The sequence below is a fragment of the Cannabis sativa genome, chromosome 3, assembly GCF_029168945.1.
Source record: "Cannabis sativa cultivar Pink pepper isolate KNU-18-1 chromosome 3, ASM2916894v1, whole genome shotgun sequence".
NCBI lineage: Eukaryota > Viridiplantae > Streptophyta > Magnoliopsida > Rosales > Cannabaceae > Cannabis > Cannabis sativa.
This window is the reverse complement of record NC_083603.1, coordinates 68,519,426-68,591,514: the sequence shown is the minus strand read 5'-3', so window position 1 is coordinate 68,591,514 and position 72,089 is coordinate 68,519,426. Positions and strand designations below refer to the sequence as shown.

Genomic DNA, 72,089 nt, shown 5'->3' with positions numbered 1-72,089 from the left:
GAATATCTTAATAATAAAGCTCATTATTTAAAGAGAGTTGTATTTTCCTTGATTCTCTTTATTTAATCTATTTATTTTAAATATATATTTATTTAATTAAAATTTCTAATTTAGAATGAAAAAATTCTAAATATAAATTTTAATTTAATATTTATAAATTTTACTTAGATGGATATGAAAATAATATGAATTATTTCCATCTTAGTAATAATTTCCAATAAATATTTAGAAAAATATTCAATTTAAGTTGTTACGCTAAAATTTAATTTTCTACAAATATATATTGCATTTCAAAAAATTAAAGTATTTAAGGATACAATTTTCGAAAATACATGTTAAAATAAAAAATAAATTCTGGAAAAATGATTCTAATTTAATGTTGGCCCAAAATTAAATAATAAAATTAATTTACAACAAAAAATATAATTTTCCCATTTAATTAAATATATATAAGAAAAATTTCAAATATTTAAGTATGATGATGAAAATCAACTTAAATATTAATTTTCTATTTAATTAAATACACTAGAAAAATACTTCAAGCAAAAATATCACCTAAATAGATTTTCCTTTGACTAATTAATTCAATTTCTAATAATATATTTTAATTCATTTATTTTAAATTAATCAATTAATGAAAAAATCATTGATTTAAGTTGGTCCAAAATTAAAATAAATAATTTACAACTTTAATCTATTTTTCAAATAAAATTCGAAATTCCAGCATTTAAGAAATGCAATTTCGAAATTTGATTAATAAAATAAAAAATATATATTTTGAAAATTATTTAAATTTAGTCGAAAAAATAAATTTCAACTAAAAATAATTTTCTATTTAATTAAGTGTCATGAAAAAGAAATATTTAAGTATCATGATGAAAATCAACTTAGATATTTAATTTTCAAATTAATTAAATGTATTAAATTCAAGAAATAAATAATTAAGTGTAGAGAAGGCTTAATTATTAATCTCTAGTTTAATACTAGGAAAAAATATACTTAAAATAAATTGTACCAAAATTAATTATTTAAATAATTAATTTCACAATGTATAATATTTTCCTATTTAATATGAGAAACAATAAGTAGTTTAGAAATAAATATCTAGAAAATATCTTATTTGACTAAGTATCTTTTCCACAAAATTTGAAAAAAAAAATATCTAATTTAAGTTGTATTAGAAAAAATCTAGAACTTAAATATTTTCAAATTTAAATTTAATTAAATATCAAAATTAAGTTGTAACCACTTAATTTAAAAAATATTCAATTTTAAGTTAATATTCGAAAAGATATTAACTTAAAAAAAATATCTAAAATATTCCATTTTAAGTTAATATTCGAAAAGATATTAACTTAAAAAATATCTAAAGAATCTTAATAACCAATGCCTAAAATTCCTCAACTTAATTTTGAAATTTTAAATCCAAAAGATATTCAGATTTAAGTTGGTTAGTTGTAGATAACTAAATATCAACTTAAATAGGAATATTTAATGAAAAATTTAAATTAAGCTTCAGAAAGAATCTAGATGGTTATAATTCAATATTTAATTAAATACAAGAAAATACATATAGTTTAGCTTAGAATATAATTCTTTAAACTATGATTTTCTTAAATTAATTTCAAAATAAATAAAATTAATTATGTTGCTAATCAATTTTTATTAGGTTAAACTAGTTTAATTAACCTAGTAAAGTTATTCAAATCAGGCAAATGGGCCTTCACAATTGAGGTAGTTCATGTGAGGGGGTACTGGGTTCAGTATGTCGTACCCACTACTATGGCTCCCAACTCTCACACAAGGCCCAAAAGAGAGGAATTTAACCTTAAAATGAACAACTGTTATTAATTGAATAGGCCCAAAAAACTAAATGGGCGTAAATAAAATCTATCAAGAACTATGACATTTTATTTAGCAACAACAACCTATATGCATCTATAATGAAATTAAACACATAGGCTCACACAGGCACACTTTGGAAGGGTCCTATCATGTTGCTAGGTCATACACAGATGAAAGAAGATTGTAAATATACCTGTTACAAATTATTTACTTGACCAAGGGAGCCATCAGATCATTAGATCTGGCAAAAAGTTAACCATGGCTATTTGCAATCAAGGAATAATAGGTTTTGAAAACTTACAAACAAGCTAAAACACATACTCCTGCAACAAGGTTAGCTGGATAGTTGGATGTAGGATTTATTTAATTTTAAATGAATAATTTCGAAAAATAATTAATTAAATAAATAAAAATTTATTTTCAAAAAATTTTAAAAAAATATTTAAAATTAAACCTACAATTTTTGAAAAATTAGGTTTCAACCAACCTAAATATCATATAAAATTTACTAACTACTTTTAAAAATTTAATGTTATTTTATAAATAAAAATTAAATAAAAAATTAAAAAAGATAAATGAATATCTTTTTCAGATTTTAAATGTAATTTAAATTAATAAAATAACAAAATTTAAAAGTTAGCAAAATATCTTACATCTATTTAAAATTACATGATTATAGTTATCTTATTTTAAATTTAAATAAGGTCAAATTATTTAAAAAAAATTAATTTAAAAAATTTTAAATCTAACCTTAAATTTAAAAATAAGATAAGATATAATCAAATTTAAAAATAAGATAGATAATTAAGCAAAAAAGATAGATACTAACTATTTTTAAATTCAAATTAAACTAATATCATGAATTAAATTTTAAAAAAAAAATTAATAAATTTAATTATGATAATTAGAATTGAATTAGGAATAGTGAATGTATAAATACAGAACTACACAAAAAATCGGAAGTTAAATCCATGAAAAAGCATGAAAAATCGAAGAAAAATGAAAAAAATACGAGCTGTACGGACGGTATGCAGTGCATACTCGTCCGCGCGCGCATAAGGGGTGTTTGGGCGTGAAATCTCGGCGCAGGGGGAAATCGCATGATTTCCGCGCGCAGAATTTTGTTGCTCAATCCCGAAATTTTTCCAAAACTTCAAAATATCATAACTAATTCAAATTAAATCGAAATTGAGTTCTGTAAAAAAGTGAATTGCTTAATTTTTTCTATACTATCCAATAAAAATAATTTCAGAAACAGATATTCAATTATTTTCACGAAAATTCACAAACATCAATCAATCATCAAATAACACTCAATATAACATGATACCATCCAAAACATTAAACAATCGTTTTAAAGTCCAAATTTCTTGCAAGCAAATCAATTACCATGGCTCTGAGGCCAGTTGTTAGAAATTATTTTACCAAGATCTTAGATATACTCACAAGTATGTTGATTAACACCCTAAATATGAACTTTCTAAAACGATGAAATAAACACATATAAAGTTTAGGAAACCTTACATTGGATCCAGCGGAATATAATGACTCTTTCCGTTCAGATATCTGGCCCTTGATTCCTTTTTGTAGCAGAGCATTATCAATATCTGAACGTGGATCTCTTTCTCTGATTCTTTAGTGTTGAAACTCCTTGTTGAATGTCTTTCTTCACGATCTTCCTCACTATGATTGAGGTATCACTTGCTGTGTGTGGGCACTACTCTAACACTAAGAATTTCAAAATTCAAGGAAGAAGAGAGAGAGAGTGGGGTAGGCCAAAGATAGGGAGAGAGAGAGGCTCAGTTTTTTCTGAATGAAAAGTCAGAAGGAAAGTCTGTATTTCCTGAAGCCTTCATTATCTATTTATAGCATTCCACTAGGGTTAGGTTTGAATTATTTGGCATTTAAAATAATGAAAATATCAAAGGGAAAACCCTAAAAAAGTGGTCGGCCATGCCAAGTGGATTTGGGCCTCACTTTTTGCAATTTTGCAGTTTTATCTTTTCTGCATCTGAATTTCTTAAAAACGCCAATTTTCAAATTCAACCATTTAAATGCCAATTCTAACTATTTAATAACTATAAATAATTATTAAATAATATTGTCATTTCTCATATTTATTAATTGAACCATACAAAGTATCATAATTAACAAATATGCCCCTAAAACTCTTTCTTTACAATTTTGCCCTTACTTAGTGAAAAATTCACAAATAGACATAGTCTAATTTGAGAATTATAATTGATTAATCAAAACCAATTATATGAGTCTTACAAGCAATATTATCTCAACTAGTGCGGGGACCATGGGTCTATATAACCGAGCTTCGAAAAAGCAGATCAAGAATTTATCACCTAAATTCACTGACTTATTAATTCTTCGTTGAATCCACGCATAGAACTTAGAATTGCACTCTCAGTATATATAATGCTCTATATGTTCAACCATATAGACACATCATTAGTTATCCATTGTTATAATCCTAATTTGATCAATGATCCTCTATATGAATGATCTACACTGTAAAGGAATTAGATTACTGTTACACCCTACAATGTATTTAATCCTTAAAACACTTAACCCCGTATAAATGATATTTCAGCTTATGTGAAATGAGATCTCCACCATTTATTTTCGTTTGGTCAAGCTCGAAAGAGATCATCCTTTGCTTACTATTCGCCAGATAGAAGCTATAGATTCCATGTTTATGTTAGCGCTCACACTCAATTGCACTACCGTGTTCCCAAAATGTACGTATCACCCTGACCTAAAAGTAGGCTTAACTAACAAATCAAAGAACACGACTGGCCTCTCGAGATTGAACCTAATCATAACAGGATTAAGATCATTTGATCTAGGATCAACTAAGCGATATTGACTTGAATAGATATTACGGTAAGTTTAATAAATCTAAGTCAAAGTTCAATATCGGTCCCTTCCGATGCATACTCCATGCATCCAACCTGAGCTTTACTTTAACTAATGCTCTGGAAAGAACATAGCATTTCTCCAAATTCAAGTAAACTCTGCTGTAGATTATCATATCAGTAAAACCCTATGTCTGATAAATCTAGGAAACTTTATTCACATAGTCATGTTTACTTTCTAATGTGTTGACAGCACAATAAACAGGATCAAGTATGTGAAAAGGGTTTCAGATGAATTCATACATTATGTACATATAATCATGAAATAAATCATGTGAACCATGCAACATTAAATGTTATTTCTGATCTGTATTAATAAGTAAATCTGATTATATTGAAATGAGTTTTATTTAGGGCATAAAACCCAACAGTTTCCCCCAAATGTTCGGGGCCGAGGTAGAGGTCCCAGGGGCAGGGCACGTGACCGGGGTGATGCTAACCCGCAATAGGCTGCCCAGGCTGCCCAAGCTACTCAGGAATCTCAGAATTGGGAAAACAGGTTTACAGAAATGCAAACTAGAATCAACGAACAAGAAGAAGTGATTAGACAGTTAAGACAGCAAGGTGCTCCTGTAGTGCCTGCTGTTGGGAATTATTTTACCAGGATCTTAGATCTACTCACAAGTATGTTTATTAACATCCTAAATATGAACTTTCTAAAACGATAAAATAAACACATATAAAGTTAAGAAAACCTTACATTGATGCAGCGGAATAAATGTCTCCTTCCACTCAGATCTCTAACCCTTGATTCCTTTACGTAGCGAGTAGTATAATCAAGATCTGAGCCCGAATCTCCTTCTTCTTCAAGCTTTGATCCTTCACAGTCTTCCAATCTATGATTGAGTTACTGCTTGCTGTGTGTGGGCACTTACTCTTTCACTAGGGTCACGAAAAAGATGAAGGGAAAAGAGAGAGAGAGATTTCGGCCAAGGTAGAAAGTGAGGGAAGGCTCAGTTTTTCTGAAGAGAGAAATTTCTGTCAGAAAGCTAATGAAAGCATGTGTTGTGAATGAGCCATCACTTTCTATTTATAGGCAACTACTAGGTTTAGGTTTAGAATTATTTGGCATTAAAATAATGAAAATAATAATTTGAAAAATCATCATTAAGTGGCCGGCCATATGGTGTTATTGGGCCTTACTTAATTTTGCAATTTTATCAAATTTTATCTCTATTTTCTCAAAAATGCCAATTTTCCAATTCTAACCTTTTAAATGCCAAAACTAATTATTTAATAACTAAAATAAATTATTAAATAATATTGTCATTTAATTTAATTATTAATTAGACATATAAAGTCTATTAATAGATAAATAAACCTAGAAAACTCTTTTCCTTACAATTTCACCCCTGCTTAGTGAAAATTCATAAAATCAGACATAGTCTAACTTTAGAATTATAATTGATCAATCACGAATCAATTAATGAGTCTTACAAGCAGAATGTTCTCAACTAGAATGGGGACCATGGATCTATATTCTGAGCTTCCAATAAGTGAACCAAATTTACCAAGTAAATTCCTACTTATTAATTCTTCGTTGAATCCACTCTTAGAACTTAGAATTGCACTCTCAGACTTATATAGAGCATATTGTATGTTTCACGATACCAATATACTATCTCATTTAACCATTGTTATAATCTTATTGTGATTTAAAGATCCTCTATATAGATGATTTACATCGAGATGGGATTTCTTTACTGTTCTCACCCCTCAATGTATTTTGCCCCTTAAAACACTTAGCTACCTGTAAATGGTGTTTAGTGATCTAATAATTAGTCAGTTAAACAAGAGCTCATCCATTTACTTCTATTTGCTAAGCTCGAAGGAAATCATCAGTTAACTTCTATACACCAGTAGAAGCTATAGATTCCATGTTTATGTTCAGCACTCCCACTCAATCATACTATCATGTTCCCAAAATATACGTATCACCCTGGCCCGAAAGTAGGCTTAACTAATAAATCTAAGAACATGAATAGCACTCCTGAGTTGAGCCCAAGCATATCAGGATTTAGATTCTTTTCAATCTTAAGATCAACTACTGATATTGAATTGGAAAGATATGTATAACGGTAAGTTTGTAATATCTTAACTTAGTTGCAATATCGGTCCAGTCCAATGTATACTCCATACATTCGAAACTAGTATACTTTACTAATGTCCTGGAAAGAACATAACACTTACTCCAAGTGTAAGTACACATCATCGCTGATTATCACATTAGTGTAAATCCAATAACACTGATGAAACAGGGACCAAAACTTTTGATTCATATGATCACAATCACATTCCACTGTGTTGACGATACTGTAATTGTGAATAAACATATGATCTGGATTTAACTGATTTTGTGTGTATGAATGTAATAAACATATTAAACATGTTAAACCACTAGCATGTAAAATTCATGCAAACATCAATCACTTCAAATTTCTTATATTGATAACTAATCAGATTGTAAAGAGTTTTATTTAGGGTATAAAACCTAACAAACTCCCACTTGCACTAATATAAAACAAACTGCGCAAATAGGTCAATCCGATGTCTCGATCTTCAGATCAAGTGTAGTATATTTGAATCCACCCAAACTTCTGGAAACTAGTTCATAAAAACTCTTATGAAACATCCTTTACTATATGCTTTACTCATCAAGGGATACTGAAATCTTTACTGTTTTAAATGTACATCTGAATTAACAGAAGACATATCTCTCATATTTTAAAATATGTAATTGAGATAATACAGTGTAGACTTTTCTTCAGTGATATAACTTCCTGGTATTTTCGAATAGACCAAGTTATAGTTCTTCTCTGGTAGAGCTTGAATTATTATACAATAATTCCTCCACCCCCAAAGCAAGCACCATCTCATATAAATCGAAATTAGATGGTTAGATACAAAGACAACTGATACACAGTTCCTTAATATCTGACATATAGATCACTTTCATAAATCCTTCTTGAATATCTTCTAATGTTCCCTATTTGATTACATCTCAGATAGCTCCCACTCAATAGCAGATGTCTGGTTAAATAATACTTTTAACCTCTGATTGTTTAGAGAGTTACCTAGTTGTGACTTTTGTATTAGTCTAAAACTTTAAGTTAATACTAAGTCATCAACATAGCATACTAGTATTTGAAGTGAAAAATACATGCCAGAGATAAAGTAATCAAAATTAAGATACCATCAAATTTTATGAGGATTAAGAATTCTATGTTCAAATCATTTGAATGGACTGAACTAGAGTTCTTTATCTTATTCTCATAATTTTGATAAGCTATACCTATCCATGTGAATGGTTAGATTTGCTTTTCAGTAGTGTTCTTAAGTACCTATCACAATTATCAACCTAATAAAGATGGGTATAGAACTTTAAAATTCTCCCACTCAATTAAGGTAGTGTGTTACATAGGGAATTGTGGAATATACTCCACCCCTAAGAATATACATGTAGGGTACTATGGATAACCTCCACCCCTAAGTATATAGAGATTATGATCCACCCCTAAAGGTTGTAAAGATCATGATTCTCTTAGTGTGATAGAGTTTATGTGGAGTTGAATACTATCCAGAGTTCATTAGATATAAAAGATCGTTGAACTGCATAGTTTTCTTAACTTTTCTCCACCCCTATCAGATCATAAGATCCTTTTATTAAACAAATTCTTAATAATTGTATGAGAATTAACAATTATTGATAAACATAGAAATAATTTCTAATGTTTATATAATATAACTCTATGAAGAGTTATAAATATTATAGAATTTGCATCAATAATAAAATCACTTACACATACAAACATACAAATATAATGTGTTAATAATTGATGAAGATAAAATAAAATGAAGCTCAATCTCATAATTTGCAATAGGGAATTTCGAAAAAAAAACTTTATTAATAATAAAAAAAATATTGCAACAATATGAGAAAAATAGGGATAAATATCCCCTAACTAAAATTTAAAATCCAAATTGTCTTTAAACTAAAACAATTAATTCAAAAAATAGATTGAAGAGCTTCATCTTCATCTGGACGATTTCACCCTTGGTCCAGCTTTCTGATCCAACTCAATTGAGTTCAAGTAGCTTGACCTATCAGAAGAAGAAAACAAATAAACAAAGTTAGTCCAGATTCATAAATCCAATTGGATAACAATTCACTAACTCTTAAAGTTTATAAATGGAAATACCTTGTTTCTTTGCAAGAAGTTTAGGACACTGGGATTTCCAATGACCTTTTTCATTGCAGTGGAAACACTTTCCTTTAAGTGTAGCATCACCAGAAGGAGCAGCCTTTTTCATGGCTTTTGCTCGCTTCTTGGTGTTCTTCCACTTCTTCTTCGATTTGGGCTTTGAAGCAGAGGCAACATCTGCTTCAGGTTTCATCGTCCCATTACCATTACCAGGATTGTGAGGTTTACTCCCTTTCTTCTTAGGTCCTCCAATCAAATTTTCATAAGTTTGAAGGTCATTGACTAATTCATGAAAGTCAATTTCCTTCTTATTCATGACATAATTTGATGTGTATGGTAGAAATGCTGGAGTCAGGCTATTCAAGATAAGACTAACTTGAGTAGCACTGTCCATTTCAACACCATGATCCTGGGCTTCTTGGAAATAACTGGACATGAGGAGAACATGATCACGCACGTTTTGATGAGGTTCCATCCGTGCGTTAATGTACTTCTTAGTCGCGTCAAAGAGTGACTGAAGTGATGCCTTACCGAATAGCTCATTTAACTTCGTCATTACTTCAGCAGCCTTCTCAGTTTTAGAAAACCGAGTTTTGAGGGTGTCAACCATAATAGAAAGCATAAAGTATAGAGCTTTGTCATTTGCCTTCTGCCAACGCTCATACTTTTCTTTCACAGCTTTGGATGCATTATCCCCAGGCACTTCAGGTGACGACTCAGTTAAAACAAACAAGGCACTTTCTCCTATGAGAGCAATATTAATGTTCTCATTCCATTTATTAAAGTTAGATCCATTCAGCTTATTTTCAGTCAACAGTGATAACATGGGATTCATTTTGACAAAACAGGATACTACAAAATAATAGAAATCAACAAATAGAAATTAATAATGGTTTAACACACAAAATCAATTCAGAAATTATAAGCACATAGCAAGTAGGAATGATATGAGAAAATACTTAAAAAATTCAATCCTAAATAATTTCCAAGGTTTTCAACAAACTGATATCAGTGTCCCGTTTAGGCGAGAGTCAAAGCTACCATCCATTGAATAGAGTTGTCAGCTCATCTAAAATATTAAACATTCTAGCAACCTTTTATTCGATCAAGATCAGAATCCAGCGTTGTCCCGTTTAGGCGAGAGTCAAGACTATTCTATCTCATGAGCTTCTACCATTGTTTCGCAATTTGCAAGTCAAATATGGTCGCCACCATTAGGGTGATCTATACCATATAAAACACTTACAAACCACTTATCATGCGAGATTAAACGGTGCGAAATTGCTAATGAATGTTCCTCCATTAGGGAGGATTACTCACTAAAACAAACGCGGTGTAAAACCTACAATGGAGATCGAATATCTTAATAATAATAAAGCTCATTATTTAAAATGTATCTTCTTTATTATTCTAATAAATAAATCTCATTAAATTCTAAATTAAGAATTAAAATTCAAAAATAAGAATTTAATATAATATTTATAAAATTATACTTAGATGGTGATTGAAATAAAATTAATTATTTCCATCTTAGTAATAATCTTAAATATAAATATTAAGGAAATTAATTTAAGTTGAATTAAATAAACAATTAGCAACTTAAAAATTTTCTTTGAGAATATATTTATTGGGTTCGAAAATTTAAAGTATATAAAAATATACAATTTTCGAAAAAATAATAAAAATAGAAAAGAAATACTTCAAGCAAAAATATCACCTATCTAGATATTCTTTTGACTAGTTAATTCAATTTCTAATAATATATATTTTAAATTCATTTATTTAAATTAATCAATTAAATGAAAAAATCATTGATTGTAGTTGGTCCAAGAATTAATTAAAATAAATAATTAATTTACAACTCAATCTATTTTTCAAAAAAAAATTCGAAAATATTGCATAAATAAAATGCAATTTTCGAAATTGATTAATAAAATAAAGAAAAATATATATTTTGAAAATTATTTAAATTTAAGTTGAAAAATTAAATTTCAACCTAAAAATAATTTTCTATTTAATTAAGTGTCATGAAAAATCAATAAATATTTAAGTATCATTATGAAAATCAACTTAGATATTTAGATTTTTCAAGTTAATTAAATGTATTAAATTCAAGAAATAAATAATTAAGTGTAGAGAAGGCTTAATTATTAATTTCTATTTAATACTAGGAGAAATATACTTAATAAAATTGTACCAAAATTAATTATTTAAATAATTAATTTCACAAAAGTATAATATTTTCCTATTTAAATATTAGAAATAATAAGTAGTCTAGAAATTACTATCTAGAAAATATCTTATTTGACTAAGTATCTTTTCAAAATTTGAAAAATATCTAATTTAAGTTATATAGAAAAAATCTAAAACTTAAATAATTTCAAATCTAGATTTAATTAAATATCACAATTTAAGTTGTAACCACTTAATTTGAAGATATCTTTTGAAGTTAATATTTGAAAAGATATTAACCAAAAAATATCTAAGATATTCCATTTCAAGTTAATATTTGAAAAGATATTAACTTAAAAAATATCTTAAGAATCTTTAATAACTAATGCCTAAGATTCCTCAACTTGATTTAAAATTTAAATCAAATATTCAAATTTAAGTTAGTTAAGAAAAATCAGTTGATACAACTAATTTATAACTTAAATAGGAATATTTAATTAAATAAGCTCCAGAAAGAATCTAGTTAGTTAAAATTCTATATTTAATTAAATACAAGAAAAATACAAATAGTTTGTCTAGAAATAATATCTAAACTAAAAGTGTTTTTCTTAAAATTAACTTTAAAATATTAAAATGAAAAAAAAAATTCATATATTTTAAAAGTTAATTATGTTGCTAATTCAATTTTATTAGGTCAAACTAATATAATTAACCTAGTACAGTTATTCAAATCAGGCAAATGGGCCTTCACAATTGGGGTAGTTCATGTGAGGGGTCTTTGGGTTCAGTATGTCGTACCCACTTCTATGGCACCCAACTCTCACACAAGGCCCAAAAGAGAGGAATTTAACCTTAAAATGAATAACTGTTATTAATTGAATAGGTCCAATAACTAAATGGACCTAAATAAAATCTATCATGGTGTGACATTTTATTTAGCAACAACCTATATGCATCTATATTGAAACAAAATAAACATATAGGCTCACACAGGCACACTTTGGATGGATCCTATCATGTTGCTAGGTCATACACAGATGAAAGAAGATTGTAAAATTTACCTATTACAAATTATTAACTTGACCAAGGGAGCCATCAGATCATTAGATCTGGCAAAGGGTAACCATGGCTATTTGCAATCAAGTAATAATAGGTTTTAAAAAACTTACATACAAGCTAAAACACATACTCCTGCAACAAGGTTAGCTGGATAGTTGGAAGTAGGATTTATTTAATTTTAAATAAATAATTTCGAAAAAATAAATAGTTAAAAAAAATATTTTAATTTTCGAAAAAATAAAAATATTTTAATTTCGGAAATAATAATTTAAATTTCGAAATTAAAAAAATATTTAAAATTAAACCTACTTTTTGAAAAATTAGGTTTCAACCAACCTAAATATCATTTCAAAAATTTGCTAACTACTTTTAAAAATTAAATGTTATTTTAAAAATAAAAATTAAATAAAAAATTAGAAAAGATAAATAAAATAACAAAATTTAAAAGTTAGCAAAATATCTTATATCTATTTAAAATTACATGATTATAAATATCTTATTTTAAATTTAAATAAGGTCAAAATATCTAAAAAGATTTAATTAAAAAATCTTAAAAGATAAGATATTTTTAAAATATCTTAAAAGATAAGATATTTTTAAATATCTTAAAAGATATTATAAATATCTTAAAAGATAAGATATTTTTAAATATCTTAAAAGATATTATAAATATCTTAAAAGATATTATAAATATCTTAAAAAATCTGACCTTAAATTTAAAAAAAATATAATCAAATTTAAAAATAAGATAGATTTTTTAAGCAAAAAGATAAATACTAATTCTATTCAAATTCAAATTACACTAATATCTTGAATTAAAATAAAAAAAAATTAAATTAATTCAAAAATGATAATTAGAATTGAATTAGGAATAGTAATAGTATATATACAAAACCATACAAAAATTGGAAGCTAATTCCATGAAAAAGTATGAAAAATTGAAGAAAAAAGGAAAAATTTGAAACCGTATTTTGACATAGCTTCGCGATCGTAGAAACTATCAAAGACAAATTTCGATTTTGTCAAATCTTCAAAAAATCATAACTAATTCAAATAAAATCCAAATTGAGTCTTACAAGCAGAATGTTCTCAACTAGAATGGGGACCATGGATCTATATGCTGAGCTTCCAATAAGTGAACCAAATTTACCAAGTAAATTCCTACTTATTAATTCTTCGTTGAATCCACTCTTAGAACTTAGAATTGCACTCTCAGACTTATATAGAGCATATTGTATGTTTCACGATACCAATATACTATCTCATTTAACCATTGTTATAATCTTATTGTGATTTAAAGATCCTCTATATAGATGATTTACATCGAGATGGGATTTCTTTACCGTTCTCACCCCTCAATGTATTTTGCCCCTTAAAACACTTAGCTACCTGTAAATGGTGTTTAGTGATCTAATAATTAGTCAGTTAAACAAGAGCTCATCCATTTACTTCTATTTGCTAAGCTCGAAGGGAATCATCAGTTAACTTCTATACACCAGTAGAAGCTATAGATTCCATGTTTATGTTCAGCACTCCCACTCAATCATACTATCATGTTCCCAAAATATACGTATCACCCTGACCCGAAAGTAGGCTTAACTAATAAATCTAAGAACATGAATAGCACTCCTGAGTTGAGCCCAAGCATATCAGGATTTAGATTCTTTTCAATCTTAAGATCAACTACTGATATTGACTTGGAAAGATATGTATAACGGTAAGTTTGTAATATCTTAACTTAGTTGCAATATCGGTCCAGTCCAATGTATACTCCATACATTTGAAACTAGTATACTTTACTAATGTCCTGGAAAGAACATAACACTTACTCCAAGTGTAATTACACATCATCGCTGATTATCACATTAGTGTAAATCCAATAACACTGATGAAACAGGGACCAAAACTTTTGATTCATATGATCACAGAAAACATGAGTGTTACAGAGTATACGACCCAGTTTGATCGCTTGGTGAGGTTGGCCTCGGGAATTGTGCGAACCGATTTCAGTAAAAAGGAGAAGTATGTGGATGGATTAAATGCGAAGATTAGACATGATCTAATGATTACTACTGACGACAAAACCACCTATGCTGAAATGGTGGATAAGGCACTACGAGCTGAGGATGCAGTTGGATGCATGACAGAGTCTGTTGAGACTGTAGTGGTTGGCGGGGCTCCTACCCCTCCTGCATCAGGTTTTAGTAGGGGAGGTAGTGGTTTAGCCATGGATCAAAAAAGGAAAGCATCCACTGCAACCGGTGGCTCAGGTCAGAACAAGAGGTTTCGGGGGAACCAAGGACGAGGCAATCGCCAGGGTAGTTCTAAAACCCGATACACTTACCCAGAGTGCCCAGTTCTAAAAGGCACCATCTGGGGGAGTGTAGAGGGCAAGGGTGCTTTCAATGTGGCATGCTAGGGCATTACAAGAAGGATTGCCCTCAACTCAGAACCGAAGCACCGAAGGCTCCAGCAAAACCCACTCCAGCAAGGGTGTTCACCATAACTCAGGCTGATGCAGAAGCCAGCCCTTCAGTGGTAACAGGTCAGCTCTTCGTCAATAACTTTTACTTCTCTGTACTGTTTCACTCTAGAGCCACACATTCTTATGTGGCAGCCAGAATCTTTAGTAAATTGGATAGACCATATGATAGTTCTGAATCAGGGTTTGGAACCCTATTACCTGGCGGAGAGTTAGTTATCTCCAAAAGGTGGATTAGGTCTATGCCGATCAGAATTGACGTTAGGGAGTTAAGTGCTGACCTAATAGAAATGAGCTTAGAAGATTTTGATATCATACTGGGAATGGATTTCTTGTCCAAATATTTGGCCAGTAATGACTGTAAGAGGAAGATGGTAATCTTCCAACCAGAAGGTGAAGAACCTCTTGTTTTTGTCGGTTCAGTTCAGGGATCTCGGATCTCGGTGATTTTTGCCTTATCAGCTAAAGAATTATTGTGTGATGGATGTCTAGGGTTTCTGGCTGTGGTATTAGACACCACTCAGCTAGACTCTGTTCGGCCAGAAGGCATCAAGGTTGTTCGGGAATTTCTAGATATTTTTCCTGGCGAACTTCCGGGTTTACCACCTCAGCGAGAAATTAATTTTATAATTGATTTGGCACCTGGAGCAGAACCAGTTTCCAAGGCTCCTTATAAAATGGCTCCAGCTGAGCTTAAAGAATTGAAAATTTAGCTACAGGGGTTGCTTGACATAGGGTTTACTCAGCCTATTGTGTCACCCTGGGGAGCCCAGGTATTATTTGTCAAGAAGAAGGATGGATCTCTATTATCGGGAGTTGAACAAGCTCACAGTTAAGAATAAATATCCTTTACCCAGGATCGATGATCTTTTTGATCAACTCCAGTGGAAGACGGTCTTTTCAAAGATTGATCTCCGGTCGGGCTATCATCAGTTGAGAATTCGAGAGGAGGACATTCCAAAGATGGCTTTCCGTACTAGGTATGGACATTATGAATTTCTGGTCATGTCGTTTGGAATAACCAATGCTCCTGTGGCATTCATGGACTTGATGAATAGAGTATTCAAGGATTTCCTCGATATCTGTGTAATTGTGTTTATCGACGATATCCTTGTGTATTCTTAATCTGAAGAGGAGCATGAGCTACATCTCCGAATGGTTCTACAACGGCTTCGGGAACACAAGCTTTATGCCAAATTCAAAGAGTGTGAATTTTGGTTATCTCAGGTGTCCTTTCTGGGGTACATTGTTATCAAGGATGGGATTAAGGTGGATCCAGGAAAGATAGAATCCGCCAGGGATTGGCCAAGATCGAAAACTGTGACAGAAGTCAGAAGCTTTTTGGGTTTAGCCGGTTATTATCGTCGATTTGTAGAAGGGTTTTCTAAAATCTCAACACCCTTAATCGAGCTCACCAAAAAGAATCAGCGTTTTGTATGGTCAGACAAATGTGAGGCTAGTTTTCAGGAGCTAAAACAGAGGTTAATTACAGCTCCAGTGCTAGCCTTGCCTTCTGACAAAGAAAAGTTTGTGGTTTATTGTGATGCATCCAGACAGGGTCTGGGATGCGTGCTGATGCAAGTCGATCAAGTTATCGCTTATGCCTCTCGTCAGTTAAAATATTATGAGCAGCGATATCCGACTCATGACCTAGAATTGGTCGTGGTAGTGTTTGCTTTGAAAATTTGGTGGCATTATCTTTATGAAGAAAAATGTGAAATTTATACCGACCATAAAAGTCTCAAATATTTCTTTACTCAGAAAGATTTGAATATGAGACAGAGGCGATGGTTGGAGTTAGTAAAGGATTACGATTGTAAGATCCTTTATCACCCTGGGAAGGCCAATGTAGTGGCCGATGACCTGAGCAGGAAGGGTCCCGGGCAGGTAGCTAGTATGATTCGAATTTCACCTCAGTTAGCAGAGGACATGGTTAGATCCATCATTGAGTTTGTTGTAGGCAAACTTCACAACTTGACGCTACAGTCTGATATGTTAGAATGAATTAAAGTCGCTCAGATGAGTGATCCAGAGTTAGTAAAAATCAGAGAAGAGGTTTCAGCTGGTCAAGCTAGGGATTTTACTGTGTCAGACAGTGGAATGTTATTGTTTAAAGCCAGGGTTTGTGTTCCTAATAGTGTGGAACTTAGAAATGAAATTCTCGAGGAGGCTCATACCAATCCATATTTCCTACATCCCGGCACCACCGAGATGTATCAGGATCTTCAACCTTACTTCTGGTTGAGCGAAATCAAGAAGAATGTGGTAGAATTTGTATCAAGATGCTTAACCTGTCAGCAGATCAAGGCTGAACATCAGAGACCGGCAGGGTTGTTATAGCCTTTAACCCTATCTGAATGGAAGTGGGAGGACATCAGGATGGATTTTGTGGTTGGGTTACCTAGAACCAAAGTTTTGTCTGATTCTATTTGGGTTGTGGTAGATCGATTCACGAAGTTTGCTCATTTTCTGCCAGTTAAAACAACCTATTTAGTGGATCAGTTGGAAGAATTGTATGTTAAAGAAATAGTAAGGCTTCATGGGGTACCAAAGTCCATAGTTTCGGATAGAGATCCGAAGTTCACCTCCAAGTTTTGGCAGAGTTTGCAACGAGCCGTGGGTACGAAACTAAAATTTAGTACAGCATTCCATCCTCAGACAGATGGGCAGTCTGAAAGGACAATTCAGATATTGGAGGATATGTTACGAGCCTGTGTTATGGATTTTGAAGGCTCTTGGAGTAAATATCTACCGTTTATAGAATTTTCGTAGAATAACTGTAAAGCCCGCTTAGTTAATTTGAAAATTAGCAGTTGTTTATGATTAATTATGAAATTATTTTTTGTCAAAAAAAAAAAAAATTATGAAATTATTTATAGCCATTTAAATAATTTATTACTGTTATTTATGGAATTCAGAAAATGCATGGTTATGTTATTCAGTAGTTTTCATATTTTGCATTTCCGGTGCCCGGTATTTTGGAACTCGGCGTTTGGCTCAGTAGAAATCACAACCTAGTTTGTTAGCAGTTTGGGGTCGGGTTTTAGACATTGGGAATGTCGGGAATGGCCGGGAATTTAGAATTTCCCAAAATACCCTTTAATATGATTTATGTGATTTTATGGTGGAGGGGCAAAATGGTCTTTTTGCCCCATTAATGTTTTGTCTTTTAGTGGCTTTTTATTTGAAAATTAATTGTTTATTTTATTTATTTGTTGGCTGAAATGAAATGTTTATTAAGTGACTTTTACTCCATTTCCTTCATTTTACAAAACAAAACTCAACACTTAGAAAAAAATTAGAAAAACTCTCTCAAAGCTCTCTCTCTTTTCGGCTGAAGCATTGGGGTGCATGAAGCTGATTTTCTCTTTGATTTTCAAGCAAACTCTCATCCATTCTAAGCATTCTTCAAGCTAGGTTAGCTTCTTTTGGTTTCTTCTTTTAAACTATGAAAAAAATGGTGAAATATTGAGTAAATGCATGCTTTTTGTGGCTGTTATTATTGCTGTGATTTGTTGTTGATTTTTGAGGTGTAAAGCATGTTTAATTGAAGTTAAATGAACTGTTTGAAGCATGTTATTTAGGTTGTTTAAAGCTTTGAGTTTTCTATGCAAAAATGTGATTTTTGGAAGAAAATGTTGTGAATCTGTTTCTGAGTTATTGTTGTTGTTGTTAATTGTTTTCAGAGGCTTAGATAAGCTTGATTAAGTAGAATTAAGCTAGTGGAATGCATGATTAGGTGGTTTTGCTCAAGTTTGAGTTTAGAACTCAAAGCTTGAGCTCCAATGGCATTTTTTCGTGTTTGAGGTTTCTGGGTTGTTTTGATGCCTTGGATATGTTCTAGGGAAGGTATAGAACAGGTCTGGAAAGTTTGAGGTGATTTGGGGTTGATTTGAGCAAGATATGAAAATTTGATGTTGCTGCATGCGAGGAACCGGAATTCCGGTTGTCCATCCGGAATTCCGGATGAGGGTCCTGAATTTCCCAGAACCGGAATTCCGGTTGGGCAACCGGTCTACCGGTTGGGGAATTTTCAGAACCCGTGTTTTTCCTCGTTTTTATGTTTTAAGGGGTATTGCCATGCTTTTTATTGATAGGGAAACTTTTAGTTCCTAGTTTAAGTCCCCGGGAAGTGATTTAGCGTGTCACTTATAGCGTTGTGATTTTTATGGTTTAGGAGCCAGTAATCCGCCACTCAGCTACAGTTCCAGTCAGGTTGACCGGCACACCTGAATTCGGAATCCAGGTAAGATTAGTATAACAGTATGCATATGTAGATTACATGTTTAGCGTGCATGTAGGAAGCCTATTAGATTACATTAGATATGTATGTTGGCTTCGAACCATCCAACCCTGTCACGTCGGTACAGGCTGGAGTATGACCAGCAGCCGGAGTATGACCGGTTCGACCGATCAGGCTGACACCGGTTGGTGGTTCCGTGCTATTGACGTATCCCGTCGGTATAGGCTAAAGTATGACCAGCAGCCGGAGTATGACCGGTTCGACCGATCAGGAGGATATAGTAACACGTCGGTACAGGCTGGAGTATGACCAGCAGCCGGAGTATGATCGGTTCGACCGATCAGGTTGTTACGTGTCAATAGTACCGTCCCTATGAACGTTCAGAACTCAGTACCATGTTGGACATGGCAGTAGTGGCTCAGTACCATGTTGGACATGGCAGTAGCGGGACTCAGTATCGTGTTGGACACGGCAGTTAGAATTATGTATGAGTATTATTATGCTTTTCTTACTGAGTCTGTGGACTCACAGATCTACGTTTATGTGTAGGTAAAGGCAAGGCTAAAGCTGATGGACCGTGAGCGAGCTTGAGAAGATTGTACATGTCGGGGCGGTTAGGCCTGGAGCGTACGATCATCGGGACAATGGAGCTGATTTTGTAACTGGTCGTTAGACGACTTTTATTTTATGTATCAGTTAAACAGTTAAATCTTTTGTAAATGATTTTATAATCGTGATCCCGAGTCTTTTGTAATATTGTTTTATAAGTTTAATTAAAAAGCAAAAATTTTAATTAATCACGTTTTTCCATAAACCTCGTTGATTAGCAACGAGCTGCACAGTACGTTTAAAAATCACGTAACACGCCTATGTTAGTTAGGGTGTTAAAAATTTGGTATCAGAGCCGCCAGGTTGTCTTCCGAAGATCGTCACGACATGTACAATCATTATCAGCAGTTAGCTCGTTTCACGGTTCAGTAAGCCTTTATTGCTTTAGTAGTTTATTTTATTCAGTTATGAAAAAAGAAAAGCCTGTTAGGAAGCATGTTAGTAGCCTGATAGTAGAATAGGCGCATGTTTCGTTTTTAATTTCCAAATTAAGCGGCATTAGTAAGCTCTCCTTGAATACGACCTGATATGCCAACTCGTGGTTTCGCAGGCGGTTCTAATCAGATGGACGCCAGGCGGACCACCAGGAGTCAGGGCAACTCAGTGGGGTCGAATCAAGGTCAGGGAGCTCAGTTTCCCCCACCTGTTAGGGGCCGAGGTAGAGGTCCCCGAGGCAGGGCTCGTGGCCGGGGTGATGAGAACCCGCCACAGGCTGCCCAGGCTCCCCCAGCCGATCAGGGAGCCCAGAACTGGGAGTTGCGGTTTGCGGAAATGCAAGCCCGGATCGAAGAACAAGACCTTGAGATTCAGAGGTTGAGACAGCAGGGTGCTCCTGCAGTTCCAGTGCCCATAGTTCCAGTGGCACCTGCCCCTGCTGCCCAGGCCGAGATAGTGGTGGCGGCCCATAGATTGGAACCTCTGTATGAGCGGTTCCGGAAGCAAGCACCTCCGGTTTTCCTGGGAGGCCCAGACGTGATGAAAGCCGAGCAATGGCTGACGGTGATTACCAAGATCTCGAACTTTATGGGTGTCACCGGTAACGATAGAGTGGTATGCGCCACATTCCAGTTCCAGGAGGACGCGCTGGTCTGGTGGGACATGGTGTCTCAGATCCATGACGTCACCACCATGACCTGGGAAAGGTTCCAGGAACTCTTTAATGCAAAATACTACAATGAGGCGGTCAGAAGCGCCAAGAGGAAAGAGTTCGCTCACCTGACCCAGCGTGAGAACATGAGCGTTACTGAGTATACTACTCAGTTTGATCGGTTGGCGAGGTTAGCCTCGGGAATTGTGCCGACCGACTTCAGCAAGAAGGAGAAGTATCTGGACGGGTTGAATGCCAGGATTAGGCATGATTTGATGATCACCACAGACGACAGCACCACCTATGCTCAGATGGTGGAGAAGGCACTGCGAGCTGAGGGCGCAGCGGGGTGTATGTCAGAATCAGCCAGTACTCCGGTTAGTGGCGGGGCTCCTACCCCTCCTGCAGCAGGCTATAGCAGGGGGAGTAGTGGTTCGACCATTGATCAGAGGAAGAGAGCACCCACTGCTTCCGGTGGCTCGAGTCAGAACAAGAGGTTCCGGGGGAACCAGAACAGAGGGAGTCGTCCTAGTGGTACTGAGACCCGATTCTCCTATCCCGAGTGCCCTAGCTGCAAGAGGCATCATCGGGGTGAGTGCAAAGGTCAGGGATGCTTTCATTGTGGCATGCCCGGACACTTCAAGAGGGACTGTCCCCAGCTCCGACCAGAGGCACCGCGAGCTCCAGCGATACCCACTCCAGCCAGGGTGCTCGCTATCACGCAGCCGATGCGGATGCCGGCCCATCGGTTGTCACAGTCGGCTTTTTATTAACAACTCGCTATATTCGCGTCGTTTGATTCTGGGGCTACACATTCTTATGTGGCGGCCAGAGTCTTTAGTAAATTGGGTAGACCCTATGATAGATATGAATCAGGGTTTGGAACCCTGTTACCTGGCGGAGTATTGGTTATCTCCAATAGGTGGATTAGGTCTATGCCGATCAGGATAGATGGTAGAGAGTTAAGTGCTGATCTGATAGAGATGAGTTTAGTCGAATTCGATATTATTTTAGAAATGGATTTCCTATCTAAATATTCGGCGAGCATTGACTGTAAAAGGAAGATGGTGGTCTTCCAACCGGAAAGTGAAGAACCGTTTGTATTTGTTGGTTCAGTTCAGGGATCTCGGATCCCGGTGATCTCGGCTATGTCAGCGAGAGAATTGTTGCACGGCGGTTGCCTAGGGTTTCTGGCCGTGGTGGTGGACACCACTCGGCCAGATACCATTCGGCCAGAGGACATCAGGGTGGTTCGGGAATTTTTGGATGTTTTTCCCGAAGAACTTCCAGGGTTACCACCTCAGCGGGAGATTGATTTCGTGATTGACTTGGCACCAGGGGTAGAACCGGTTTCCAAAGCCCCGTATAGAATGGCTCCAGCTGAACTTAAGGAATTAAAGATTCAGCTTCAAGGGTTGCTTGACATAGGGTTCATTCGGCCCAGTGTGTCACCCTGGGGAGCCCCAGTTTTATTCGTCAAAAAGAAGGATGGATCTATGAGGATGTGCATCGACTACAGGGAATTGAACAAGCTGACGGTGAAGAATAAATACCCATTACCTAGGATCGATGACTTGTTCGATCAGCTTCAGGGGAAGACGGTCTTTTCCAAGATTAATCTCCGCTCGGGTTATCATCAGTTGAGAATCCGAGAGGAGGACATTCCGAAGACGGCTTTCCGCACTAGGTATGGACATTACGAGTTTCTGGTTATGTCATTCGGACTAACCAATGCTCCCGCAACATTTATGGACCTGATGAATAGAGTATTCAAGGATTTCCTCGATATTTGTGTGATTGTGTTTATCGACGACATCCTCGTGTACTCTCAATCAAAAGAGGAGCATGAGTTACATCTTCAGATGGTACTGCAACGGCTTCGAGAATATAAGCTTTATGCCAAGTTCAAGAAATGTGAGTTCTGGCTATCTCAGGTGTCCTTCCTAGGGCACATTGTGAGCAAGGATGGGATCAAGGTGGATCCCGGGAAGATTGAATCCGTCAGGGATTGGCCGAGACCGAAGACAGTGACAGAGATAAGGAGCTTCTTGGGTTTAGCCGGGTACTACCGTAGGTTCGTGGAAGGGTTCTCCAAAATTTCAATGCCCCTAACCGAGCTTACAAAGAAGAATCAGCGATTTATCTGGTCAGATAAATGTGAAGCTAGTTTTCAGGAGCTGAAACAAAGGTTGATTACTGCTCTAGTGCTAGCTTTGCCTTCGGACAAGGAGAAGTTCGTAGTATACTGTGACGCATCCAAACAGGGTTTGGGGTGTGTATTGATGCAAGCCGATCGGGTCATCGCTTATGCCTCCCGTTAGTTAAAGGATTATGAACAGCGATACCCGACTCATGATCTAGAGTTGGTCGCAGTGGTTTTTGCACTGAAGATTTGGCAGCATTACCTTTACGGGGAGAAGTGTGAGATCTATACCGACCATAAAAGTCTCAAGTATTTCTTTACTCAGAAGGATTTGAATATGAGACAAAGGCGTTGGTTGGAATTAGTGAAGGATTACGATTGTGAGATCCTTTATCATCCCGGAAAAGCCAATGTAGTAGCAGATGCCCTGAGCAGAAAGGGTCCCGGGCAAGTAGCTAGTATGATTCAGATCTCACCTCAGCTAGCAGAGGATATGGTTAGATCCAGCATTGAGTTTGTGGTAGGTCAGCTTCACAACTTAACGCTGCAATCTGATCTGTTGGAAAGAATAAAAGTCGCTCAGATGACAGATCCAGAGTTAGTAAAGGCCCGAGATGAGGTGTTGGCTGGTCAAGCCAAGGACTTTTCAGTGTCAGACAGTGGGATGCTTTTGTATAAAGCCAGGGTTTGTGTTCCAAACAGTGTGGAACTTAGAAATGAGATCTTTGAGGAGGCTCATTCTACCCCGTATTCTCTGCATCCTGGGACCACTAAGATGTACCAAGATTTGAAACCGTACTTCAGGTGGAGCGGTATGAAGAAGAATTTGGTAGAATTCGTATCGAGATGCCTCACTTGTCAGCAGATTAAGGCTGAACATCAGAGACCAGCAGGGTTGTTGCAGCCTCTAACCCTACCAGAATGGAAATGGGAAGATATCACGATGGATTTTGTGGTCGGGTTACCTAGGACCACGGGTTTATTTGATTCCATCTGGGTAGTGGTGGATCGATTTACGAAATCTGCTCATTTTCTGCCGGTTAGAACAACATTTACAGTGGATCAGTTGGCAGAGTTATATGTTAGAGAGATAGTGAGACTTCACGGGGTACCAAAGTCGATAGTTTCGGACAGGGATCCGAAGTTCACCTCCAAATTTTTGCAAGGTTTGCAACGGGCAATGGGTACCAAGCTGAAATTCAGTACAGCATTCCATCCTCAGACAGATGGTCAGTCCGAAAGGACAATTCAGATATTGGAGGACATGTTGAGAGCCTGTGTTATGGACTTTGAAGGCTCATGGAATAAGTATCTACCGTTGATAGAATTTTCTTACAACAACAGTTATCATAGTACGATAGGGATGGCTCCCTATGAACTGTTGTACGGTAGGAAATGTAGATCCCCTATCCACTGGGATGAGACAGGGGAAAGGAAATACCTAGGTCCAGAGTCAGTGCAGCGGACCAATGAGGCAATAGAGAAGATAAAAGCTAGAATGCTTGCCTCACAGAAAGGCATGTAAGAGTTACGCAGATCCGAAACGCAGAGATGTTGAGTTCCAAGTAGGGGAACATGTGTTTTTACGGGTATCTCCGATGAAGGGGATTAAACGTTTCGGGAAAAGAGGCAAGTTATGCCCAAGATTTACAGGACCTTTCGAGATTCTCGAGAAGATAGGTCAAGTGGCATATCGGTTAGCATTGCCTCCAGCCTTATCAGCAGTTCACAACGTATTCCATGTCTCGATGTTGAGAAAATACGTTTCAGACCCCTCTCATATACTCAGTTATGAGAGCCTTCAGCTACAGCCAGACATGACTTACGAGGAACAGCCAGTGCAGATCCTGGATCGAAAGGATAAAGTCCTTCGGAATAAGACCATAGCATTGGTCAAGGTTCTCTAGAGAAACAGCAAGGTGGAGGAAGCCACCTGGGAGCTAGAGACAGATATGAGAGCTCAATATCCAGAGTTATTCAGGTTAGATTTCGGGGACGAAATCCTTTTAAGGGGGGGATAGTTGTAAAGCCCGCTTAGTTAATTTGGAAATTAGCAGTTGTTTATGATTAATTATGAAATTATTTATAGCCATTTAAATAATTTATTACTGTTATTTATGGAATTCAGAAAATGCATGGTTATGTTATTCAGTAGTTTTCATATTTTGCATTTCCAGTGCCCGGTATTTTGGAACTCGGCGTTTGGCTCAGTAGAAATCACAACCTAGTTTGTTAGCAGTTTGGGGTCGGGTTTTAGACATTGGGAATGTCGGGAATGGCCGGGAATTTAGAATTTCCCAAAATACCCTTTAGTATGATTTATGTGATTTTATGGTGGAGGGGCAAAATGGTCTTTTTGCCCCATTAATGCTTTGTCTTTTAGTGGCTTTTTATTTGAAAATTAATTGTTTATTTTATTTATTTGTTGGCTGAAATGAAATGTTTATTAAGTGACTTTTACTCCATTTCCTTCATTTTACAAAACAAAACTCAACACTTAGAAAAAAATTAGAAAAACTCTCTCAAAGCTCTCTCTCTTTTCGGCTGAAGCATTGGGGTGCATGAAGCTGATTTTCTCTTTGATTTTCAAGCAAACTCTCATCCATTCTAAGCATTCTTCAAGCTAGGTTAGCTTCTTTTGGTTTCTTCTTTTAAACTATGAAAAAAATGGTGAAATATTGAGTAAATGCATGCTTTTTGTGGCTGTTATTATTGCTGTGTTTTGTTGTTGATTTCTGAGGTGTAAAGCATGTTTAATTGAAGTTAAATGAACTGTTTGAAGCATGTTAGTTAGGTTGTTTAAAGCTTTGAGTTTTCTATGCAAAAATGTGATTTTTGGAAGAAAAAGTTGTGAATCTGTTTCTGAGTTATTGTTGTTGTTGTTAATTGTTTTCAGAGACTTAGATAAGCTTGATTAAGTAGAATTAAGCTAGTGGAATGCATGATTAGGTGGTTTTGCTCAAGTTTGAGTTTAGAACTCAAAGCTTGAGCTCCAATGGCATTTTTCGTGTTTGAGGTTTCTGGGTTGTTTTGATGCCTTAGATATGTTCTAGGGAAGGTATAGAACAGGTCTGGAAAGTTTGAGGTGATTTGGGGTTGATTTGAGCAAGATATGAAAATTTGATGTTGCTGCCTGCGAGGAACCGGAATTCCGGTTGTGCATCCGGAATTTCGTATGAGGGTCCTGAATTTCCCAGAACCAGAATTCCGGTTGGGCAACCGGTCTACCGGTTGGGGAATTTTCAGAACCCGTGTTTTTCCTCGTTTTTATGTTTTAAGGGGTATTGCCATGCTTTTTATTGATAGGGAAACTTTTAGTTCCTAGTTTAAGTCCCCGTGAAGTGATTTAGCGTGTCACTTATAGCGTTGTGATTTTTATGGTTTAGGAGCCAGTAATCCGCCACTCAGCTACAGTTCCAGTCAGGTTGGCGCACACTTTGAATTCGGAATCCAGGTAAGATTAGTATAACAGTATGCATATGTAGATTACATGTTTAGCGTGCATGTAGGAAGCCTATTAGATTACATTAGATATGTATGTTGGCTTCGAACCATCCAACCCTGTCACGTCGGTACAGGCTGGAGTATGACCAGCAGCCGGAGTATGACTGGTTCGACCGATCAGGTTGACACCGGTTGGTGGTTCCGTGCTATTGACGTATCCCGTCGGTACAGGCTGGAGTATGACCAGCAGCCGGAGTATGACCGGTTCGACCGATCAGGAGGATATAGTAACACGTCGGTACAGGCTGGAGTATGACCAGCAGCCGGAGTATGACCGGTTCGACAGATCAGGTTGTTACGTGTCAATAGTACCGTCCCTATGAACGTTCGTAACTCGCACCATGTTGGACATGGCGGTAGTGGCTCGCACCATGTTGGACATGGCGATAGCGGGACTCGCATCGTGTTGGACACGGCAGTTAGAATTATGTATGAGTATTATTATGCTTTTCTTACTGAGTCTGTCGACTCACAGATCTACGTTTATGTGTAGGTAAAGGCAAGGCTAAAGCTGATGGACCGTGAGCGAGCTTGAGAAGATTGTACATGTCGGGGCGGTTAGGCCTGGAGCGTACGATCATCGGGACAATGGGGCTGATTTTGTAACTGGTCGTTAGACGACTTTTATTTTATGTATCAGTTAAACAGTTAAATCTTTTGTAAATGATTTTATAATCGGGATCCCGAGTCTTTTGTAATATTGTTTTATAAGTTTAATTAAAAAGCAAAAATTTTAATTAATCACGTTTTTCCATAAACCTCGTTGATTAGCAACGAGCTGCACAGTACGTTTAAAAATCACGTAACACGCCTATGTTAGTTAGGGTGTTAAAATAACAGTTATCAGAGTACTATAGGGATGGCTCCCTATGAACTGTTATATGGAAGAAAGTGTAGATCTCCCATCCACTTGGATGAGACAGGGGGAACAAGTACCTAGGTCCAGAATCAATACAGCGGACCAATGAGGCAATTGAGAAAATTAAAGCTAGAATGCTTGCCTCTTAGAGTACGCAAAAGAGTTATGCAAATGCGAAATGCAGAGATGTTGAGTTCCAAGTAGGGGATCACGTGTTTTTACGAGTATCTGCGATGAAGGGGATCAAGCATTTCGGCAAAAGAGACAAGTTATTCCCTAGGTTTACAGGACCTTTCGAGATTCTCGAGAAGGTTGGACAAGTGGCATATCGGTTAGCTTTGCCTCTAGCTCTTTTAGCAGTTCACAAGGTATTTCATGTCTCGATGTTGAGAAAATATATCAGACCCTGCTCATGTACTTAAATATGAAAATCTTGAGCTGCAGCCAGACATGTCATATGAAGAACAGCCAGTTCAGATTCTTGATAGAAAGGATAAAGTCCTTCAGAATAAGACCATAGCTTTGGTCAAAGTACTCTGGAGGAACAGCAAGGTGGAGGAAGCCACCTGGGAATTAGAATCACACATGAGAGCTCAATACCCAGAGTTGTTCAGGTTAGATTTCGAGGACGAAATCCTTTTAAGGGTGCGATAGTTGTAAAGACCGCTTAGTTTAAATTTGGAAATTAGCAGATAATTAGGGTTTAATTATGAAAATTATTTATTGATACTAAAATAATTATTTATGATGATTTATTTGAATTCAGAATGCATTCTATATGTTATATTTAGAAATTTCATATTTTTGCATGTTCAGTTCCCGACAACATTGGAACGCGGTGTATGGCTCAGTAGAATCACATCTAGGTATTTTAGTATAGCGGGGCGGTATAATTAGACATTCGGAATGTCGAGAGTAGTCGAGAATTTAGAATTTTCCAAAATACCCCTTAGTACCCTTTTATGTCATTTTAATGTGAGAGGGCAAAAAGGTCATTTTGCTCATATGTGCTTTGTCTTTTGTGAATTTTTAATTAAGTTTATTAATCTGAATTTAGTAAGTTATATGCTCATTATTAGGCAAGGAAAAACAATTCTTTTATTCATTTTATACAAAAATCAAAAATTAGACAAAAGTTTGCATTTCACTCTCAAGTTCTCTCTCTCTTTCGAAACCCTCAAAACCAGCTGGGATTACTGTGTTTTTTTTTTTTTCATTTTCTTGTTGATTCCAGCAGATTTTAAGGGATCTTGAGCTCTAGGTAAGCCTTTGACTTTGTCTTCTTGAGTTTCTTGAATTGTAAGTAAGTAAAAGTTGCATGCTTTGAGGTTTTGTTTGTTGTAGCTGTTGTTAGTGTTTAGTGTTGTTATCTGAAGCTTTAATATATTTAGTTATGTGGATTCAAGCAGATTTTGTTGATTGTTAGTTAGATTTAACCAAGTTTGAGTTTTGAACTCAAACTTGGAGCTTTAATGGCAAGTTTTGATTCTGTGTTTGGGTGAATGTTTTGTTGCCTTGAAAATGTTCTTTAGGGTGTATAGAACAGGTTTGGATTGGGGTTGATTTGGGTGAGTTATGAAATTTTTAGTAATTCCTGCACTGAACCGGAATTCCGGTTTAGAGAGGCCTGTAGGAACCGGAATTCCGGTTGGCTTCCAGGAATTTTTCCCAGAACCGGAGTTCCAGTTGGGGCAATTTTGGGAACCCTACTTTTTCTCATTTTTGTGTTATTTAGGGTATTTCTATGTTATTCATCGATAGAGAAACTTTTAGTTTCAAGTTTAAGTCCTCGGGAAGTGATTTAGCGTGTCACTTATCAGTGTTGTGATTGATCTGATTTACGAGCCTGTAATTTGCCAAGCAGATTGTTCCACTCAGGTTGACCGGCACCTGAATTCAGAATCGAGGTAAGATTAGTATAACAGTATGCATATGTATTTACATGTTTGGCGTGCATGTTAGTAAGCCTGTTAGATTACATTAGATATGTATGTTGGCTTTCGTACTATCTGACAGTATCACATCGGTAGGTCTAGAGTATGACTAGCTAGCGTACCGAGTATAGGCTGATACAGTATCACATCGGTACGGCTAGAGTATGACTAGCGTATCGAGTATAGGCTGATATTATGGTCAATAGTACCGTCGTACGAACGTTCTAGACTCAGTACTGTGTGGGACACGGGGATTAAGGTTATGGTCAGGGGTATGGGCGTCTGATCATAATCCGGGATATATGTATGCTATATGATTTATGCTTTTCTTACTGAGTCTGTCGACTCACAGTGCTATGTTTATGTGTAGGTAAGGGCAAGGCTAAAGTTGAGGAACCGTGAGGAGGAGCAGATGAAGATTGTACATGTCGGGGCGGTTAGGCCTGGAGCGTACGATCCTCGAGACATCAGGGCTTTTTTTGTTAGTCGCTAGGCAACAAATATTTTGTAAATGAATAGCAAACTTTTGTAAAGTGTTTTGTAAACGGGATCCCAAAATATTTTATATGTAATACTATAAGTTTTTAATTAAATAAGTGAATTTTAATTAATCACGATTTTCATTAACCTCGTTGATTAGCAATGAGCTGCACAGTATATTTAAAATCACGTTAACACGCCTATGCTAGTTAGGGTATTATAATATTGAATAGGGACAAATTTACCGTTCTACCCTTTAATTTATTTTATCCTTAAAACACTTAGCTACCTATAAATGATACTTCAGTAAACTAATAGAATTACTGAAATGAGGCCTCAATCATTTATGTCTATTCAGCCAAGCTCGAAGGTAATCATCGTTTTACTTCTAAATACTTATAGAAGCTATAGATTCCATATCTATGATCAGCACTCCCACTCAACTAAACTACCATGTTCCCAAGATGTAAATATTTGGCAGAACTATTAGTTATCATCCACGAACAATTTGTAGAACATAAATAATACATCTAAGCTGAACCTAACCATATCATGATTAAGATCGATAGACCTAAGATCAACCATTGATATTAACTTAGAAAGATATAAAGGTAAGTTTATGATATCTTATCCAAGATCAATATCAGTCCCTTCCAATCATGTATACTCCATACATCCGATACTGGTAAACTTTGCCAATACCCTAGAAAGGACATAACACTTATCCAAGGTGTAAGTATACCTTATCGCCGATTATCATGTCAGTCTAAATCCAGTGAACTGACTAATCATGGGAATTAAACTTTTGAACATATAATCATGATTATATTTCACTGTGCTGACGACACTATAATCATGAACAAATATATATATATATATATATATATATATATATGTTTTGAACTTAATAGAATTTATACATTAAACATAATCATGAAATAAATCATGTGAACCATGAAACATAAAATGAAATCTGATCTTTTATTAATTAGTAAATCTGATTATATTGAAATAAATTTTATTTAGGCCACAAAATCCAACAATTGCATTATCAAGATAAATCCAAATAAGAGACTGACTATGTCAAATACAACGAGAAGAAGCCCGTTAAATTTTCTATGGTTTACAAATTTCGAAAATTCATGAAAAAATATTTTTAATAATTTTTTAATTGGATAACTATCATTAAATCAATAATAATTGTTGAAAAAGTCAAAGAATTAATCAAAAAAACATAAAAAAAAAAACCAGAAATTAAATTTTAAGCAAGCTAGAAAAAAGAAACGTCAAAAAATAATGTCTGACGATGTCTCACATGCCCACACGCGCTGCTGCCAAGAGTGGGCATCGCTGGGGAGAGGTTAACTTCAACCTCTAGCAAATTCTGAAGCGGGTTACGTGACCTGATTTGTACCTAACAGGTCGGGATGAAATTTTGGCCAAAAATTAGACAAAAACAATGGAAAATTGAGGAATTTTGCTCAAGATCCAATTTCGAAGAGACTTATGGTATCAATTTTGTGTAAAACACTTAAACTGAAGGTAGATCTAATTTGTGTAATTCAAAATTTTCAAAGAGAAAGTTTATTATGATACCTATAAATTTTTCCACTGAATCGGTAATTAAAATATTAAGGAACATTATTAAACAATTAGAAATCATTTAAGCACAATTAATTTTAGTTTATATAATCAATAAAATTACAAAATTACAAAATTAATTTCATAATTTAATCACATAAAACTTTAATCTTTAAGCTTAAAATTCTCACAAATTACTTAACAATATATATATAAAGAAATTCATGAGGAATAAAATCTCTAAAGTTTTAAGATTAAAAAAATGAATAAATTTAACATATAATAATTACAAAATTAACATGTAATTAAAGATATTAATTTATAAGTCTTAAATCATATACAATAATTGCTTTGATACCACATACTAGAAATTCAATAAAATCTAAAATACAAATATGTATATAATTTAGAACACAATAATAATAATAATTAATTATTAGGTATCCGTACTTGATTGATCTATATCAATTACTGTAATTTGATAGTGCAATACTATCAACTACGTTTTTCTCCCTAGATCTTTAAATTAAAAGCAGTTTTATTTATCTGATTATCAAAAAGTATACAATTATGATGAAACAATATGTATTTAAAAAATTAGGAAAAAGATTTAGTTACATAACTCTAGTTGCATTGGATCTGCTCATCAAATACACTTCAGTTAATTAGAAAAATTAACATTTATGCTTTAACTTAGTAAACTAGTTAACTATTGATCAATAATAATATAGGTTAACACATAACTATTTAATCATTCCAAATTTTAATAAAATGATAAAAATTAATAAATAAGCTCAAATAATAAATGTAACTTTAATTTAATATTCAGTATGAAACTCATTGGTGTTAGGTTTGGATTTTAAAGAAAATAAACCATTCTCAAATGTGCAATATTTTTTAGTGATCGACCAAGTCATAGGCCTGACTGTTGAGCTTTTGCAGTCTAAGTCTATGTATTATAATAATAATAAGTTTCTTTTTTAAATAAATAAATAAAACTCTAACGTGTGTTCTAATTTTCAACAGGGGCACATATCATATGTAATAATAAAAACTCTATAGTATTGTAATGTTTCAAAGAAAATGACATAAATATATCATATATAGTATCCAACAAACCATTAGATACAACCCTGTAAATATACACACAACCCTTTATAAAGATAGATATAAAGTGTTTCAACATCATTGTTTACTCAAATACAAAATATCTCCATCATATTGTTTTCTTCGGTCTTCTGTTTGAAATGACCAAAGCTAAAACCATGGTTTCCAGCAAGTGTACAAGCTCGCTGTTAGCAGCTTTGTTGTTAGTTTTCATGTTTTCTCATCCTGCAGGTTAGTAAAGAAAACTAGCTAGTGATATTGCAGTAGTGAAATACTTATTTTAAAGTAATTATTTGATTTTTGCCTCTGAATGTTTTTGCTTAAACATGGGCTTATATATTGTTTAGCTGCATACGATCCTTTGGATCCAAATGGCAACATTACAATTAAGTGGGATGTTATGTCTTGGACTCCTGATGGCTATGTGGTTAGTACTTTAACTAAGTAATTACCATTCCATTTCCATGTTATAGCTTATTATTCGATTCCCAAATTTTATTTGATAATAAATAAAAATTTCAGGCAGTGGTAACAATGACCAACTTCCAAATGTACCGGCACATAATGAGTCCAGGGTGGAGCATGGGGTGGGTTTGGACCAAGAAAGAAGTGATATGGTCAATGGTTGGGGCCCAAGCTACAGAGCAAGGAGACTGTTCCAAGTTCAAAGATGGGAATATGCCTCACTGTTGTAAGACTAATCCAACAGTAGTTGATTTGCTTCCTGGTGTCCCTTACAACCAGCAAATTGCCAATTGTTGTAAAGGGGGTGTTGTGGCCTCTTGGGGCCAAGACCCTTCTGCTGCTGTCTCTTCTTTTCAAGTCAGTGTGGGCCGTTCTGGCACTTCCAACAAGACTGTTAAACTACCCAAGAACTTTACTTTAATGGGCCCTGGGCCTGGATACACTTGCAGCCAGGCTAAGATTGTTACCCCTACTCCTTTCATCTCACCCGATGGTCGTAGGAAAACTCAGGCTTTGAGTAAGTTTCTTTCTTTCTAAACAAAATAAATTAAAATTTCCAAAGTTTGATTGAATCCTACAAAATAAAATTGTGGAAATTGAACACTTTATTTGTTTTTATACAATATGCAAATACTTGTTTTTTGTTCAACAAAATTATTTTATAGGATGAAAGTCAAATAGCCCGAAAAAAAAAAGTATTAGATAGTTGGTTACTAAAATAATTTTTTCATCTTCTTTTTAACTTTTTTGCTGAATTATTCCCACTAAATAATTTTTAAAAATCATAAAAATAAAAATTCACCAATAAAAATTAGTTATTGTTAGTCACATAACATAATATTACAAAATTGCATCATTATTAAACTTTTGATGACTACATACGTTGAAATAGTAGTTTTTATAATAAATGATGCCGCATAGAAAAAATCATATTTATGGTTTGTTTTGGAAAAGCTTACAATAATATAGTTTTCTTAAAAATATATATAAATATATATTATGAGAAATAAAAAAAAAATATATATATATATATTAAAAGATATTGGAAACATATTGAGTTACTCTAATGGCTAAGGAGAATGAAAATGTATGATATTGATTCTCATTAAAATTGTTTTTAAATTTTGGAAGAGACAAATTGTACCTACACAAATTAAGGAGAAAATAAAAAAAAAAATAAAAAAAAAAAAAATTCTTCGCTATTTTTATAAAGAGTACATTTTTCTTTTCTACACACACATCATTTTAATTTTATTTTTATTAATTAAAAATATAAATATAAATATATCCTTCAAAAATTTATAAATAAAAAATAATTACATGTTCTAACAATGATAATTCAGTCAAATTAGAGCATTCTGATTACTTTTGTAAACAACAGAAAATGATTCGAATTTCTTTTCCAAACAATTTAGTAACAATATAATCAAATTTTGTTTTCAATCATTTTATAATTTAAACCGATTTATTTTTTTTATTCATTATTTCGATTTCAATTACAATTTAGTAAATATACCCTACCACAAGAGTAACTAGTTCATCTTTATATGTTTCAGCTTAAAAATCTATTGGGGGCATAATTGTGTATATAACAATTTTAGGAGTGGTGTTTTAATTGGCACACACATGAGTAATTTCTTTTATTTTATTTTTTTTTTTTGGGTAATTTGGTTTGTAGCTAATACACACGCTCCTCCATCCAATTCTCATTAAAAAAAAATTAATCTTCATCCCCGTGCATTCTTTATTGGGGATGGGGTGTGGAATCTCTAATAAGGTTGGGATGGGGCAGCGGCCACAGCCTAATGTGAAAATAAAATATATTTCAAAAATTTAAATTTATAAAAATATTAAATTGCATAATTAAAATATTACACATTATTTATTATTTAATATATTAATTATTTTTAATACACACTTAAAAACTTATAAAAAAGATACTAATATATATAAAAAAAAAATACAAACATAAATTATAAAATATTAAATATTAAATGGATCTTGTCAAGACGGGAGTGTCATCTCCGTCCCTAATCTTGTTTAACATTCGAAAATAAAAAAATGATCCTCGTTTCCGCCCTATTTCTCATTTAGACGGAAAATGGGACGGTCCCGCAAGCCATCCACACGGAGAAATTGTACACACAATAAATTTTTACAGGAAAATTGTAATGAAATTATATATTCTGGTTTTTGGTATAGAATAAACAAACCAAACACATCTAACAAAGCATATTGGTACGCTCCCAAAGAAGGTGCTTTTAACAGTGTTTTATTTCTTGTGTTCTTTTGTAGTGACTTGGAATGTTACATGTTCTTACTCACAGCTACTGTCTTCAAAGTACCCAAAATGCTGTGTCTCCTTGTCATCATTCTATAACTCAACCATCACTCCTTGTCCAACTTGCGCTTGTGGTTGTCAAAATAAGAACAAATGCGTTGAGTAAGCCCTCTTCTCCATTCAAATATTCAAATAGTTTGATTTGAACTTAATTTAATGACATATTACACTGCTGTAATAATGTGATTGGAAAACTTGCAGAAGTGATTCGAAACTGTCAAGTGTTGTGGGATTACATACACCTAGAAAAGACAATGCCCCATTGCTTCAGTGCACACAACACATGTGCCCAATTAGAGTGCATTGGCATGTGAAAATTAACTACAAGCAGTACTGGCGTGCCAAGATTGCCATCACAAATTTCGATTATAGGTATAACTATACACAGTGGACCCTTGTTGCTCAGCACCCTAATCTCAACAATGTCACCCAAGTTTTCAGCTTCAACTACAAGCCAATTGTGCCCTTCCAATCCAAGAGTGAGTCATATATCTTTTTCTGTTTTCATAATATTTTAATTACTATCATTGAAATAGTACAATAAATCTTCAATAGTGAAATATATATATATATATATAGCAAAATGTACTATTTTGGAATTGTAACATGTTTTTGGTTTTAATTTGATTTTTCAGATGATAGTGGTCTGTTTTATGGGATGAAATTCTTCAATGATGTCTTAATGGAAGCTGGGCCAAATGGGAATGTTCAGACAGAGATAATAATGGAGAAAGATTTAGAGACATTCACATTTAGAGAAGGTTGGGCGTTCCCTCGAAAGATCTATTTCAATGGAGATGAGTGCATGATGCCTCCACCTGATTCCTACCCACGAATGCCCAACTCTGCCCATTCATTTCTACCAAACCTGTCTCTCTTTTGGGTTTTGCTTACTCTACTGTTTTTTTGATCATGTAGTTATATATTATCGGAATGAGATGAATGTAAGATTGCGCTTCATTGGGATGAAAACATAGAAATTTAAATTAGAATAGAAATAAGAATATTAATGGAATGAAATAAAATTTTTAAAATGTATAAAAAAAATTGATAAAAGAATTATTAAATTTTTTCTTTTCTAATATTGAAATAGTCTTTTCTTCTATTTCAAAATGGAATAATTATTCTACTAAAATAGTGGAAAGACTATAATATTCTAATGCTTTAAAATACAACTAATCAAAAAAATGAGATGAAATTTGTTTCCTTTCTATTCTATTCTATTTCATTATCTCTAACTAAACGTTACCTAACTAAAGTGACGTTTGGTTGAGAGTGGAATGAAAATATAGAAATATGAATAGAATGAAAATAGGAATAGAATTAAATTAAATTTAAAATGAATAAAAAAAAATTGATGAAAAAGTTATTAAATTTTTTCTCATGTTGTATTGGAATAGTTTTTTCTTCTATTTTAAAATAGAATAGTCATTTCACCAAAACAGTGAAAAGACTATTCATGTAATTGGAATCAGAATAATCAATGGGAGAAATGTATCGGTTAAAAATAAAAAATAATCAGAAATAATATTTTATTATGCTGTTTACTAACCTGTCCGGAAAAAAATTAGAATCATATTATTTTGTTTACATAATTAGAAAGGTAATTAGAATGCTTTAATTTAACAAAATTGTTATTATCAGAACATGTAATTATTTTTTGTTTATAGATTTTTAAAGGCCATATTTGTTTTTTTTTATTTTTAATTAATAAAATTAAAATTAAAATAAATTAAGTTAGGAAAGAAAAAGATATTCGAGGGAGAACTTTTTTCTTTATTTTCTCTCTAATTTGTGTGGGTCTCACTACTTTCTTCCTTTTCAAAATTTAATAAACAATTGTAGGAGAATGATGTCATACCTTTAAACCTCATTTCCATTAAGTAAATATGTCATAATATTCAACTAAATAAAGTAATGGAATATTATTTTCTTTCCATTATATTCTATCTCTTTACCTCCAAGTAAATACTATGTAATTTGGCAAGTAAAATTTCATGAGAATGTGTATAGTGAAAAACCCAATTAGTAGACAAATTTTAATGTTGTTGGTATATTCTTTTAAAGGAAAGTAAGGAATGAAATATGTTATAATGATCATCATCATCCTTACAACATTAAAAGTGAAGAGTGCCGAATGTGTAGAGATTATTACATTATTGTGGATGATAAGTAACATGTTTCTAGTAAATTAAAATATTTTCCATGACTAAGAATTACATCGAATTTCACTTCCCTTTCCGATGGTTTGGCTACGCGAGAGCATTTAGTACTATTTCTATTTCCCTACAACAACTTTTTGGCTTTTTCTCACGCAACAGCTGTCAAGTTCAATGCTCAATATGAGATGTTTGTGTCATTTTGCTTTTGTGAGACTTGAGAATTGTAAGAAGAGAAAAAAGAGAAAGACTGAAACTTTTATTGAATGAATGAATTGAATGATTACAGAATGCTTAGAATTTATAGACTAAACTAAGTCCATTACATTAATTAACAGAGTAAATAAGAGTTTAACTATTAACTGACAACAAAAAACTAAACTATTTATGAGAAAATTAAAATTAAAATGCAAAATCAAATCAATTAAAATTTAATCATCAAACAGTTTATAATAACAAGAAAAACAAATGCAAAACAGTAATCGAAGAAAACAAAGATGAACATGATTAAAAATCAAAAACGATCAAAGCAATAAACAACAAAATCAACACAAAATTGTAGTTCAAGTCTAATAGATTTATGTGATCTATAGCTCTATTCGAGTTCTAGAACATCACAAAATCTTCTTTATTGATTGAGCAAGAACAGGTACAATATAGTCGAGAAAGACCTCTATTGGATTCTCTTAAAGTGTTTCAAATCTCACACTCTTATCGAATAATCTTCTTCATCTACAAATATTCTTCATACATAACCCAAACTCAATCTCTCTCTTTTCTTTGTACCTCTCTCTCTACCTCTCAATCTCTTTCTTTCTCAAACTTAAAGACTCCTCTTGAAACTCATCAATCCAGCGTATTGAAATGATAAGTGTTGGTGGTATTTATAGTCTCGAGATCAAGATTCTAAGATAGTAGATGCAACCGTTAAGTTGTTAAGTTAGTTACGACTTAACAAACTTAACAAACGCTTTGTAACAAAATCTCCACGCCAATACAAGAAGAGGTGCTTTCGGAAGAGACACACACTTTCTGGACAACGGACAGAATTGAATGCTGAAGGGGCTTCTAGATATGAAAGACGCAGCTGGAGATGACTATCTAGAACACCCTTCTAGGAGGAACAACTAGCCAACTGAAACTCCTTTTCAGAGGAAGGTTGGCTCTCTAGAAGACTACACTCGTAGTGGACACGATAGTTATCCATGAACATTCATTTGAATGGCAACTATCATTCTACGAGACTTCTTTTGAATGGACAAGTTAGTTATCCGGGAACATACTTCTGAGAAACAACTAACATTCCATTACTGGGACAGTCTTATGGAGATTTTTTATTTAGAGGAACTACACCACAAACCCCACCTAGTTAATTCAAATTAAAAAATATTGACAGCGATGAAGAAAGAACGCATCTATCATAGTTAGTGTTCCAAAAATCTCCGTTTACTAATTTCTGAGATTGATCAAGTCCAAGCAAATGCTTGAACGTGTTTACTGTTAAGACCTTAGTCCCAACATCATCAGAATTATCTTCCGTTTTGACCTTCTCTACATCAACCAGTCCTTCTTCAATCTTCTCCCTAATCCAGTTGAGTCTTATGTCTATATGTTTACTCTTTTCATTGATAGATGACTGGCTATCTGAGTACACAATCACTCCACCTTTTAATTGCTTCAATTCAATTAAAAATCCCTGATATCGTAGCGCTTCCTTTAATTGGGCCTTCCAGCATATACAGTTTTGGTTTGTCAAGAAAACGTAGGAAATGGTTAATCTACCAATATCTCTATTTGAGGCATAGTCAGCATTCACAAACCCTTTTAACACCAATTCTCCTTTTGCTTTTTCATAGGTCAGACCAAAATTCCAAGTGCCCTTTAAGTATATCAATAACTATTCGAGGGCCTTCCACTGTTCAATGTTAGGATTGGACATGAACTAGCTTAGGATGCTTATAGTGTGAGCTATGTCCAGTCTAGTGCTCACCATCATATACATTAAACATCTTAAGACCATAGCATATATAGGGTACATCCTTCATTTCCTCTTTCTCCTTTGAACTGTTTGAACACTCTTCCATTAAAAAAAAACAAACTTTCCCCCTAACAGATTAGGGTTGAGCATCGGTCAGTTTGGTCGGTTTTTTCCTATATAAAAATCCAAAAATCAGTTTTCGGTCTGGATTGGTGCAATCTGAAAACCGACCGACCAATCCAGAACCTATCTTAAAATCGACAACCGCCCAAACCGAACTTTTTAAAAAAAAAAAATGATCCAACTTATTCTATAAATACATTATTCTACATTTTACAATTACAAACATACAAATTAATTTTTCAAAAACTAATTATCTTATTCTTTTAACTTTAATATTAATAAAAAAAAATAATATATTATTTTTATATATTATTAGTAACTATAATACATGCAAAAAAAAATTTAATAAATTAATATGTATATATGTATAACGGTCGGTTTCGGTTTTTTCGGTCTATTTATTACCCAAAAAGAATTTACCGTTCAATGGCGGTTTTAACCGTTACCAGTTTTTTCAGTTTTCGGTTTGGTCGATTTCGGTTCCAACAGTGTTAGATAGGTCAGTTTAAACGGTTTTTTTCGATTTTTTGGATTTATGCTCCCCCTTATAACAGATTATATGAACTCTTTGCATCTTCCATGTTGAAATTCTGAATAACTTTCTTGATGTATCTGGACTGTTTCAAGCCGATGGTCCCTTCCTTCCAGTTCCTTGAAATTTCAATACCAAGTATATTTTGAACTGGTCTAAGCTACTTCATCTTAAATTCTCTTTTAAGTTTGTCTTTGATACTTTTGATCACGGATTTATCTTTTCTCATGATGAGCATATCATCCACATAGAACAATTAAAACATAGGTGTAGATTGCTCCAAATTCTTAAAATATAAGCAGCAATTGTATGTTGATTGTTTGAACCCAATTTGTTGCATATAAGTATCAAATCTTTTATTCTATTATCTTAGGGACTATTTCAAACCATATAAGGACTTGTTAAGCTTGCACACTAATTCAACTCCTTTCCATTCCTCCTAAAACCCAAGTGGTTGCTTCTTGTAGATTTCTTCATCCAAGAATCCATTCAGATAGGCAGTTTTAATATCAAGTTGTTCAACTTTAAACTCCATTTGAGCTGCCAAGGACAACATTAATCTTATCATTTTGTACTTTACCACAGGTGAGAAGATTTCAGTCTTGTTGATTCCTTCCACATGAGTAAAACCCTTAGCCACTTACCTGGCTTTGAACAGCACTAGTTCATTCTCATTGATTGCATCTTTTACTTTGAGAATTGATTTGCACTCCACAATCTATTTGTTCTTCAGCTTTGGTACAACAACACAATTCTTGTTCTTCTGGAGTGAGCTCATCTCCTCATACATGGCCTGGAGCCATTTTGACTTATTTTCACACAAAAATGCTTTTTCATAGCTTATGGCTCTTCAATTTCAGTATGTTGTGCTACTACCATTGCAAATGCTATTAAGTCTACTTTCGCAAATCTTGTTGGTGGGTGAGTCTCTCTTCTAGTTCTATCCCGTGCCAACTGATAACCTTCCAGACCTATCAATCTGAATCCTTCCAGAACCTCTATTTGGTCTTCATTATCTTCCAACTCAGCATCAGCTTTAGTCTGCGCATTTTCTTCTAGTTCCACAATAGCTTCCATCTGTGAACCTTCTTCTAAATGTTCCGTTCCATATTTCATTTCCATGTGTGTAGTGTTTTTATTTCCTATTTTTCCTGTATCACATGGAGACACACTACCTTTCTTGGATGTCAAGTGAGGATATTCCAACTCGTTAAAAACAATATTTCTAGCAATCACAACCTTTGGTCTACCCTTTTTGGATACGTAAATTCTATACCCCTTGTTACCTAAGGCATAACCTAGGAAAGTTCACTTAATAGATATAGGTTCCAGGTTGTCAATAGATTGGTGTACATATGTTGCACACCCAAAGTTTCTTAAATGTGTTAGGTTTAGGGTTCAATTGTACCACATTTAATAAGGGGTTTTTAAGCCTATAACTCGGTTTGGGATTCTATTAATAAGGTAGGTTGTAGTTGCTAAGGCTTCCCCCAAAAATGATTTCTATAATCCTGAGCTTAACAGCAAAGATCTAACTAAGTTCAATTGGATTCGGTTCATCCTTTCAGTAACACTATTTTGCTCTGGGGTCTTCACTACGGTTCTATGCCTAGTGATCCCATACCCTCGACACAACATGTAACACCCTACTAGTTTCAGCGTGTTACAGTGCTTTTCATAATTACTATGCAACCTTTGCTAATCAAAAGGTTTATCAAAAGTGATAAAATTTAAACTTTAATAAACATGTACTGTATTACATTTTCCAAATTTGAGATCCCATATCTACATTTTTCAACTGTACATAATTAAAAGATGTCACACGACGACTATAAAATTGTGAGCCCTAGCTGTCCTGGAGATCCAATACTCCAGGTGGAACTGACTCGATATGTACAATCTTCATTCAGCTCCAAACTCACTGTCGTTCAACAACAGCTCTGCCTATACCTGCACATAACATAGCATCTGTGAGTCAACAAACTCATTAAGAAAATCATAAAACATAAACATATAACCGACCTGCGGTTAAGCACCCATACACCTATCAACAAGTCATAAACCATGTCCAACATATATCATTGAGTCTCAAACATTCTTGACCATAGTACAATCAACCATAATACCACATGTACTCACTACTCTAGTCGTACTAGTGTTGGTAGCATCAATCCATACAATAAGTACAACTAGCCATAATACCACATGCACTCACTACTCTGGCGTACTAGTGTTGGTAGCACTAGTTCATGCTTTTGAAAGTATAACCAACTATAATACCACATTCACTTAGTACTTTGGCGTACTAGTTTTGGTATAATTGGTTCATACTTTCTGAATTTCCAGACAAATATATTCACGATATCACATGCACCAATGTTTCATAGTTTCTGAATTGCCAAACACAACTAGCCATAATACCACATGCACTCAATACTCTGGCCTACTACTGTTGGTAGCACTAGTTCATGCTTTCGAAAGTATAACCAACTATAATACCACATTCATTTAGTACTTTGGCGTAATAGTGTTGGTATCATTGGTTCATACTTTCTGAATTGTCAAACACATATATTCACGATATCAAGATGCAATCATATATACACCAACTATCGTTCTAACGGATATGTCATGCATTTGGCAAACATAAACATAAACATGTACACATGCAAGTGTGCCAAACTAGTCTTACCTCAATTTTTATTTTAGGTATACAGGTCAACCTAAGTAGAAATAATTGCTGGTAATCGAAGGCCTTAAGTCAAAATTTAAGAAAAACCAATAAGTGTTTCCCTAACACTTTCAGGACTTAAATTTAAAACTAAAGTTTCCCTATCGAAAGATATCATGGAAATACCCTAAGTATTGAGAAAACACTCATTTGGAGTCCCGAGAAAAGTCTCAAAAAAGATGATCCGCTTTAAAAACAGGCCCTACATTCTACCTAAATCGGACGGTCTAAACTCCACTGCCTAATTTTAAAACTTACATAACTCATTCAATTCTAAGCCAAATCTAACCAAATTTTGTAAGGTATCTAAAAATATCATAATTAACATTTTTCATGAAGTAATCTCAATCGAATTCTCAATAGAAATCAAAATAAATGACATCCTAAAACTGCCTAAACCGGGTGACCCGAAACTTCTCTGTCTGAGTTTGAAAATCCCATAACTCATCCAATTCTAAGCTAAACCTTACAAAATTTTGCAAAGCACCTATAATGAACATTTTTTATGAACACACCTTAACCCAATTCGTAACAGAATTCAAGTTATCACAACCAAGTCAAGTTTGAACTCAAACTTGCATAACTTTTGCTACAACCATCCAAATCAGTTCAAACACTTCTAAATAGTCTTAAATAACCTTAAGAAGTTTTTCTTAACCTTTATGAAGTTATACTACAAACATCCACTGAAAATTAACAAAAATCCTAGAAAACCAATAAATTTCAAGTTAGGTTTTACTTTAGAAGTTTGGAGAAGCTAGGGGTTGAACTCCTTGATCAAATTCAGGAAGAAATATGCTTGAAAATGGTAGAAACGTTTTTTTTTAGCCCTGGTTCAGAAGCCACAATGGAGAGAGAGAAGGAGAAGCTGATTTGGTATTTTTTTTTACTTTCCTTTTGCTTTCGACATTGGTTTTTGTTTTTGGTTCCTTTTAACTTTGTTTTTCCTTTTTGTTTGCTTCCTAAGCAGCTAGTCATCCTCAAAAGGATGAGCCATAGACACCTATCTCTTCCAAAAGAGTGACTAATCACCTATGGCAAAAAGACTAAAATACTTTTACTTCCCTGCTAAGTTATCTCGTAACCCTAGGATAAAATTGTCCAATTCCATTATTTTGTTAAATCTCGGTATTCTAAAATATCTAATGATATTGTCCCATAAAATACTTGATACAAATTTATATCCATGTGACTAAAATTATCATCTGACCCATTTTCACTGTTATCGGGCATAAAAATGTGAAAATATAAAAATTCACATATAGCATGCATATCACTCCTATAATTCAATTAAATCTCTAAGATTCAGAAATAATAATCATAACACATATTTTCAAGAAAATAGGGTCTATAAAGCATAAAATGCATAAATAATCACATAGTCAGATTAACTAGTGCTAAGTGTCCCACTAATCCCATGTCTAAGTTTAATGGTCATTACAATTATCCCACTGTTAAAAGGATTTTATCCCCGAAATCTAACCTGAATAACTCTGGATATTGAATCCTCATTTTAGACTCTAACTCCCAGGTGGCCTCTTCAACCTTGTTGTTCTTCCAGAGTACCTTGACTAAGGATATAGTCTTTTTACATAGAACTTTGTCCTTCCTTTCGAGAATCTGAACTGGTTGTTCCTCGTAGGATAGATCTAGTGGCAATTTGGTTTAATGCCAAGATTCATCATGATCTGACAATTACAACCGATGATGCTACCATATGCACTGATGGTATAGAAGGCTCTCCGAGCCGAAGGTGCAGTACAGTTTTTGCATGAGCCCTAAGGGACTTAGTGTTTTAATGGAGTCACTACTCCTCCTCCTTCTAGTTTGGGTAGGAGTAGTAGTGATTCAGTTTTTGATTCGAAGAGGAAGATCCTTTCACAACGAGCAGTTCTAGATAGAACAAGAGGTTACGGGAACTAAGGTCAGAGTGGTGGTTGTCAAGTTAGGTTTACGTACCCAGAATGTCCTTGTTGTAATAAACATCACCTGGGATAATGAAACAAGAATTCATGCTTCCAGTGTGATAAGATGGGACACTTTAAGAGGGAGTGCCCTCAGATGAAGAGGGAAGAGCAAAAGAAGGAGTTCATATCCAGTCCTGCTCGGGTATTACTTTTCCTATGTTAGCCAAACATTAAGTGAATCTGATATTGATTTTCCTACGTTAGCCATTAACGACTTGTCCTCAAAGTGAGAAGATAAGTTTCTCTTGAATAAGATACACTTTCTAAAGGTGATTCTTCTCTCTCTGCCACAGACCAGCGAGTGGATGGTGAAGTTACATTACATCCTCTATGTACCTGAATTGTTGACCTCCATCTGTCCTCACAGTGCCCACCGTCCTCCATCCCGTCATCAGTGGCTGGGAGTCGTAATCGTCCAGTCGCAGTCCTAGACCATGCTTCGTGCGATTAGAAGAAGCAAATATGAAAAGCTTACTTGGATCCCACGTGACCCATGTGTGACCAAAAATAAACCTTGGGCTTTTTCTTTTGCTTAATGGGCCATCAAGGGTTAGGTCAAAATAATTGGGCCTCATATCAATGAAGAGAGAATTGAGCTCAGCTGCCTCATTAACGATTGAGGCACATCAATAATGTTGAACGCCATTAGGAAGCTTAAGAAGACAACGTGACTTCTCTTGTCTGGGCATCAAGGATCGTCGAAGCGACTTCTCAAGCAAGATGGTTATCTCCTTTAGCGCTGGTCGATGTCGTAGTTGACCTAGCCACGAATCATGAATCTCTTTGGTGTCTGACGACGTAACCATTATCTTTTGAAGCTTCAGTGGAGGTTCGACCATTGGTTCAACCTCTTTCTTCCTTAGCTCTGGTCGGCAATGCATCCCCCATGAGCTTGATGATGGTGGTCGACCACGCTGCTCTTCCACCATTGAGCAGTGTCGTGTCTCACCCATCCAACTAAGAACCTCCAACCAACATAAATCGAGTAAGACAAAAAAGTTACCGGTGTTAGTGTCCTCCAGTGGAACGTCGATCATCTTTTCTAGCTCCGGTGAGCTGCGGTTTGACTTTGATGGCGTATCTCAAAGAGCCATCCTATGGTGCTTGACTAGAAGTGTTCTCAAGATGCTTCTCAAATCTAAAACCTCGGATGCTTCACCCTTATCGGCTTCGTCTCGTTGTTCATCCTCCTCGATGGTAGTCACTACTGTTGTTACTTGTGGAAGCAGCATCTTCAAACAACCTTATGCTGACACCATCGAGTTAACCTCAGTCGCCATTAGAGTGTCGTTGGTGTTTCATGCCTCTCTAGATTTTTGTATCCGATCGATCATTAGGTCTAACCATTTCACGATGGGACCAATTGTAGCCTCACGAGCTAATTTCATCATCTCCAATTAGTTTGGAGCTTGCTGAAACTCCGATCGAATTTTCGTCACACCTCGCCCCAAAGAATCGACGTGCTTTGATACCATTTGATAGGAATTTCCTATAATTTCAGTGTAAACAGTAGCAAAATAGAGATAATAGAGCTGATATATTGATATTGGAATGAAAAGGGAACAAGTTTGTCAGGTATTCGAGAGACCCAACTCTCTCCCAAGAGCTAATGCTCACTTTAACAAAATAATTCTCTACCTTTTTACCTTTCCTACTCACTTATATATATAGCAATAATTCCTCCCATTACAATTACCCAATTGTTGGGTTTTATGCCCTAAATAAAACTCATTTCAATATAATCAGATTTACTTATTAATATAGATCAGAAATAACATTTAATGTTGCATGGTTCACATGATTTATTTCATGATTATATGTACATAATGTATAAATTCATCTGAAACCCTTTTCACATACTTGATCCTGTTTATTGTGCCGTCAACACATTGGAAAGTAAACATGACTATGTGAATAAAGTTTCCTAGATTTATCAGACACAGGATTTTACTGATATGATAATCTACAACAGAGTTTACTTGTATTTGGAGAAATACTATGTTCTTTCCAGAACATTGGTTAAAGTAAAGCTCAGGTTGGATGCATGGAGTATGCATCGGAAGGGACCGATATTGAACTTTGACTTAGATTTAATTAAACTTACCGTAAAATCTATTCAAGTCAATATCGCCAAGTTGATCCTAGATCAAATGATCTTAATCCTGTTATGATTAGGCTCAATCTTGAAAGGCTATTCGTGTTCCTTGAATTGTTAGTTAAACCTACTTTTAGGTCAGGGTGATACATACTTTTTGGGAACACAGTAGTGCAATTGAGTGGGAGCGCTAGCATAAACATGGAATCTATAGCTTCTATCTGGCGAATAGTAAGCAAAGGATGATCACCTTCGAGCTTGACCAAACGAAAATAAATGGTGGAGATCTCATTTCACATAAGCTGAAATATCATTTATACGGGGTCAAGTGTTTTAAGGATAAAATACATAGTAGGGTGTTACGGTAATTTAATCCCTTTACTGTGTAGATCATTCATATAGAGGATCATTGATCACATTAGGATTATAACAATGGATAACTAATGATGTGTCTGTATGGTGGAACATATAGAGCATTCTATATACTAAGAGTGCAATTCTAAGTTCTATGCGTGGATTCAACGAAGAATTAATAAGTTAGTGAATTTTAGTGCTAAATTCTTGATCTACTTATTGGAAGCTCGGTTATATAGACCCATGGTCCCCCCACTAGTTGAGATAATATTGCTTGTAAGACTCATGTAATTGGTTTTGATTAATCAATTATAATTCTCAAATTAGACTATGTCTATTTGTGAATTTTTCACTAAGTAAGGGCGAAATTGTAAAGAAAGAGTTTATAGGGGCATATTTGTTAATTATGATACTTTGTATGGTTCAATTAATAAATATGATAAATGACAATATTATTTAATAATTATTTATAGTTATTAAATAGTTAGAATTGGCATTTAAATGGTTGAATTAGGAAATTGGCATTTTTGAGAAAATCAGATACAAAAGGTGTTAAAATTGCAAAATTGCAAAAAGCAAGGCCCAATCCATTAAAGGTATGGCCGGCCACCTATGTAGGTATTTTAAGTTGATTTTTTCATTATTTTAATGCCATATAATTCAAACCTAACCCTAGTGGAATGCTATAAATAGATAGTGAAGGCTTCAGGAAAAACACTTTTTCTGATTCAGAAAACCTGAGCTTTCTCTCTCCCTATCTTTAGCTGCCACTTCTTCTTTCTCTTCCCTCTTGATAATTTCGAAATTCTTAGTGTATGAGTAGTGCCCACACACATCAAGTGATACCTCAATCATAGTGAGGAAGATCGTGAAGAAAGATCATCAGCAAAGGAGTTTCAGCATCAAAGATTCAGAGAAAGAGATCCAGGTTCAGATATTGATAATGCTCGCTACGTAAAGGAATCAAGGGCTAGATATCTGAACGGAAGGAGTCATTTAATTCCGCTGCACCCAATGTAAGGTTTCCTAAACTTTATATGTGTTTAATTTATCGTTTTAGAAAGTTCTTATTTAGGATGTTAATAAACATACTTGTGAGTAGATCTAAGATCCTGGTAAAATAATTTCCAACACCAATTACCCTCTTTATTTACTATCCTAAGGCCTAACAACATGTTGAGAAGTGTAATAGTACATGCGTTTGTGTTTGTACATATTTTTAGTCTAGTCTTGTTAAATTGCAGATCCAGAACCATAGCATTCTTAAAAATATGATTTTAATTTGAAATTTATGTGTCTGAATGCTTAGGTTGTTTATTTACTTTGAATGTTGATAGTCTATGTAAATGTTCATTAGAATTTGTGGATTTTGAAACATGTTTAGGTACACAAAATCTAATTTTTGTGTTGGTTAGGTGATTCATCTTTTAAGCATAATTATCTTCTTCTTTTTTCTTTTTAATTTTAATGAAGTAATCCTTTTGAATTTGTTTTTACTTTATAATTTTCTTTTCTCAAGAGTACATTGAAAAGTAAGAACTTTTCCTTGATGTTGTAAAAAAATTTTGTTGTAGCTTTGTGGGAGTTGTTAAGTGTATATTTTTAGATTGTTTTTACAGGTATAAATAGTGTTCTTATTGATTGAATAAGTACGATTTTCATATTACTTCTGGTGGCATGACAAGTTTGGTTGCTCTTTTTACTTAAGTTGGTATTCTTTAAGAATGATTGGAACTCACCTTAATTGAACAAGTAACTTTCTGACAATATTGATAAAGTCATGTGTTATTTAATCTTTTTAGGTAAAATATAATGATGAGGTTACTAGTAAACTCTCAAAGAATGGAGCTACTTCAAGGAGTGAAGATGAGATTTTCTCTTCTGTTTTAGGTTCAGAAAAGCTTTCTCATTTACAACGATTTGGCTCAACTCGGAAGGCAGCCAAGAAACAAGAGATGCAGAAAATGAAAGAAGAAATGAAGTCTAAAATGGATGAAAAATTAAGTAAAATAAAAGCACATTATGAAGCCAAATGTGATGCTTTGCAAGCGAAATGCGAGGCAATGCAACTAATGTTTGAAAAATTTATGAGAGAAATGAATAGTTCTCGATCGCAATCACACAATGACTCACCAAATTCTTTATTTGAGGAGGATGATTTTGCAGACTTGGCCTATACTTGATGGGTTTAGTCTCCATACTTGATGATTTTTTGTTTATATTTTTCTATAACTTTTCTTATCTTCTTTTCCTTTATAATGATTAATTTAATTAGTGTTTTGCTTCTCTTATATATCTTGAATGTGGCTTATATCTATTATTACTTAAATTTCTGCTCATTTTATTATCTATGCTATCATAAGGATCAATTTGGTGTGAGTTGTTTAGGGACAAGCAATGGTGATGTTACATAAAGGGCAATGGGATTGGAACAACAAGCATTGAAGGATGGAGGTCGGTGAAAAACATTATGTTTTAATGATTTGGTTGTTTAGTTTGATTTGATATTACTTTGTTTTTAGGTTGAATTTCAATAATTTTTTATTGTGACTAAAGAAATATTAGCTACAATCTTTTGTTGTGGCTAAAGAAATATTAGTCATAATTATTTTGTGACTAAGTAAATATTAATGACAATAAATGTTTTTACCAAAGATAAATAATTTGTGGCTAAAGGGTGTCTGTGACTAATTGTTGTGACATTTAGTCACAAAGATTAGTTGTGACTAAAAGTAACTTTTAGTAACAATATTATTTTTATTGTGACTAAAATTTTTAACCACAGACTTTTTAGCCACAATGCCGTCACAAGAAAAAATTGTAACTAAAACTTTTGGTCATGACATTTTTCACTTTTAGCCACAACTTACTAAAAGCTAAGGCTGTGGAGGATTGCGATTGAGCAGAATTGATTCAAGATCATGTGCACGAATTGGTGGAAGGACTTGAGAACGCCAAACGAAATAATTGTTGCGATCCAAGCGCAAGGGAGGGAGAAACATTGTCGTGGGAACACCGAAGTTGTGAATTTGATCACCAGCTCCTAAGGACGCCATTGGAGAACCATGGGACTTCTGATACAAATTTGAGAATTGTAAGAAGAGAAAAGAAAAAGGAAAATTCTCTGAAATTTTTATTAAATGAATGAATTGAATGATTACATAAGGCTAAGTATCTATAGACTAAGCTATGTCGATTACATCAATTAACAGAATATAGAAGAGCTTAACTATTAACTAACATAAAGAACAAACTACTTGCCGAAACCAGTTGGCACTAACTAATTCTTAATAACAGTGATGAATATTAATTCTACAATTTTTATTCATTCTTTTTTCTAACAACTAAGTTATTTATTCTTAACTATATAGAAATACAGTATCATGTTACGGACGATAAAAGTCAGTAGTTTATGAAAACTTATTATTTTACATCACACAGAGCTGTCTTCCTTGATAATACATTGTATAAAGAAACAAAATCAGAGAGCAGTCATGAAGAACTGAGATAAATATTTAAATATATTTATTTAATTAGTATTGAGCTTAAACAACTGTGGTAAGTAAAGAAGAAAAACTTGAATTTGAAGCAGTGATTCCTTAGGTGACATGAGAATCAGCAGTCAACATCCATATATTATCACCATAAAGGTACTGATTATTGAGCCTAATCGTATCACTCTCTTGTCTTTTTAACTTTTTAATATTTCACAATCCAACTGTGTCTTCAGATGCAGACACATAAACTGAACAAAGTGAATTTGAGAAAGGTATGCATAATGCATGATGATTATGATAGTGATGATATTTGTGTTTTGTGTGATTGGAGAAACAAAAAAAATATTGAGATATATCATGAATATTGGAGATAGAGAGTGCGTGAGAGAGGGAAAAAGAGAAAGAAAGCATCAGATAAGATGAAATATCACATACAATAGTAGTACCTGAAAAATCAGTAGGTGAGACATCTTAAAGAGGCAATTCACTATCAAATGCAGCCTCTTCTCCTCCTCTTCCTTCTATGCCCGCCTTTAAAACACCCTCATGCAGGTCCAGCATATAGCATTAGCAGGCTACTTACTTGTCTCCTATCCTCTCAACTTCCATCCCGGCCACCTTGTGATCCTGCAAATTCAACACCATGTTTCACAAAAACAATGCCAAATCAATTCAGAGAATTATGCAGCAAATCCATTCATTTTCAGAGCTCAAGTTCATCTTTTTGGTTGTTTTATGTTCCATGACAATATCACCTGCAGGTAAAGTCTAATAAAATACATATATAAAGGTTATTACTGTATTAGGAGGTGTTCTTATTTCATTACCGGTACATATATAGTTGTAGGAACACAATATAAATTTTTATGAAATTCTAAATAATTTACAATTTTTTGAAAAAAAGAGAGAGAAATATTCGTTTCATATAAAAGTATGATTTAAACAGTAACGTGCGTTAAAATCTTGATTTGGACATCCTTAGATTGTTTAAAAATTTTGAAAAATATGTATAAAATCTCAAAAAACTATATTGTACACTGTTACTTGGAAAGCGAGCCTCTAAAAACAATCACTGTCGAATAATATTTCTATATAATATTGTACGCTTAATTGTTTGATTTTCATGTTCTTATTATTTGATTTCTAATTTTGTTTTTACTACATAATTTCAGCCGCATATGATCCGCTAGATCCAAATGGAAATGTTTCAATCAGATGGGATGTCATGTCTTGGACAACAGATGGTTATGTGGTAAGATATTAACGTTTTAGCTTATTACTACTTAACTCAAGAGTCAATTTTTCTAGATATGGGGAAGCATCAAATAATTATTATAAAATCTTTTCTTTTTTTTTTAACTAAATGACACAAGGCTTCCGTAACTATAAACAATCTTCAATTGTTTCGGCACTTCATGAGCCCCGGCTGGACTCTGGGTTGGACATGGGCAAAGAAGGAAATAATTTGGTCTATGTTGGGAGCTCAGGCCACAGAGCAGGGAGACTGTTCCAAATTCAAAATAGCCATTCCACACAGCTGCAAGAGAAACCCCTCAGTAGTTGATTTGCTCCCTGATGCTCCTTTCAACCAACAATTCACCAACTGCTGCAAGGGTGGTGTGTTGGCCTCCTGGGGCCAGGACCCAACGGCTGCAGTGGCAGCATTTCAAATCTCAGTTGGGCTCTCTGGCAGGTCCAATAAGACAGTGAAGCTGCCGAAAAATTTCACTTTGCTTGGTCCTGGACCAGGTTACACTTGTGGCCCTGCTAAGTTTGTGCCGTCCTCACACTTCCTCTCGGCTGATGGAAGGCGGAAAGCTCAAGCTCTTAGTAAGAATCTAACTCTTTCTCCTTGTGTCATTCAGCTAATAAATGCATACTGTTTATCTCGAATAGATCCCTTGTTACTCTCACAATGTAACATGTTATTGATGTGAACTTAATAGTAGTGCTCATTTCCATGTTTGCTTTTGTTTGCAGTGACTTGGAATGTGACTTGCACCTACTCAAAGTTTCTTGCTTCAAAGAACCCAAGCTGTTGTGTTTCTTTCTCATCTTTCTACAGCACAAAAATTGTTCCTTGCCCCGCTTGTGCCTGTGGTTGCCAGAGCAACAACACTTGCATCATGTAACCCCCTACTTATTTTATCCAGGCACCTATTTATACAACAAATTTGAGTAATCATGAATGACATGACATTATTCTAGCAAGTGAACACAAATTGAGGGATCCAACAGAAACATTACATGTGATCATAATTGACATTCCTACATTTATTTCCATAGATAATTGGTTGGCCCTATCATATGATTTTTGTGGTCCTAATGTTAATACGTGAACCTAGATTTGATGCAATTCGGTTCGTAGACTAACTAGCTTGTTTGAACAGGAGCAACTCAACACTATTACAGAAGCCAGGAATCAACACACCAAGGAAAGACAATACCCCATTGTTACAATGCACAAAACATATGTGCCCTGTTAGGGTGCATTGGCATCTGAAGCTGAACTACGAGTCATATTGGAGGGTGAAGATTGCAATAACAAATTTCAACTTCAGAAGGAACTACAGTCAGTGGACACTAGTTGTTCAGCATCCAAATCTCAACAATGTAACCCAAGTGTTTAGCTTTAACTACAAGTCTCTTCTTCCTTATCAAGCTATCAGTGAGTGCCTAACATAAGAGACAGAATATGCATCCTAATATGAATAATTTATACTGATAATAATGAAGAAAAAAAGCAACCCATATACATGAATTGGGGGGAAAGTCACCATTTAGACTACTAACAGTAACATTTTAATGGTATGTGCAGACGACACTGGGATGTTTTACGGGATGAAGTTCTTTAATGACTACTTAATGGAAGCTGGACCTTATGGAAATGTTCAATCTGAGATGCTCCTGCAGAAAGACAAGTCTGAATTCACACTCAAGCAGGGATGGGGATTTCCCCGGCGAGTTTACTTCAACGGGGAGGAATGCATGCTACCCCCACCTGATCAATACCCATTTCTACCAAACTCTGCATGTTTATATTCTTTTGGAATTTTGAAAGTTGCAGCTTCTGCACTTTTGATACTTCGGTGGATATGGTGATCAATTTTTCCCAGAAACAGAACAACGTTTTTATCTACCAGTGACAAGATATGAGAGGTTATTATGCATCGTATTATACTAGCAGTAGAAGCACAATCTACTTTGGGATGCTTCAATTAATTAGCTGTAGAAAATACAATAACTAGTACTACAATTTATCTGAATTCATATTGATCTGTCAACATTCAACAATGTCATCATCGGTATGAAACTCTGTTACCTTCAAATTTTTCTCAAGTTCGGCCATTTTCTATACCTTATTTAAGTATTGAAAGAGAAGAGAAGAAACAGAGAAAACAAGTGCTAGTATAAAAGTCTTAACACAATAGTTCAACAACTGACTTCGTGAAATCTCTTACAATACTAAGAATAAATTCACTGTGGATATTCTACAGATTCAAAAATTGTATAAATTTTAAAAAAAAAAATAAGAAAAACAAAAAAGAAGCAAGAACTAAATCTAGAAAGAAAAAAAAATGCGGTAAAAGTTAAATCTTCATACACAACAAATTACAAAGCTGAATTTTGTAGTGACAAACCATAGTGCACCTGATTGATTACTTGTTTAATATGAAGCTGCAGCACTAGTAAATTTGTTCAGAACATCTGGAATGACAAGCTTTGTTAACCAGATGGAGTTCACAGATTAGAACGTCCAGAAAATGCTTCTTTCTTTTGATGCTTCTGCAAGTTTTAACTCATTTAAGAATAAGTAACTAAGAATACAAAAGATGCTATCACAGTCATGGCTAGATGAAAGAGAGATGGCATTGGCTTGTGACTGCTATTTGGCAACCATGGGTAGGAATCTGGAGGTGGCATGACACAATTATCACCATTGAAATAGATTCTTCGTGGGAAAGCCCATCCTTTTTCAAAAGTAAATGTTGATGAATCTTTTCTGAAGAGAAGCTCTGATTGAACATTACCAAGGGGACCAGCTTGACTAAGAAAATCATTGTAAAACTTGACTCCATATAACATGGCAGTATCATCTGCAAAATAATTGCAAATGAAATCAGAATTCTTCTCAAAATATGGTAGACCTACGACTCAAAACAAGACAATAAAGAGTTATGTTAAACACATTAGCAAAATATGATTATTGTCGGCACAAATTGAACTTACTTAATCCTGCATATGGAGTCAAAGATTTGTAATTAAAGCTGAAACTTGTGGTCAAATTGTCGAAGTTAGGGTGTTGGACAACAAGATTCCAAAGCGAGTAGTTCATTCTGTAATTGAAATTTGTTATTGAGACTTTCACCCTCCAATACTCCTTGTAATTGATCTTAACATGCCAATGGACTCGAATTGGACACATATGGCTAGTACACTGGACAAGAGGTGTATTGAGGTTGTTGCCTTTGCCTGGATTTGATACAGCTGAAGCCAAGTAAGGAGAGTTTGGGCTGCAATTCAATATCATAAAAATAAAAGTATAAACATAATGATATTTTTTAAATGAGTGTAACTATTGTAAAACAGTAGAATAAAAGATATCCAAAAGATAGATTAGAAAACTTACTCTACACAGCTGCCAGGATCGGTCCTATTGTTCTGACAGCCACAGGTGCAAGTTGGACAGTTTACTATAGTGTCATTGTAGAAGGAAGAGAGGGAAACACAACATGTAGGTGTCTTTTGAGCCAGAAATTGTGAGTACGTGCAAGTAACATTCCAAGTCACTGCCACAAAAGATTCATAGCTTAAGAAACAATAAAAAAGTTTCACACACATTTTTTAAAAAAATACACAATTGTGCTATTTCTGTTCAAATTTTGGCCTATTTGATGTAGAGTTAAAGAAGAATTAAACATAAAGGTTATAATGATTAAATAACAAAACAGCTTTCCTCTAAGCAAAGATTTTTTACATATTAGTATATGGAGTTAATGTATGCCACATATGATAAATGTGCATATGATGTACCCCCACGAATAGCTTTAATCAGAATGATAAATAGGTCATGTACTTTTAGCTAGATTGCTGTTGAGAGTTTATAAAACAATTTTGGGGAATGATTTGGAACTTACTCAGAGCTTGGGTGACTCTCCTTTTATCTGAAGTGACAAACTTAGTTGGTCTTACAATCTTAGCAGGCCCACAAGTATATCCCGGCCCTGGTGCTCTCAATGTGAAGTTCTTCGGCAATTTGACAGTTTTGTTAGTTGTCCCTGCAGCACCAACACTGACCTGGAATGAACTAGCTGCACCCGGATCTTGGGCCCAAGAGTTAAGTACTCCACCTTTGCAGCAATTTGCAATCTGTTGGTTGTAAGGAGTTCCTGGCAACAAATCCACAACTAATGGGTCCTTTCTACAGCAATGTGGAACATTTCCTTTGAATCTTGAACAGTCTCCTTGATCAGTTGTCTGCGCTCCCATCATGCTCCAGATTACTTCCTTTTTCGCCCATGTCCAACCTAATGACCAACCTGGAGCTTGTATATGGCGATATTGCTGGAAGTTAAACATTGTAACAACGGCCTGCCCAATTCAATTATTTTATGTCACATTAGAAACTCACACGAAAGGTATTATCAAATTATGCTAGAAAAAAATATGAATTTAATGGAACAGTTCAAAGATTATTTTGAAACTAGGACCCCCGCCTAACCCTACAAAATTTGGGAACCAGAAACTTATAGCAATTGCTATGTAAGTACCCAGGAGGGACTCGAACCTCAGACCTTGTGGGAGCAAACCACAGGTCTAACCATTTGAGCTACCCCTCTTGGTTGAATAGTTCACCCATTATGTAGGATTGAATTCTTCAATAACTAGTTTACTGCAACAGAAATCTTGGAACACCCACTAATTTGTTAATCCACAAGCAAAAGTATATATGTACATTCAAATTGATTCTTCCATTTTATAAATTTTCAGTGCATAGGGAGGCCAAAACGTCTAATACAATGTAATAGCACTAATCCATTGCCAGATACCAAAATCTTTCATGTTTAGCTTTATCTTTCAAAAGCTTTTGTTTACTATAACTTACAACATAGCCATCTGGAGTCCAACTCATAATATCCCATTTGAGTGTGATGTTCCCATTTGGATCAAGAGCATCATACGCATCTGCAAAATAAATAAATTAATCCAAAATCCAACAAGGAAATATTGAGTCAGAAACGTCGATCTCAAGACTCAACACAAATCAACAATATGTAAAACAGTACAAAATCATAATAATTATTTAGCAAAAGTAGTAAAACCAATCAACACGCAACAGATTATACTCTGCTTTTACTAGATCTGTATATGTCGTACTACAACTTGGCATAAGAACCAAAGTAGGCTTCTACTATATTCTGAAACCAATAACTCTATTCCAATAATAGACGAAGGTAAATCAATCCATTTTGATTCAACTTAACTCTCTAGTAATCATTGATTTCAAACGTTTCCCGAAAAAGATAAAAATAAATAAATAACAAACAAAATTCAATTCCATGAACCATGGGAAATAACCGAATCCAAAGTTTCACAACTCAATTATTCAATGAACTCTACCTATACTCGGAAATTAAACCACCGGTTTCCAAAGACTCGAAAAGTCTTGTACACCAGGCAATGATTATAAGAAAATAACGACTTTTTACTTGAATCCCAGAAGGAATCTGGAGAACTTAAGCAATACCCAGAAGTGGGAAAGGAAAAAACCAGTCAAGAAAACCAAGTATATGAGGAGCGTAAAGAGAAGAAGGATCTGGATATTGGGGGGCACTGACCTGTAGAAGTGAAAGTGAAGCAAGAAAGCAAGAACACAATCAGAATGGCTAAGCTGCTGAGCTTGGCGATGGATCCAGTGGGTGATGAAGAGCACTGGAACTCCATTGCTTGATGCAGATTTGAGTCTACAAGCTTGGGTCTTTAGATCTATCTATTTATATATTTGTACGAAAGAGGTGAAAGTGAGGAAATGTTGTGCTGTGTGAGTGAGTCGCCTCTGGACACGGCAAGTAGAGTATTTCTCCAACTTTTAAGTGCAATGAAAATGAGAGCACGATTTATAAAAAAAAGCCTCTCTCTCTCAAGTCATTGTTCTAGATTTTTTTTTAGACAATGAAAGGCAAGATTAACCGTTAATGATGATTTTAATGGTCAATTATTGACAAAGCTATAATATTGAAATTACCATTGTACCCTTCTCTGTTTTTTAAGTGAAAAATAAAATTATGATTTTACCTTCTAAAATATTTGCAAAAATTTGTAAACACAATTTTCTATAGGGTAAATACTATTTTGGATCTTTTATTTTACAAAAGTTATAGATTAGACCCTCTATTTTGTTAAATGACAAAATAGACTCTGTATTTTCCAAAATGGTAAAAATATGACCATGATCTTAATTTTTCGACAACTTTTTTTCAATATAACTAACTTGAAGACAATTTCTAACACGAACAAATCAAGAAAATGCAAATAGTTTTGTCATAACACATTTAGATCGAATTATTATTAAATTTTATTTTGACAAAAAAATCAGTTCAGGATCCTATTTGTACTATTTTAGAAAATACATGATCCATTTTATCATTTAACAAAACAGAGGGTCCACTTGGTAACTTTTGCAAAACACAGGGTCCAAAATAGTATTGACCCTTTTTTATATTGTGAAAAACTAGATCAAATACAAACAAATGTAAATTTGTTGTGCATATTTATTTCTTTTTTCTCTCTAAGATTTCTTCTCTCTTCTTTCTGTGTTAGGGTTTTTTTTCTTTTCTTCCCTCTTTCTCAACTAGGGACATAGTCATCGACCCTATTGTGTGTCTGGTGTTCTCTAGCCGAGAGAGAGTTGAATGGAGTTTCTTTTGGTCATGGCTCTTTGCTATTCAGAAATGGGAAAGTTGGCTAAAGGGTGGCTTTTAAAGAGTCGCCTTTGGAGGGAGGTCGTAGACTATGGAGCTCTATGGTCTATAGCAGTGAGTGTCTGCCAGAGGCTCCGGTGGTTGCAATAATGGGTCTCCGATGGGGACCGTCGACCTCACTTGGCCGACATTGTTGGTTTTGGGGCTCCGTGGACTTTAGAGATAGGGTCTGTTGGGGGCTCCACCGTTTGTAATGGTGGGTCTCTGTTGGGGGCCGTCAACATGCTCGGTCGTGTTACAGGAGTTGGCTCCCAACCTTCTCTTTAAAGACTTAGGGACGATGAGTTGTGGTGGTTCAGTGGCCTAATGTCGTTTCTCCTCCGGCACCTAAAGCTTGGTGGTGGCGGTCTGCCTCTTCATTTCCCGTTGAGTTCGAGTCTTTGGTTTTGCTTTTATTTTGTGTTTTTATTTTATTTTAGATATGTTTTTAGTTTTGTTGTTGTATGGTTTGTTGCTTTAGTTTTTTGGTCCAATGTTGGACATTCCGTTGCTAGGGATTTGGAGGTTTGCATCCTTAGTTTTTTTCTTTACCTTCCATTAATAGTGTTATGATACTTTACAACGACTATGACTACTATGAATGTATGTCAGTCTTTTAGTTTTGTTGTTGTTTGCTCGTCTTTTTGGAGATTGATTTGCTTTCGCTTATCGTTGAGCTTTGTAATGGATGTAGTCTTTTGTTCCTCTGTTGAACGAAATCAATGATCTTTCTCTTAAAAAAAATACAAACAAATGTGAAAAGTGATACGTGTAAAATAAGTTTTTTTTTCATATTTTTAATTACCCTTTATTTTGATTATTAGATATTTTTTGTTGTGACGTAAAAAGAATGACAAGTGAAATTTTAGACAAAATTGACTCAAAATTCCATATACTTAACCTAACTTAATGAACTGGCAACATTGATAGTTTGATACCTTATAGTAATTATGCTAAATCTCTATTTAGGCATGCATTTATATTTTACTATTATTGATAATTAAATTTTTGTTATTCAAAAAAAAAAAAAAAAAAAAGTAATTACAAGTGTTCCTAACAAAAAAAAAATTATTCATGTGGGAAAATCAAAACTAACAGTGCAGAATCTAAACAACTAAATTTGAAATAATCAAACGATTAACAATGACAAGATTATTAAATCAAGAATAACAATCGAATGTAAAACAGAGGAGAACAAAGTGGAGAAAACTAGAAACAGAAAATAAAGAAAATAAAAAAAAATAACACCAAGATATATATTGGTTCAAGTTTGATAGATCGATGTAATTTACGGCTCTACTCCAGTTCTGGAACACTACCGAAATTCTTCTTTATTGATTGAGCAAGAATAAGTACAATATAGTCGAGTCGAGATTCTCTGATGAGCTCTCACTAAGTGTTTCAACTCTCACGCTTACACCTAAGAATTTTCTTCATCTACATAAGATTCTTCTTACAAAACTCAAACCCAATCTCTATATTTTTTCTGCACCTCTCTCTACCTCTCAATCTTTTCTTGCTCAAACTTTCAATCTCACATGAACTTAGTTCTTAATCTCATGTCTCGAAATAACAAGTCAAGGTGGTATTTATAGGCTTAGGATCAAGATCCTAAAGTCGGTGGTTGAATGAAATGAGGTTGTTAAGTTAGTTAGAAATAACTAACTTAACAAACTCTTCTTTGAGCGAAGTCTCCATGCCAACATCAGTTTTAGTGCATCCGGGAACATATATGAGCTTCTAGGATCACGGACCAAAGGCACATGCTAGAGAGGCTTGTGAATAGGAAAGAACCAGCTGAAGTCGACTATCTGGAACTGCCTTCCAGGAAGAATAACTAGCTGTTTGAAACTATTTTCTAGAGGAGGGCTAGCTATCCTAAAGACTGAACCTGAAGTGGACATAATGGTGATCCGGGAACTCCCTTCCAAACACAACTATCATTCTACAAGACCTCTTCCAGAATGGACAAATTAGTTGTCCAGAAACAATATCTAGGAGACACCTAACTTTTTGAGGAACAACATTCCAGGAATGAAATTGAGACATTTTCATCTGGAGGAACAATACCACAAATTTCACCTAGTTACTTCAAATTAAAAGATCTCCAATTTCTTCCTAGAGTGTTTTTCCTAGAAAGTTAGATATCTCCCGGATGTTGTTCCCGGACACCTAACTTGTTTAGTCTTAATTTTTCCACCAATCAGAGCTTGGTAATCAATCAAGAATGTAGAATCAAGATTCTTTCCGCTGTATTTCTTGAAGAAACTTTGAATGTCATCAATGGCGAGATTCGAATTGGAGAAGTTCGATGGAAATGGGGACTTTTTACTATGGAGAGAAAGTCTAAAAGGAATCCTAGTGCACCAGAAAGTCTCCAAGGTTCTTTGAGATGAGAAGTTATTGGCAAAAAAAACCAGAAAAAAATAGCAAAAATGGAGGAGATGGCATACTACACAATCATCATGTATCTATGAAACAATATTTGGAGGAAACTCATCGTAGAGAAGACAGCAAAAAGAGTTTGGAATAAATTTAAAGAATTATACTTGAAATTATCAATTGCTAACAAGATTAATTTGCTATAAAGGTTACACGGTTTTAGAATGATTTTTTCCATTTCTTTAGATGAGAATATTGATAGATTTAATGAGATTATTATAGGATTGAAAAATTTAAATTACAAGGTAGATGAAGAAAGACAGTCCATCATCTTGTTGAGATCGCTTCCAATCGCATACCAAGAAGTCAAGGTGGTATTTATAGGCTTAGGATCAAGATCCTAAAGTCGGTGGCTGCATGAAATGAAGTTGTTAAGTTAGTTAGAAATAGCTAACTTAACTAACTCCTCTTTGAGTGAACTTTCCACGTCAGCATCAGTCTTAGTGCATCCGAGAACATATACGAGCTTCCGGGATCACGGACCAAAGGCACATGTTGGAGAGGCTTCTGAATAGGAAAGAACCAGCTAAAATGACTATCTAGAACTGCCTTCCAAGAAGAATAACTAGCTGTCCGGAACTCCTTTCTGGAGGAGGGCTAGCTATCCTAAAGACTGAACATGGAGTGGACTTCTTCCGAATACAACTATCATTCCACAAGACTTCTTCGGGAATGAACAAGTTAGGTATTTGGGAACAACATTCAAGAAATACCTAACTTTCTGGAAACAACATTCCTGGAGTAAAATTAGAGACCTTTTTCATTTAGAGGAACTGTACCACAATTTATTGGCAGTAAGAATTAGTTATTCATAAATTATTCACGAGAACTTCAACTTTTACAAATTAACATACACAATGACTCATAAACAAAATTAGACAAAATTAGAAGATTATTTCAGAAGAGACAAATATTTACTATAAATTAATTAAAATAAAAAATTATTTCAACATTCTATTTTTTTTTTTTTTTGTTAGATCCTCAGTAATTTTGATTCTAAAGTAAATATTTTTTTTATAGAAAGTAATATTTTTATAATTACCATTATTTTTTTTTTTTTTGATCACGAAGAAGATACTTCATTAATCAACAAGCTATTACACCCCCAAGCCTCACTAGAACAAAACTGCCCTCAAGCCAAAAACAAAGAAACAAATTAATTGCATTGTATTCTATTCAAGTAGGCTCTCTCATGTCTAGTAATTTGTTTATTATTTACACGATTCAATCTATATAAAACTATACTCTTCGCTTCAGCAACAACCCAATTGACAGTTTTTGAACAACCTTCAAAAACACACTTGTTCCTATTTACCCAAATACAGTAGCAGGTGGCTGCAAGGATGGCTATATTGATGCTTCTTTGTAACCCCGATGGCTTGAGAGTGAGCCATTTTTTCCAGCCCTCAAGAGAGATCGGCCAGGCAGTGTATCCGAGCCAAACAAAAATTCTGGACAGCACTCTTTGCGAAAGGCTACAAGTAAAGAAAAGGTGGTCATGAGTTTTCAAATGATCACCACAAACCGGGCAGCTCCAGGTAACAATCTCAACATGAAACTTCCTGAGATTGTCACGAGTAAGAAGAGGAGAGTTCACAATTTGCCATAACACAAATCTGTGTTTAGGCAAGTTTAATTAGTTCCAAATTGCCTTATAGTAGCTATCACAATCCTACTTAAGAAGGCTATTATACAGTAAGGCCGCCCTGAAGTAACCTGTTTTACCTGCCTTCATTATGTCCTCCCTTGGGAAAATACGCCGCAGCTTGCAAAGCTTCTTCCAATACCAGCTCGAGTCTGGTTTTTGAATGTGAGACTAGAAGGGATTGTCTTTGAGATAGATGAGATTGACCCATTTAACCCAAAGAAGATCCTTCTTTTCCGCCCAAATATACTTGGAAAGCATAGCATAGTTCCATTTGGTTCTTTCTTTGAATCCAAGGCCTCCATAAGCTTTGGGAAGGCACACTTTCTCCCAAGAAGTCATGTGAATCTTAAGTCTCTCATCTTTAGTGCCCCATAAAAACCCTCTGCATAACCTTTCCACTTCTTTTGTAACACTCTGAGGGAGGACAAAAATACTCATCCAGTAGTTTCGGAGCCCAAGCAGAACTGAATGTATAAGTTGGGCTCTACCTGCATGTGACAGATGTCTACTAGCCCAGGTGTGTAAGCTTTGCTTGATTTTATAATTACCATTATTGTTATTAATAAAATTACTAAAATATTTTTATAAATATATTTATAATTTATTATATAATTGAATTAAATTTTAATAATTTTCAGTAAAATTATTTATGTAAGAATAGATGCCACAACAAAAAGAAGAAACAAATGTTAAGGAATTTTATTTTATTTTTGCTAAATAGCATTGAAATAATGACAAATTTGAAATAGTATTATCTCCAAATCTAACAATACCAATGAAAATATAAAATTTGGAGTGTTTATAAAATACTCAATCAAGTCTAATTCAATTCGCACGATCTAATCCAATTAAATCTGTAAAGTGTAGATATTTACACTTGTGCAGATTGGAAAATCTAAAATCCGCATGTGTGGGGATTGAATGTTGATTGACATGAAAAAAAAATCGATCCAATTTATATATATTTTAAAAAAATTATATATACAACTAATATTTTATTGAAAAAAATAATAACAATTTAAAAATCTAATACATATATATTTCAAAATTTAATAAATCAATTGTATATTCATTTCTTATATATAAAGGAAATATAATCTTAAAAACACTTTTTTTTCATTTGAATTTGTTATTTTTTGTTTAATTTGTTGTTGGAAGCGTAAAACTTATTTTATTTTGTTACTAATTATGTTAAAAAAATATAACTTTCAATAAATATTAAATAATTCAATATTAAAAAGTAATCAATCTAAAATAACTGATCCAAGGATCAGATTGGATTGGACTTGAACTATTGTGCGGATTGGATTGGATCCAAAATATAAAATCTTCACCTGCGGATCAGATGCATTATGAGCAAAATAGTACGAATTGGATTAGATTGGATTGGATGAACACTACTCTAATCAAGTGGAATATGTATTATGTATATAATTTTAAATTTTAGTGAGTAAATAGTAGTATGGAAATGGCTAATTAGGATATTGGTCTCCCTTGAACTTTGACCATGTACTAGATCATGTCTTAAAAATTTTTCTGAACTATTGAGATGGTTGGATTTTAGGATATTTGTCCAATTTCATTCAATTTTACTAATTTTTTGATTGTCCATATACTAAATCATGCTCTCCAACCTTTCATATTTATCAAATTATGTCTCTCGAATTTTGACATGTACCAAATTAAGTTTCTTGAACTTTCATCCATGCATGTTAGACTTTTTTTACTAAAATTGAACAAAAGTTTTTCAATTTAACAATTTCAATAGTTCAGTTCAAGTAATTTTAACATTCATTCAAAAAGGATGATTTGATACATGTTAAAATAAAAAATAAAAAAAAAATCCGAATTAAGTGTATAAGAAATATTTACATGATATGAAATTGTGCATTAGCATATTAATCTTCTTCACTTATACATATAAAGCTCCCCTCTTGCCATGTGCATGAAAACACGTTGGGATTTATTATGGAGGGACAATTTGGGAATTGAGAGAAAGACATTCTGCCAAAATGAACAATAACAAAATAAAAATCATGTAATGAAAGAGAGGCTGCTAAGGTGGACACAGCAAAGGCTTTGGACCCACACACGCATTCCTCCTTTGTCGGTGGAGCAGACCAAAATTTCATTACATTAAAATTAAAATCAAATATAAATGTTGTAGAAGCTTGAAAACTTTTCTCATCCTACCCACCAAATATTATAATAAATTATTGGATGTACCAAATGCCATTATTTTTTATTTCCAATTATTTGGCCTTACTTTCCAATAACACACGAAAGCATCAAAATTGTGAACAATTTTTTTTATTAATTTATTTATATTGATTAATTAATTTTATTTCAAAAATTAATATCATCTTATAAGGAAATCTTGTATAATCAATCCTTTAAAATATAAATGTAATCAACAAATCCTACCGACAATTTTTTTTGAGGTCTTAATTTATCGAAAAAGCTAAAGGAAGGCAATGTGCTTTTTGTCAATTGGGTATTTTGTGAAACTAAATATGATAGTTAATTATTAACCAATCACATCAGTTTTTAAGTTTGGCTCCGAAAATGGTTTGACCATTTTTTATTTATAGATCACTCATTTTTTTCAAATGAAGAAAAGCTATGCCAACCAACTTACAAAAAGTCGAGAAAGAAAAACCATGATATTATCAAAAAAAAAAATAAATAAATAAAATAATCATATTATGAAAATTTCATGTTATGATATTTCTCTCTCCATTCTTTTAAGATAATAATTTGAGGTACTTCTTAAATTTAAGGTGTTAAATTATTTAAAATGATTATTCAGTAAGTTTCGTTCCATTAGAATCCTACTAAAATAAAAGTGTCAATGTGTCATACAGCACACTTCTTAGTCTTGATAAATGGTTTATTTTTTCTTTGTATTATATATCATTCTTTTATATCAATTAATAAGTTACTCAATTCTTTTTTCTTTGCTTTATAAGAAACCTGAAAATTTTCATTAAAGAAACAGAAACAAAGTTGAGATACAAAGTAATCTGTAACACCCTAACTATCTTAGGCGTATTACGTGATTTTTAAATATACTGTGCAGCTCGTTGCTAATCAACGAGGTTTATGGAAAGACGTGATTAATTAAAATTTTGCTTTTTCATTAAACTTATAAACCATTTTACAAAAAGTCTCGGGATCCCGATTTATAAAAATATTTACAAACGTTTTTACTGTTCAACTTTTACATTAAAATAAAGTCGTCTAACGACAGTTACAAAATCTCAGCCCTGCTGTCCCGAGGATCGTACGCAGGCCTAACCGCCCCGACATGTACAATCTCATATGCTCGGTCACGGTCCATCGCCCATGACCTTGCCTTTACCTACACATGAACGTAAACCGTGAGTCGACGGACTCGCAAGAAAAGCATAATAATATCATACATAAAACCGATCGCCGTGTCCAACACGATGCGAGTCCCGCCATCGCCATGTCCAACATGGTGCCGAGCACTTCTTGCCATGTCCAACATGGTACCGAGTTTTGAACGTTCGGGGGACGGTACTATTGACAAGTATCCTCCTCGATCGGTCGAGCCGGTCATACTCCGGCTTGGTCATACTCCGGCCGTACCGACGGGATAGGTCAATAGCCACGAACCACCAACCAAGTGTCGGCTGATCGGTCGAGCCGGTCATACTCCGCCGTTGGTCATACTCCAGCCTGTACCGACGTGACAGGGTTGGATGGTTCGAAGCCTAAATACATATCTAATGTAATCTAGCAGGCTTCCTACATGCACGCTAAACATGTAATCTACATATGCATACTGTTATACTAATCTTACGGATTCGATTTCTGTGTCTTGGCCAACCCGACCGGAACCGAAGCCGAACGGCGGACATCGGCTCCTAAACCATAAAAATCACAACGCTATAAGTGACACGCTAAATCACTTCCCGGGGACTAAAACTCGAAACTAAAAGTTTCCCTATCGATAAAAAGCATGGCAATACCCCTAAAAACCCAAAAACGAGGAAAACTAGGGTTCTGAAAAATCCCCCATCCGGAAGACCGGTTGCCCAACCGAATTCGGTTCGGGAATTTACGAACCCCCATCCGAATTCCGGATGCACAACCGAAGTCGGTTCCTCGCGAGCGACAAACATAAAACTCCATAACTCGACCAATTTAACCCCAATTGATCCCAAACTTTCCAGACCTGTTCTAAATACCCTAAAGAACAAATCCAAGGCATCAAACCTACCCAGAAACCACAAATACAAAATTTGCCATTGGAGCTCAAGCTTTGAGTTCCAAACTCAAGCTTGAGCAAACCACCTAAACAAGCATGCAAACCAACTAAATTCAACTTAAACTAGCATAATATCACTTCTGCAAACTCATAGAAACAACAGCAACATCACAGAACATAATCACAACATTTTCCTTCCAAAATTCATACTTTTGCAAAGAAAACTCAAGGCTTTAACAATCTAACCTACATGCTTCTAACATAGCTTAATTCCTATCAATTTAACATGTTTTAATCCACATAAAATAACCACAGAAGGCAGCAGCAACAACATTCAAAACAACATGCATGCATCATCACTTTTCATCATTTTTTTCAAGCAATTTAAAGAGAAAGAGTTAGAATTTACATACCACAACCTAGAGATCACTAGAGATTGCAAATCAATGCTTGAATCACCACAAAAATCCAGCTCTTGAACCCCAAGTTCTCAGCCGAAAAAGAGAGAGAGAAAAGAGAGAAAAAGCTTCCAATTTCTATTTTTTCTAAACTTTGAAATTTTGAAGAATAAACTAATAAATCACTTAACATATAATCACCTTATTTCAGCAAAGTAATAAGCATTTAACAAGTCTTTTTCAATTAAATAAAATCACTAAAAGACAAAAATATCATTGGGGCAAAAAGACCATTTTGCCCCTCCATACTAAAACCACATAAATCATACTTAAGGGGTATTTTTGGGAAATTCTAAATTCCCGGCCATTCCCGACATTCCCAATGTCTAAACCCGTCCCCAAAATACTAACATACTAAGTTGTGATTTCTACTGAGCCAAACGCCGAGTTCCAAAATACCGGACACCGGAAATGCGAAATATAAAAACTGCTGATGACATAATTATGCATATCTGAATTTCATAATTAACAATGATAAATTATTTAAATGGCTATAAATAATTTCCTGATTAACATAAATAACTACTAATTTCCAAATTAACTAAGCGGGCTTTACAACTATCCCCCCCTTAAAAGGATTTCGTCCCCGAAATCTAACCTGAATAACTCTGGAAATTGAGCTCGCATATCTGATTCTAGCTCCCAGGTGGCTTCTTCCACCTTACTGTTTCTCCAGAGAACCTTGACCAACGCTATGGTCTTATTCCGAAGGACTTTATCCTTTCTATCCAGGATCTGCACTGGCTGTTCCTCATAAGACATATCTGACTGAAGCTGAAGGCTCTCATAACTGAGTATATGAGAGGGGTCTGAAACGTATTTTCTCAACATTGAGACATGAAATACGTTGTGCACTGCTGATAAAGCTGGAGGCAATGCTAACCGATATGCCACTTGACCTATCTTCTCGAGAATCTCGAAAGGTCCTGTAAACCTAGGGCATAACTTGCCTCTTTTCCCGAAACGTTTAATCCCCTTCATCGGAGATACTCGCAAAAACACATGGTCCCCTACTCGGAACTCAACATCCCTACGTTTCGGACCGCGTAACTCTTCTCGTCCGCTTCCGGGAGGCAAGCATTCTAGCTTTAATCTTCTCTATTGCCTCATTGGTCCGTTGAACTGACTCTGGACCTAGGTATTTCCTCTCCCCTGTCTCATCCCAGTGGATAGGGGATCTACATTTCCTACCGTACAACAGTTCATAGGGTGCCATCCCTATCGTACTCTGATAACTGTTGTTGTATGAAAACTCTATTAACGGTAGATATTTGCTCCATGAACCCTCAAAGTCCATAACACAGGCTCTCAACATATCCTCCAATATCTGAATTGTCCTTTCGGACTGACCATCTGTCTGAGGATGGAATGCTGTACTAAATTTTAGCTTCGTACCCATTGCCCGTTGCAAACTTTGCCAAAATTTGGAGGTGAATTTCGGATCCCTGTCCGAAACTATAGACTTCGGTACCCCGTGAAGTCTCACTATCTCCCTGACATATAACTACGCCAACCGATCCACCGAAAATGTTGTTCTAACCGTGCAGAAAATGAGCGATTTCGTAAATCGGTCCACCACTACCCGAGATGGAATCATGCAAACCCGTGGTCCTAGGTAACCCGACCACAAAATCCATCGTAATATCCTCCCATTTCCATTCTGGTAGGGTTAGAGGCTGCAACAACCCTGCTGGTCTCTGATGTTCAGCCTTGATCTGCTGACAAGTGAGGCATCTCGAAACGAATTCTACCAAATTCTTCTTCATACCGCTCCACCAGAAGTACGGTTTCAAATCTTGGTACATCTTGGTGGTGCCGGGATGCAGAGAATATGGAGTAGAGTGAGCCTCCTCAAAGATCTCGTTCCTCAAGTCCACACTGTTCGGGACACAAACCCTGGCTTTATACAAAAGCATCCCACTATCTGACACAGAAAAGTCTTTGGCTTGACCAGCCAATACCTCATCTCGGATCTTCACTAACTCCGGATCTGTTGTCTGAGCAACCTTTATTCTTTCTAACAGATCAGATTGCAGCGTTAAGTTGTGAAGCTGACCTACCACAAACTCAATCTTTGGACCTAACCATATCCTCTGCTAGTTTGGGGTGAGATGCGAACCATGCTAGCTACTTGCCGGGACCACTTTACGCTCAGGGCATCGGCCACTACATTGGCTTTCCCGGGATGGTAAAGGATCTCACAGTCATAGTCCTTCACTAATTCCAACCAACGCCTTTGTCTCATGTTCAAATCTTTCTGAGTAAAGAAATACTTGAGACTTTTATGGTCGGTATAGATCTCGCACTTCTCCCCATACAGGTAATGCCGCCAAATCTTCAGTGCAAAAACCACTGCGGCCAATTCTAAATCATGAGTCGGGTATCGCCGTTCATAATCCTTTAGCGACGGGAGGCATAAGCGATAACCCGATCGGCTTGCATCAATACGCACCCCAAACCCTGTTTGGATGCGTCACAATAGCCCACGAACTTCTCCTCGTCCGAAGGCAAAGCTAGTACGGAGCGGTAATCAACCTCTCGTTTCGGCTCCCGAAAACTAGCTTCGCATTTATACCGACCGGATAAATCGCTGATTCTTCTTTGTAAGCTCGGTTAGGGGCATTGAAATTTTGGAGAACCCCTCCACGAACCTACGGTAGTACCCGGCTAATCCCAAAAGCTTCGATCTCCGTCACCGTCTTCGGTCTCGGCCAATCCCCGACGGATTCGATCTTCCCGGGATCCACCTTGATCCCGTCCTTACCCACAATGTGTCCTAGGAAGGACACACGAGACAACCGTAACTCACATTTCTTGAACTTGGCGTAGAGTCTATGTTCTCGAAGTCGTTGCAGTACCATCTGAAGATGTAACTCATGCTCCTCTTCTGACTGAGAGTACACGAGGATGTCGTCGATAAACACAATCACACAGATATCGAGGAAATCCTTGAATACTCTATTCATCAGGTCCATGAATGCGGCAGGAGCGTTGGTTAGTCCGAATGACATAACCAGGAACTCGTAGTGTCCATACCTAGTGCGGAAAGCCGTCTTTGGAATGTCCTCCTCTCGGATCCTCAACTGATGATAACCCGAACGGAGATCAATCTTAGAAAAGACCGTCTTCCCCTGAAGCTGATCGAACAAGTCATCGATCCTAGGTAATGGGTATTTATTCTTCACCGTCAGCTTGTTCAACTCTCTGTAGTCGATGCACATCCTCATAGATCCATCCTTCTTCTTGACGAACAAAACCGGGGCTCCCCAAGGTGACACACTGGGCCGAATGAACCCTATGTCAAGCAACCCCTGGAGCTGAACCTTCAATTCCTTAAGTTCAGCTGGAGCCATCCTATACAGGGCTTTAGAAACCGGATCCACCCCTGGTGCCAAGTCAATCACGAAGTCAATCTCCCTCTGAGGTGGTAACCCTGGAAGTTCTTCGGGAAAAACGTCCAAAAATTCCCGAACCACACTGATATCCTCTGGCCGAATGGTGTCTGGCCGAGTGGTGTCCACCACCACGGCCAGAAACCCTAAGCACCCACCGTGCAATAGTTCTCTCGCTGACATAGCCGAGATCACCGGGACCCGAGATCCCTGAACCGATCCCACAAATACGAACGGTTCTTCACTTTCCGGTTGGAAGACCACCATCTTCCTCTTACAGTCAATGCTCGCCGAATATTTAGATAGGAAATCCATTCCTAAAATAATATCAAATTCGACTAAACTCATCTCTATCAGATCAGCGCTTAACTCTCTACCATCTATCCTGATCGGCATAGACCTAATCCACCTATTGGAGATAACCAATTCTCCGCCAGGTAACAGGGTTCCAAACCCTGATTCATATCTATCAAAGGGTCTACCCAACTTACTAAAGACTCTGGCCGCCACATAAGAACGTGTAGCCCCAGAATCAAACAGCACAGAATAAAGCGAGTCGTTAATAAAAATCTGACCTGTAACAACTGATGGGCTGGCATCTGCATCAGCCTGCGTGATCGCGAATACCCTGGCTGGAGTGGGTATCGCTGGAGCTCTCGGTGCCTCTGGCCGGAGCTGGGGACATTCCCTCTTGAAGTGCCCGGGCATGCCACAATGAAAGCATCCCTGCCCCTTGCACTCTCCCCGATGGTGCCTCTTACAGATAGGGCACTCGGGATAGGAGAATCGGGTCTCATTACCACCAGGACGACTCCCTCTGTTCTGGTTCCCCCGGAACCTCTTGTTCTGACTCGAGCCGCCGGGCAGATGGGTGCCCTCTTCCTCCGATCAATGGCCGAACCACTACTCCCCGCCGAAGCCCGATGCGGAGGGGTAGGAGCTCCGCCACTAACCGAGTACCGGGCCGATTCTGACATACACCCCACTGCGCCCTCAGCTCGCAGTGCCTTCTCCACCATCTGAGCATAGGTGGTGCTGTCGTCAGTGGTAATCATCAGGTCATGCCTGATCTTGGGATTCAACCCGTCCAGATACTTCTCCTTCCTGCTGAAGTCGGTCGGCACAATACCCGAGGCTAACCTCGCCAACCGGTCAAACTGAGTAGTATACTCAGTGACACTCATGTTCTCCCGCTGGGTCAGGTGAACGAACTCTTTCCTTTTGGCGCTTCTGACCGCCTCATTATAGTACTTCGCGTTGAAGAGTTCCTGGAACCTTTCCCAGGTCATGGTGGTGACATCGTGAATCTGAGACACCATGTCCCACCATACCAGGGCATCCTCACAGGCCCGGAATGTGGCGCACACCACTCTGTCGTTGGGTGACACCCATGAAGTTCAAGATTCTGGTGATCACCGTAAGCCACTGCTCGGCTTTCGATACATCTGGACCTCCTAGGAATACCGGAGGTGCTTGCT

General features: G+C 35.2%; 3 protein-coding genes across 3 annotated transcripts; 2 read left to right on the top strand and 1 right to left on the bottom strand.

The window, feature by feature from the left end:
• Window positions 1–32,217: 32,217 nt before the first annotated feature.
• On the top strand, window positions 32,218–36,012 carry LOC115708981 (COBRA-like protein 4). The gene is made up of 6 exons (XM_030636999.2): window positions 32,218–32,465; window positions 32,582–32,661; window positions 32,757–33,216; window positions 34,995–35,142; window positions 35,242–35,519; window positions 35,676–36,012. The coding sequence occupies exons 1-6, from the start codon at window positions 32,375–32,377 to the stop codon at window positions 35,948–35,950; spliced, it is 1,332 nt and encodes a 443-aa protein (XP_030492859.2). The 5' UTR covers window positions 32,218–32,374; the 3' UTR covers window positions 35,951–36,012.
• A 14,994-nt stretch (window positions 36,013–51,006) lies between these two features.
• Window positions 51,007–53,815, top strand: LOC115695851 (COBRA-like protein 4). Its single transcript, XM_030622941.2, has 6 exons — window positions 51,007–51,237; window positions 51,649–51,728; window positions 51,850–52,306; window positions 52,457–52,604; window positions 52,867–53,144; window positions 53,295–53,815. The coding sequence occupies exons 1-6, from the start codon at window positions 51,120–51,122 to the stop codon at window positions 53,576–53,578; spliced, it is 1,365 nt and encodes a 454-aa protein (XP_030478801.1). The 5' UTR covers window positions 51,007–51,119; the 3' UTR covers window positions 53,579–53,815.
• A 49-nt stretch (window positions 53,816–53,864) lies between these two features.
• On the bottom strand, window positions 53,865–57,653 carry LOC115695850 (protein COBRA). The gene is made up of 6 exons (XM_030622940.2): window positions 57,316–57,653; window positions 56,583–56,662; window positions 55,615–56,068; window positions 55,107–55,266; window positions 54,707–54,990; window positions 53,865–54,573 (listed from the first exon to the last, which is right to left on the bottom strand). The coding sequence occupies exons 1-6, from the start codon at window positions 57,419–57,421 to the stop codon at window positions 54,281–54,283; spliced, it is 1,377 nt and encodes a 458-aa protein (XP_030478800.2). The 5' UTR covers window positions 57,422–57,653; the 3' UTR covers window positions 53,865–54,280.
• Window positions 57,654–72,089: the final 14,436 nt, after the last annotated feature.

What these genes read in the sequence shown, in the direction of transcription:
- LOC115695850 (XM_030622940.2), bottom strand. Translation starts at nt 57,421, where the DNA reads ATGGAGTTCCAGTGCTCTTCATCACCCACTGGATCCATCGCCAAGCTC. An exon ending in CTTCACTTTCACTTCTACAG is followed by an intron (nt 56,663 to 57,315) that starts GTCAGTGCCCCC and finishes TTTATTTTGCAG; the next exon opens with ATGCGTATGATGCTCTTGAT. An exon ending in GAGAGTCACCCAAGCTCTGA is followed by an intron (nt 55,267 to 55,614) that starts GTAAGTTCCAAA and finishes CTTTTGTGGCAG; the next exon opens with TGACTTGGAATGTTACTTGC.
- LOC115695851 (XM_030622941.2), top strand. Translation starts at nt 51,120, where the DNA reads ATGTTTCACAAAAACAATGCCAAATCAATTCAGAGAATTATGCAGCAA. An exon ending in CATGACAATATCACCTGCAG is followed by an intron (nt 51,238 to 51,648) that starts GTAAAGTCTAAT and finishes ACATAATTTCAG; the next exon opens with CCGCATATGATCCGCTAGAT. An exon ending in TCTTCCTTATCAAGCTATCA is followed by an intron (nt 53,145 to 53,294) that starts GTGAGTGCCTAA and finishes TGGTATGTGCAG; the next exon opens with ACGACACTGGGATGTTTTAC.
- LOC115708981 (XM_030636999.2), top strand. Translation starts at nt 32,375, where the DNA reads ATGACCAAAGCTAAAACCATGGTTTCCAGCAAGTGTACAAGCTCGCTG. An exon ending in GGACTCCTGATGGCTATGTG is followed by an intron (nt 32,662 to 32,756) that starts GTTAGTACTTTA and finishes TAAAAATTTCAG; the next exon opens with GCAGTGGTAACAATGACCAA. An exon ending in AATAAGAACAAATGCGTTGA is followed by an intron (nt 35,143 to 35,241) that starts GTAAGCCCTCTT and finishes GAAAACTTGCAG; the next exon opens with AAGTGATTCGAAACTGTCAA.